The sequence below is a fragment of the Stegostoma tigrinum genome, chromosome 34 (assembly GCF_030684315.1).
Source record: "Stegostoma tigrinum isolate sSteTig4 chromosome 34, sSteTig4.hap1, whole genome shotgun sequence".
NCBI classification, from domain to species: Eukaryota; Metazoa; Chordata; class Chondrichthyes; order Orectolobiformes; family Stegostomatidae; genus Stegostoma; species Stegostoma tigrinum.
In genome coordinates, this window is record NC_081387.1 from 19274309 (window position 1) to 19340900 (window position 66592).

At 49.6% G+C, this 66592-nt stretch overlaps 1 protein-coding gene and 1 pseudogene across 1 annotated transcript in view; one reads left to right on the top strand and one right to left on the bottom strand.

Annotated features, from left to right (window-relative positions):
• Positions 1-191, bottom strand: part of LOC125446313 (neurogenic locus notch homolog protein 1-like) — a 128339-nt gene extending 128148 nt beyond the window's left edge. Inside the window, exon 1 of the mRNA XM_059639448.1 lies at positions 38-191. Coding sequence (XP_059495431.1) covers positions 38-92 — 55 coding nt within the window. The 5' untranslated portion in view covers positions 93-191. The remainder of the gene's footprint in view (positions 1-37) is intronic.
• Positions 192-26310: 26119 nt separating this feature from the next.
• On the top strand, positions 26311-43218 carry LOC132206238 (zinc-binding protein A33-like; annotated as a pseudogene).
• Positions 43219-66592: the final 23374 nt, after the last annotated feature.

Consider the following 66592-nt stretch of genomic DNA (forward strand, 5'->3'; position numbering starts at 1 on the left):
GAGTGTGAGTGCCAGTGTGAGTGCGAGTGTTTCCCACCTGGAGAACTCGGCAGCAGCAGCAGTAGCAGGAGTATTCCCAGCAGGTGCACCATCCCCGGCGCCAGAACCCTTCCAGCGGATCGGAACACTTCATGCGGTGAAACCCCAACATAAATAAATAAATACAGTCCCAGCGCAGAAATCCGAGCGGAACTCCGGGAGCTGCGCTTGCCGCACTGCACCGCACAGGGAGAGAGCTGGCTTTGTGTCGGCTCTCTGCCCCTCCCCTGCCCTCCCTCCGGGGGTGGGGAAATTGTGTGTCTGACAGGCACTGGCGGCTAGCGACCGAACACAGCCGCTTCAGGGAAATGCTCCCGGCAGCAGTGGTACAGCGAGAGGTCTCTGTGTGTATATGTGTGTGTGTACGTGTGCGTTTGTGTGTGTGTGTGTGTGTGTGTGTGTGTGTGAGTGTGTGTCTGTCAGTGTGTGTATGTGTGTGTGTACGTGTGCGTTTGTGTGTGTGTATGTGTCTGTGTCTCTGTGTGTATGTGTGTATGTGTGTGTGTATATATGTGTGTGTGTATGAGTGTGTGTATGTGTGTATGTATGTGAGCGTGTGTATATGTATGTGTGTGTATGTGAGTGTGTGTGTATGTGTGTGTATGTATGTGTGTGTGTATGAGTGTGTGTGTATATGTGTGCGTGTGTGTGTGTGTGTATGTGTGTATGTATGTGTGTGTGTATATGTGTGTGTATGTATGTGAGTGTGTGTGTATGTGTGTATGTGAGTGTGTGTATGTGTGTGTGTATATGTGTGTATGAGTGTGTGTGTATGTATGTGTGTGTATGAGTGTGTGTGTGTATGTGTGTGTGTATGTACGTATGTGAGTGTGTGTATGTGAGTGTGTGTGTGTATGTGAATGTGTGTGTGTGTGTGTGTGTGTGTGTGTGTGTGAATGAGTGTGGACTAGAATGGCCCTGAGCTCCTTTCCAGCTGCTGAGTTGGAGAGGGAGGATGCGGGGGAATGTGGGTGAGGGCTGTCTGGGATGGTCTCCGCTCTCTCGTGAGCTGCTGAGGTGGGGAGGGGGTGGGGGAGGTTTTCCCGGGGATGGGCTGCTACCTTAAACCAGTAATACCGAGTCAAACAGCTGCTGCCTGTAGGTGTGAGGCTGCAAATGCACAGCAGGTCAGACAGCATGTGAGGAGCAGGGAGGTCAACACTGAGGTCCGAAATATTGACCTCTTTGCTCCTCCGGATGCTGTCTGACCTGCTGTACATTTGCAGCCTCACGCCTGTAGACTCTGGCTTTCTTAATGTCCCAGAGAGCTGCTGTCCCGAACGAAATTGAAGCGAGCTGAACAAGGCACTCGGCCCAGTCGTCCTAGTGGCTGCAAACTAAAGACACCTAGTACCCTCTCCCTCTATAGATAACAAGGTGTGGCGCTGGATGAACACAGCAGGTCAAGCAGCATTTTAGGAGCAGGAAAGCTGACATTTCGGGCCGAGACTCTTCATCAGAAACCGAAATGTCAGCTTTCCTGCTCCTCTGATGCTGCTTGGCCTGCTGTGTTCATCCAGCTCCACACCTTGTTATCTCGGATTCTCCAGCATCTGCAGTCCCTATTATCTCAGATACAATTTGAACCCTCTCCCTCTCTCCCCCTTCCACTCCCCAGTCACTCCAGGAGAGGGACCTACCAGTCATGATGTCTTTCATGCAGGCTAAGTAGTCTCTGACACAGGCTAAATGTTGAATGTTGTCTCAGCTGTGAGCTGTATACGGGCTGAAGCCTAAGTAGTGCGTATTATATAGGCTAAACGCCATAATTAGGCTGCAGACTAAGTACTGTCCGGTATGGGCTAAGTGGTGTATATTTGCTGCAAGCTAGTGTTCTCTCATATAGGCCAACTGTTTTATTTCGACTGCGAGCTAGGTGAAGTATAGTATGTAGGCTCAGAGACAGTAGGAACTGCAGATGCTGGAGAATCTGAGATAACAGAGTATTGAGCTGGATGAACACAGCAGGCCCAGCAGCGTCAGAGGAGCAGGAAGGCTGATGTTTCGGGCCTAGACCCTTCTTCAGAAATCTCTATATCTGTAATCTCTGTATTATATAGACTAACTTTTTTAAATATATGCTGCAGGCTAAGTGCCATCTGTTTTACAGACTATGTGCTGGACATATGCTGCAAACTGTGTTGTTGGTTAAATAGGTTAGCTGCCAACTACAGGCTATAAGCTAAGCGTTGTTTATTAGATAGGTTAACTATCATATGCAGTCTGCTGGTTAGATGCTGTCCACCGCATTGTGTATGAGCCAAACGCTATATAACTATGTGCTAAGTGTACTGTTTTGGCTATGGATTGATTCTGACATAAAAGCTATGCCAGTCCCATTGACAGTGGTCTCTGGGCTAACAGTTCTCCACAGGGTTATTATTATATTCATTTATGGAACGTAGGTGTCGCTGGTTGGGTCAGCATTTATTGCCCTTGACAAGGTGGTGGTAAGCTGCCTTCTTGGACCGCTGCATTCCCCCTGCTGTAGGCAGACCTTCAACGCCACCGGGGAGGGAATTGCAGGTTTTTTTAACCCAGCGACGGTGAAAATATATTTCCAAGTCAGGACGGTGAGCGGCTTGCAGGGTGGTGATCCCATGAATCTGTTGCCCTTTTGCTTCCAGATGGTAGAGGTCATGGGTTTGGAAAGGGCGTCCGTCTGCTGGGAGTGAGGGGGTGGGGTAGTGGTGGTGGGATGGGGAGGGTTGATGCAAAACAGCGTGAAGTTTCCTCAGGCACCAATGGGAGAGTAATTTGGCAACAGCCGGAACTGCAGCACTGTGCTGTTGAAATTGAGCCGATCTGCCTTTAAAGATGGGTGTTAGTGTGCAATAATTAATATCCTGACTCCTTATTTATTATGCGTGGCCGGGAGTGTTATCTGCGGGAGGAAGACACTGTAATTTCCAACTGGAACAGGGTTACAGGTGGGGCAGTTAACTGCACGCTACAGTTTGCAGTCGCTTCTCAAAGGGCTCTGAGTTTCGAAAAACAAGCTCTCAGCAGATCTTTGCATCTTTGAAATCCAACCTCTTTGCGCCCGAGTAAAAGTAAATCAGATTTTTAGGGAGCTTTACTGGCAAAAGGCTGTTCCTTTCTCCTCGGCCATTCTCACACACAAATTGCTGAACCTATTTTCCAGTCAACTTGTCTAGAGACGTCATTACGCACCGCTGGAACAGGTGGGACTTGAACCTGGACCTCCTCGCTCGAAGGAAGAGACATTACCACTGTGCCACAGGAGCCTGAGAGTGTATTGTCCTTCCTTTCTGTTGGTACAACGGGGCCACTTTGCCTGTGCTCAAACTACCTCCTGTTCAGATCTGCTGAATAAGAACCATGAGCAGGATGAGGCCGTTCAGCCCCTCTGCCATTTAATACTATCATGGCTGTTCTCATCGCAGCAGAACCTCCACCTTCCCGCCCGCACTCTGTAACCCTTCAACCTGTTACTAACTAAAAATCTCCTTAAATTTGCTCAATGTCACAGCATCCTACACACTCAGGGGCAGTGAATCCCACAGGTTCATGGCTCTTTAAAGTAGTTCCTCCTCATCTCTGTATTAAATCTGGTACTCCCTTATCGTAAAGCGCTGACCTCTTATTCCAGATTGCCGCACATTAGGAAACGTCTTCTCTATGCTGACTTCTCAACCCCTTCAGCACTGTCTTTACTTCAAGATCTCTTTATTCTTTTAAATTCTAGAGAGTATAGACCGAAACTGCTCAATCTTTCCTCATTACATAAGCCTTCCATCTCTGGGATCAATCTCCCGAACTTCCTCTGAATTGCCTCCTGAAATGCTAACTACATCCCTCCTCAAGTAAGGGGTCCAGAACTCTACACAGAACTCCAGATGTGATCTCAATGTACAGCTGCAGCAACTCTTCCCTACTCTTATACTCCATTCCACTTGCGATAAATACCAAAAAATTCACTGTCTTCCAAACAAAATGGATAACCTCACAACGAGATACGAGGAACTACCGATGCTGGAATCTCAAATAACGCGGTGTGGAGCTGGAGGAACACAGCAGGCCAGGCAACATCACAGGAGCAGGAAAGCTGACGTTTTGTGTCGGGATCCTTCTTCAGAAATGTTTCTATTTGTTCATACAACGTGAGCACCTCTAGAAAAGCCAGTATGTGTTTGTTTGTTTATTTATTCATCCATTCAATTTGTGGGATGTGTGTGGCGCTAGCTGGGCCCAGCATTTATTGCCCCATCCCTAGTTGCCTTCTTGAACCGCTGCAGTCCACCTGCTGTTGATTGACCCATCATGCTCTTAGGGAGGGAATTGCAGGACTTTGACCCAGTGACAATGAAGGATCGGCGATACATTTCCAAGTCAGGATGGTATATCCCATATATCTGCCGCCCTTCTAGGTGAGAGTGGTCGTGGGTTTGGAAGGTGCTGCATGAGGATCTTTGTTGACTTTTTGATGCTTTCAGAAACTGAGGAATGACCTTCCAGAAGTTTATAAAATTATTTAACCAGGGCAATTTGGCCTGTGTTCAAACTACCTTCAGATCAACTGATGTTGGTCATGTTGGTGAATAAGAACATAAGAACTAGGAGCAGGATTAGGCCATTCAGCCCCTCTGCCACAGTTTCTATGTTATATATCTTGTAGACTCTTTTACTGGTCTGGGGATTACACATGACCATTTCTGCCACCCCAGCTAGATGCTACCACCAGGTGCTTATTCCCCTCCCCTCCTTTGTCAGACTTCCCAGTTCCCTCTTTCTTCACTCCCAGCACCTTCCCCACAGCCACACAGCAATCTCCTCTGTAGAAGATCTAACACTTTTCAGTTAATATCCTCCCTCCGCAGTATCCAAAGGCCCAAACATACCTTCCGGGTGAAGCAACATTTCACCTGCACTTCCCAGAATCTAGTCTACTGCATTCACTGCTCACAATGTGGTCTCCTCCACATTGGGGAAAACAAAGCATAGACTTTGCAGAACATCTACGTTCTGCCTACAAAATAGACCTTGAGCTTCCTGTTGCCTGCAACGCACCACCCTGTTCCATAACTAGTATCCCTGCCCCAGGCTTGCTACAGTGTTCCAGTGAAGCTCAGTGTAAACCAGAAGAATATTTTCCACTTGGGGACCTGCAGCTTTCTGGTGCTAACGTTGAGTTCAATAACTTTAGAGCTTGAGATTTCCCATGTCATCACCATAAGCCTCACACACCAGGCTTTGTTATCACATATTCTGCCATTACTCACAACCCATTTTTAGCCATTAACTGTCTCCAACATGAGCTATTCATCCTCCTAGCCAGATCATTATCCACCCCTTTGTCTGTCCAACTGTTCTTATCCGTCTTTGGGCTCCATCCCCATCCATCATTTACTTCGTCCCCCCTCCCCCACCCTAATCTTCAGCCTAAAAACCAACATTTTCCAATTTACCAGCAGTTCTGCGGTAGTGTCACTGGACCTGAAACATTAAAGCCGATTCCTATCCACAGATGTTGCCAGGCCTGCTGAGTTTTCCCAGCAAATCCTGCTTTTGCTTCCATCGTAGAAACCGTACAGTGTCGAAACAGGCCACTCGGCCTGTCGCATCCACGCTGACCCTTCGAAGGGCATCCCAACCGGACTCATTCCCTTACTCTCCTCTTGCATTTCCCCACGGCCAATCCACCGAACCTGCACACCTTTGGACTGTGGGAGGAACCCCACGCAGACACAAGAACGTGCAAACGCCACACACCACACACACACACACACACACACACACACAGAGAGAGAGTCGCCCAAGGGTGGGATCGAACCCGGGTGGCTGGCGCTGTGAGGCAGCACTGCTAACAGCTGAGACACCGTGCCGCCCCGAGGGAAGCGTGGTTCAGTTCATTAAAACCCAGAATGGTCCAACCTCAGCATAAGCACTGGGTGATTGCCCAGTTTCTTCACCAGGCTCATCAGCTGTGATGTGGCGTCCTTTGTTTTACCCGGTGCCTGAAATTCGACTGTAAGAGCAGCACAGAATGAGTCGAGTCGCAACGGCGCTGAGATCCTATCTTCTGTTCAACGCAGATGCTGTCGTGATATAGGAAACACAGTTTGTGCATGACCTGCATCAGGTGTGATGCCACCTGAGTTGAACAGCACCTGCACACAACTGACCCCATACGTCAGTCTGAGGTTCGAATTACAGGGCTAACTCCCGCCACACAGGCCACTCAGCTGCTCAAGCTTGGCCTGCTGTTGGGTACAATCTGAATACTTCTATGGGCGCCCTCGGGCACATTCTCCCGGGGATCTGCGTGGGTTCTTCCTCCGGGTGCCCTGGTTACCCCCCCCCCCCAACCCCCACTTGCGGGTTGGGGTGGATTAGACACGGGCAAAACAGGGCCATCAGAAATCTATCAATCTCTACCTTAAAGGCACTCAAAAGGCTGAGCTTCTGCACAAGGTCACCAAACCTCACTGTGCGTCCCATCCCAGGGACGAGTGTCGAGAGGGTTAATTCTCTGTGGAGGGACTCCCCAGGGGTTTGATGCTGGGGCTGCAATGTCCGAAGGAGTGGAGGAGGGAGGGAGCATGGGGTTCCCTCTGTAGGAGGAACTCTTCTGGCCCAGTTCCCACACACACACACACACAAGTCGCTGTGACGAAATAACTTTCGAGTTGGGTTCCCATGGATTCATTAAAAATATATTTATTTTTCTGCTGACCAACACCTCCCCCACCCCCACCCCCCACCCCCGACCTCCTCTCCCACAGAGGTCAGCCTGTGATGCTGCTGTCTGTTCGGGATCTCAGTGCCTTATGCCCAGGAGGAGGCAGCTCCGGAGACAAAGAATGCTGCCAGGGTGGGATGTTGATCCCGAGGTGTGGTGGCACCGGTTTTAGGAGGGCTGGTGGCGGGGGTGGTTTGTCAAACGCTACGGTGGAGAGCAATCGCCCCTCCCACCCACCCCCCACCAAATCAGAACCACAAGCTCCAGCTCCAATTCCCATCCAGGATGGTCAATCCTTCCTGCAGTTTCTGGGTTTTCCCATTCATCAGGGGCTGGAAGGAATATATAAGGCTTTCCACTGTCATTGCACATAGCTGTGGGTCACAATGTGCAAAGTTACAGCCCTCCCCCTCCCACCTTGGCAGCGCCCAAGGCTCTGAGTGCCCTAATCTCATGAACAGCTCTTGGGCATAGACATTATCCACTTGGACTCCCCGAGTGAGCTGTTCTGCACACAACTATCCACCTCCTCCGTCAGGAATTTCCTGTCATAGGGACCTTCATAGAGCCATGGAGGCATACAGCAGGGAAACAGGCCCTTCAGTTCAACCAGTCCAGGCCAAACATAGTCCCAAACTCAACTAGGCCCGCCTCCCTGCTCCGGGCCCATATCCCTCCAAACCTTTCCTATTCACACACTGATCCAAATGTCTCTTGAACGCTGTAATTGTGCCACATCCACAACTTCCTCAGCAAATTCATTCCACACGCGAACCATCCTCTGCGTTAAAACAAATTGCCCCTCATATCTTTGTTACATCTCTTTTCTCACCTTAAAAATGTGGCCTCTAGGTTTGAAAACCCCCTCCCTCAGGAGAAGGCACCTACCATTGACTCTGTCTGTACCTCTCATTATCTTATAAACTTCTATCCTCAACCTCCCAAGTTGCAATGAAATAAATGCCCCACCCCGTCCAGCCTTGCTTCATGATGCAAACCTTCCATTCCCGCAACATGCTGGTAAATCTCTTCCAAACCCTGTCCAGCTCAATAATATCCTTCGTATACGTGGGCGACCAGAATTGGACGCTCTACTCCAGAAGCCATGGAGATCAGAGCACTGCGCATGTGGCTTTTCACCTCCACGTTAATGCCATGAACAGCATCCTGCTGAACACTCTCCAAGATCTTCAGGCAATGTCTCTCCATCTCGCGGTGCACTTGACCTCTCCCACTCACCTTGGCAGGGCCCATCTCTGCCCACAGCTCTGAGTGCCCTGATCTCATGTGCGGTTCTTGGGCATGGATGCTTTCCAGGACATGGTGGGGGCGGTGGGGGGAGCGACACACTTATTTGTTTGCGGTCACTGAGCTATATAGAGCGAAATATTGCTCAAGAGAAAGACAAAGTTGTTCAACTTACACTGATCAGGACACAAACACAAGAATACCAGATCTCCAAAGGAATGATGATTTCTACTGGAAGGGGAAAAGGGGCTGATTTGTTGGCAAGCAGACTCTGGCTGGTCAATGCCCTATGATGGAGAATGTACCCGGGAACAGTTACTCCCCTGACCATGAAGAGGCACCCTGTCTATACACGCCCCTTCCTGTTTGTGGAGGACAGGGCCCTGTATCTGAACGGCTGTAGTAGCATTGTGCAGGTACAGGCACGCGACACTGTGAGTCCAAACAACAGTTGGCTGTTGGTCCACTTCATTGCACACTGGGGCTGTTGGCTAGGTACTGTCCGACTGCAGGATCACTGCCCATCTTGGAACCTAGCTTTCACATTTTGCATGTATTCAGCTGGTTAGATACACTCAGTACTCTGCCTGTTCGCGAATGACCCCAAAATGATGTAGCCAACCAATCATGACCCTTTACCACAAACAGGATAAATTGAGTTTCCTTGTTCCTCTTCAATTAGTTCCTAGGCTCAGTATCATCCAGCCAGGAGATAGTCTAGCATCGCATGTGAAAGACAGCTCTCTCTCAATCATGGGCCAAACCACAAAGAGAATATTGGCGGCACGGTGGCTCGGCTGTTAGCACTGCTGCCTCACAGTGCCAGGAACCGAGGTGACACACTCAGGTGACCGCCTGTGTGGGTTTCCCCTGGGTGCTCTGGTTTCCTCCCACAGTCCAAAGATGTGCAGGGTAGGTGGATTGGCCATGCTAAATTGCCGATAGTGCCGAGGGATGTGTAGATTAGGGGGATGGGTCTAGGTAGGATTCTTTAAGGGTCGGGGTGGACTTGTTGGGCCAAAGGGCATGTAGGGATTCTAAGATCTATGATATAACCCTGGCACCGCATGGCATTCCTTCCCCCCAACCCAACCACCGCGAACTGGATCCTGAGCCAGCTGTTGGTATTATTGTCAAAGTGAACGCGCACAAAATTAGCCAACCCTTCCACATTGTACGTAGCCTGGCAGACCCTGCTGCCATCGAACACCTTCGCCTTCCTCCCCCATGTCACTGAGACCACACCCTCATCTCCCTTAGGCCCCAGCCCATCCCATCTAACGCTATCCCACTTCTCCACCAAGGAGGTCCCTGAGCACGTGAAACAGAGTGAGGGTGGAGAGGCACCCGGCGAGACTCACCGGGATTGGAAATCCCACAGAACAATCCCACGGTATTCCGGGGACGGGGGCAGGGGGGACAGAATCCTTACCAGAATGGGCTGAAGTACAAATAACTGGAGGCTGCACCTCTGAATACTACTGTTAATCTGCCCCCACCCCGGCCCCGGCTCTCATTCCCCACTTCCTCAACCAGAAGTAGGGTACAAGGTGCTGGCATTATGGGTGGGTCATTTAGGACCAAGATAAGGAGGTCATAGAGCTGTACAGCACAGGAACAGACCCTTCGGTCCAACTTGTCCGATGCTGACCAGATAATCCTAAATAAATCTAACCCCATTTGCCAGCATTTGACACCGAAACCTTCCTATTCATATTCCCACCCAGATGCCTTGTAATTGTACCGGCCTCCACCACTCCTTCTGGCAGCTCATTCCACACACGCACCACCCTCTGTGTGAAAATTTTACCCCTCTGGTCCCTTTTAAATCTTTCCCCTCTTACCTTAAAGCTATGCCCCTCCAGCTTTGGGGAGAAAGACCTTGTCTACTTACCGAATCCATGTCCCTCATGATTTTATAAACTTCTATAAGGTCACCCCTCAGCGTCCGATACTCTAGGGAAAATATCCATGGCCTGTTCAGCATCCCCCTGCAGCCCAAAATCTCCAACCCTGGCGACATCCTTGTAAATGAAGTGGCTGTAGGTCGAATGGGAGATCAGCAGCAATCTGCGATGAGGGGACAGGCTTCAACGGGCTGATTGTCCTTACACCCTGCCCAAAAATCTACCCTGCCCTCCCTCCGTCCCCCACCCCGGCTCCTCTTTGCTTCACTCCTATTCCCTGCTCCTCAACAGCCAGTTATCAGAACAGGAGCTGCTGGCTATGTGCCCCGCTTCCCAAAAGCTGTGCCACCACCCTCAACTTCCGAGCCTGACCCATCCACAGGGAATGATCTCACAGCCTGACGTTGAACCCGGCCTTGAGTGGGAAGGTAGGGGGTAGGGGTTTAGGGCACAGGTCGTGAGAACTGTCCAGGTATTTGGCAGTGCCCAGCCTGGCAACACGGCAGCACAGCCGACGTATATAGGAGAGGTCCCAACGGGTCTCTCAGTGCCAAGCAATTGCTCTCTCAGGATCCCACTGGCATTCCCTGTTTCCTTTTGCTGACCACCACTGCTCCTTGGGAATGCTCAACTGGGTTAACCCTCTCCGCATTGGGATTCAAGAAGGAAATTCCCTGCCACGGAAGGCAATTCGCTCCTCCGTTTTAGATAGGCTGGGACCAATGCAAGGGAGAAGGCGATGGACTCGTGGTGTTATCACTGGATTGTTAACCCAGAGACACAGATAACGCTCTGGGGACCAGGGTTCGAGTCGAGCCACAGCAGATGGTGGAATTTGAATTCAGTAAATATCTGAAATTGAGAGTCTAATGATGACCGTGAATCAAACCCATCTGGGTCACGAATGTCCTTTAGGGAAGGAAACTGCCATCCTTACCTGTTCTGGCCTACATGTGACTCCAGACCCACAGCAATGTGGTTGGCTCTGAGCTCCCATCTGGGAAATTAGAGATGGACAACAAATGCTGCCTGGTTATCAACACCCTCAACCTATTAATGAATAAAGGAAAAAAAAAATTAGTGGTCTAATTAAGATCGCAGAGTCATTACAGCACTGTGGGAGACCATTCAGTCCATCCCCTCCATGCTGGCCCTCTGTTGCACACTCCAATTTTGTGTGCTGTTCTCCCGCTCTATCCCCTTGCAGTCTGGCAATTTTATTGCCCTCATTTTATTGGAGGTGATTGAAAATGATACCCCTCATGGGAGACAAGAGGGCATCGTCTCAAAATAAGAGGCCGCCAATTTCAGACTGAGATGCGGAGGAATTTCCTCTATCGGAGAGTTGTGAGCCTTCGGAACTCCCTGCCACAGGGAGAGCCATGGGGAGGGCGGGGAGTCAGTGAGGGGAGAGAGTCCTTGCATACATTTAAAGCTGAGATAGATATATTTTTGATCAGTCAAGGGATCAGTCTGGGGAAAGGGCAGAAAAGTGGTTGTGAGGAATATCAGATCAGCCATGATCCTGCTGAATGGTGGAGGAGGTTTAAGGGGGATGAATGGCCACTCCTGCTCACATTTCTTATGGACTTATTTCAAGGGGCTGCATAGGGATAAACTTTTATTTATTTCAAAAATATACTTCACTGATCAGAAAAAAAATCTTTACATACAGACACATACGGATGTAATATATTCAGGTCTGTACAGTCTTTACAAATGGAGGGGCAAAACTTACGGCGGCTTCAACAAACAACCCCAGGGAATTTCACACTGATGCGACCTACATACGCCTGAGGCACTGCGAGGGCCTGTTGGCTGAATGGACCCCCATTGCATTTAGGCTGAAAGATCTCAGACTTTCCCCATTGCGCCACTCCTTATGAAACATACCCATTACCTTGGAGGAGAAGAGCAGGGGATATTGGGGTGGTGGGGGCAAGAGTTATACACAGTATACAGGTCAACATGTATCCCGCAGAAGCCGTACCCCACCAAACAAATGATCGGCTGAGTCAGCATGTTGCCGTTTGCGGGAGCTGGCTACTGTTTCTCCAACATTACAACAGGGACTACATCCGGGGAAAGCTACTCTCCAGCTGCTTAGGGCTCTGGGACATCGTGAAGCTCCCAAGCCCATGTAAAAACCCAGTTTCCTCCAGGTTCCTCCCACCGCCCAAAGGTGCGCAGGCTAGGTTTGTCGGCCAAAGGAAATGGGGGACTTTTGGGATAAGGTTCATTCACAGGATATGGGAATCGCTGGCCAGGCAGCATTTATTATCAATCCCTAATTGCCCAGAGGGACGTTAAGAGTCAACCACACATTGCTGTGGGTCTGGAGTCACATGTAGGCCGGACCAGGTAAGGATGGCACATTCCTCCCCTAAAGGATGTTAGTGAACCAGATGGGTTTCTCCCCAACAGTTGACAATTGATTCATGGTAACCGCTCGAGTCCTAGTTCCAGATTTCTTTCTTTCAAGTCAAATTCCACCATCTGCCAGAGCAGGATTCGAACCTGCATCCCCAGGACCATTATCTGGGTCTCCGGATTAACAGCCCAGCGATGATGCCGCTAGGCCAATGGCAAGTGGTGGGAGGAGTGGGTCTGGGTGGGATGCTCTTCTGAGGGTTGGCATGGACCCGATGGGCCGAACGACCTCTCTCTGCCGTGCCACGATGCTATGAGTCTTGATCTTGGCGTGTGGTGCAACATCTGGGAGGCATCCCAGCAAAACCGTGGGAATCCAGCCGTTCAGGCAGAGCCAGACGAGTGAGGGTTGGAGGTGAGGTGGCGGGGGTTGGAGGAGGGGGAGGGGGAGGGGGTGTGCTTTCATTTTCACCCCGGTCCGTTTCCGTGAGTGTGCAGCTTTAAAGCAGGGCCCGGGGCCAGGAGCTGGATGGCGATGGGAGGCCACTCTCAGACAGTCGTCATTTATCAGCCAGACTGACGTGGGTTTGGCTGCAGACCCCATGGGAGAGGCCAGACTGTTCAACATCCAGTCCAGCATCTCTTTCAGGAGTGCCAGGAAATTACACAGCCGGTGGGGTGTGGGAGTGTTGGGGGAGGGTAGAGGAGGCCAGGGGAGGGGCACATGTTCCAAACTTCTTCCTTCACCCTCTTTTCCAAAGCACTGATCTACATTAGGGTGCGAAACCCCACCCCCCACACTGCTGTCCGGGTGCCCTCCTTAATCTCGCCCCGTCCGTGCTCCCGGGCTATTCCGCTGCAGTGACTTCGCAAAGCCTACCCATTCCGTCTTGCCCATGCCCGCTCTTTTGAGAAGTGACTCCGATTAGCCTCAGCTCTCGCCAAGGGGTCTGCGATTCTCGCTCCCTCGGGTGTTCCCTTCTGCCGGAAGATGCGGCCGAAACCGTCCCTCTTCCAGGCGGCACTGCCCAGACCCTGGCAGCTTTCAGCTGTCTCAGTAATTTGGTCGAATGCAGAGAGCTGGAGGACAGGCGTTGTTTCATCGAGGCGCGTGTTACGAAGTTGGGGTAGAGTAATTGTGAAGTGGAGGGCAGGAAGCTAATACAAGTGCCTCCTTTAAGAGACCTGTGCGTTGAAATCTTTAAAAATAACCGTATCCCTGTGAGCAGCAGCTAAAGTTGCCAAAGCAGACAGCCTCAAAAAAGTGAAACAAATGTTTAAAAACAGGCCAATTAATTTAAAACCAAACTTATCGATTCAAAGCCAACTGAATTTAAATCTGTTGGTGTTGACAACCTGAAACCAATCATATTATAAGAATTTGATTACTTCATTACGGATATAGAAGGCCAGGGCATTTGGAAAATTGGGGAGAGCTAACTGCCACTCGCCAGACTTAATAGTTTTCAACTCGCAGAGAAAGCCCATCTAATCAATCAAAGGCACCTCGATATTTTGGCTCAAAGTCCTCATTGAAGAAATTATAGAGATAAAACATCCCCGACAGCAGAATTAACGAAGAAAGGTATTTGTGAAGATACTAGAGAATATTCCAGAAGTCAGTCTGTGTGAACTTGGAGAGATTAAGTTGTAATTTATTGCTTCTCATTAAATGGGCTTATATGAGCGGGACTTGCCTTTATTTAATTAGCATTCCAGTAGAATTTAGACCAGTTAGGAAGTAGTTAGTAGCCTGAGGGGGAATTGTCAGTCTGTTAGCAATTTTGTTCATTTGTTCTTTGTTGGGTTAAATAAATAAATTGTTTCTTGTTACTTGTAAAGTGGTGATCAGGGATTTTCTTTCTTTTAATCGCTCCTTGAATAGATTATGAAGGCAAAGACAAGCTTCTCTTGATGTTTCAGGGGTAATTATTCGAGGGGAGCCCCTACTCCTGTCGTAACAGATTGGAGCTTGTGTTTTGGTTGAACAATCAGAGGGGTTCGGCCATTCGCCTCTGTAACCGCATGTGAATATTTGTCAAAGATAACCGTGTCATTTTAGCCGTTTAATTTCCTCACGCAAACTCTGGTTACACCTCAATCCCGTGAAATGTGTGACCCACCAGTCCCCACCCCAGTTACTGACCGTGCTCTCAGTGGAAATGATTGCATCACTTTCTCATTCCATCAAAGCCCTTCGGCAGATTTCTCCTTTCTGTATCCCGGGAGAACTCTCCCTGCTTCTCCAGTCCTTCCCCCAAAGTGAAGTCACTCAGCCTTCATTCCCGTTCGAGTAAATCCCGTCTGTGCACTCCCCAAGTTACTGACATGTTGTCTCACGTGCGGCGCTGGGGAATGAGCGCAGTGCTCCGGGTGAGATCTAACTTGTGCCACAGGGGTTTGGCCTAACCTCTGTGCTCTGCAGTTAAACCTAACAGGCTCCAGATAACAAAGTGTGGAGCTGGATGAACACAGCAGGCCAAGCAGCATCTGGCCTGCTGTGTTCATCCAGCTCCACACTTTGTTATCTCAGATTCTCCGGCATCTGCAGCTCCCATTATCCCTGATACAAGCACCAAATTCCATCCTGTCGAAGTCTAGGGGGGCACGGTGGCTCAGCTGTTAGCACTGCTGCCTCACAGCGCCAGGGACCCGGGTTCAACCCCACCCTCAGGCAACTGTCTGTGTGGAGTTTGCAAATTCTGCGTGTGTTTCCTCCCACAGTCCAAAGACGTGCAGGCTATGGTGGATTGGCCACGCTAAATTACCCCGTAGTGTGCGGGCTGAGTGGCTTAGCAGTTGCAAATATTGGGGTGGGTCTGGGTGGGATGCTCTTCAGAGAGTCAGCGTGGACTCGATGGGCTGAATGGCCTGCTCCCACAGTGTCAGGTCTCTCTGGCCCATTCAGGCCCTGCGCTTCCTGTGAAACTTTGCTGCCAATTCTATATTTTTCCCTTCTCCCGACACCCACTCCGTGACTGCCTATCTGGGGAGAGGGCTCGTCTGGGTGAAGATCGTGGGCTGACGTTTTCTATCCCCTCCATCCCATTCTCTCCCTCCGTCCATCCATCTCCTAGGGGGTGACCATGTGGTCTCTCCTACTAAAGGTCAGCTGACACACTGGGTGTCAAACGTGGCTGTGTCCCCAGCCGTTGTACCGGACCAGATGGCCATTCGAAGCTTGGCTTCGATCGCTGCTTTATCCAATGAGTCGCGTCCTTCCGTTCCGTGGACCCACCCCCTATCAAGGCAATTGGCTTGTTGACTCAGTGAGCAGAGATATTCTGGGAGACCTGAACCATTATTCCTAGCTTTCCCACTCAAACGTCAATTAGCCTTGTGAGTGGTAGAACGTAGGAACACATGGGAACTGGGAGCAGGGTGGGGAGACCTGTCTCCCATTTGATATGACGATGGCTGGTCTCATCTCAGCCTCAACACCACTTTCCCGCCCGCGCTCTGTAACCCCTCGACCCGTTATTAATTAAACATCAGTCTCCTTCATTGACCCAGCATCCACCACGGGGGTCCATGAGCCTTCGAGAGAAACAATTTCTCCTCATGTCTGTTTTCAATCTGCCGCCCCTTATCCTAAAACAGCGACCTCGTGGTGTAGACTGTTTGATTTGTCAATCCCCAGAATCCGCGATGCCTCAATTGGATCACCTCTCATTTTTCTAGCGAATACAGGCCTAAACTGCTCAATCTCACCTCACAAGACAAGCCTTTCATCTCCGGGATCAATCTCATTAACCTCCTCTGAGCTGCCTCCCGTACAACGAGATCCCTCCTCAAGCAATAGGACCAAAATTGTGCATAATACACCCCAGGGCAGATTCACTGATGCCTTTTAAATTTGCACCAGTGCTTCCCTATTTTTGTACTCTATCCCATCAGCAGGAAGTGGCAAAAATTCCATTTGCCTGCCTCATTATCTGTGGTACCTGCATACTAGATTTCTGCAATTCACACATTTTCTGTTCTCCTTCCTTCAATCTGATCACATGATTCAGAGAACGTTTGTTAGTTTTGGTGAGCAACATTCAGTAGGGCTTGTAGTCTGAAAAGCGGAGGAGGTCTTGGCCTGAGAGTGATTTGCCTAAAATTAAACCAGGGCTTAAACAGTCAAGCCATTAGCCTGTTTCAGAGTTGGTTCCTGTGCCACTAAGTTCGGTTGAGTGAATTTGGTTCAGATTTGCTCGAGATCTTTCAAGCGATACGGAAATTTGATAGTGCGGAAACAGAAACATTGAGAGAGAAGGTATCCAGAACAAAGAGCAAATTCTTTAATATAACTTCAAGAACTCAGCATCCCAGTCTGCTGGTAAGGACCATTCCAAACCCCCCAAAATATAGCGTAGACCCTAACTTTTTCTTAATTTAAAGGCAAGTGTAAGGCATTGCACTCCAGATCGAATTTGATTGGTCAAACTATTTGACATTAAGCAAAACACACTTCTCTGTTTTCTCACCACAATTAAAATACAGACAATTAAAAGGATTGGTTTAACTGTAACAAAATAATAAACATATTAACAGCTACTGATTAACTGTTTCAAAACAGCGACATCCCTTAAACACCAACCTTGGGCAAGGCCAATTTGTAAAATAGATGTCTCACATGCAATTCCAGCAGCAGGAACAACTTTTGTCTGCAACATGGAAAGGAATAAAAGCTTCCATGTCCAGCTTCAAGACTCCAGCAACCACAAAAAGTAAAATCCGAAAATCCTGCTTCTGTGGGAGCTTGACCCCACCCGTTCAGGCTGCTTCTATTGTTCCAACCTTTTAAAAAGAAACTCCAAGGCCTCACAAGCTGTTTACTTTATTGGCTCTGGGTAGACCACTTTCCACCTCTATCTCAACTTGTCTTCAAGAGGAAAAAGGACAAAATGCACCTCTTAAAGCCGTAGCATCATAACACCCTGAGTAAAGGATCTGCCTCTCTGGTATGATAAGAGGAGAAACATATTCATGCAGAATACTCTTCAGAATTCCCCATCACACAGGGCTTTTGTTTTAATCCATTCATGGAACATGGACATCGCTGGCTAGGTAGCATTTATTGCCCATCCCTAATTGCCTGGAGGGCAGCTCAGAGTCAACCATGTTGCTGTGAGTCTGGAGTCACATGTAGGCCAGACGTGACCACACCATATGGCAGTTTCCTTCCCTAAAGGACACTAGTGAACCGGGTGGGTTTTTCCCCCAACAATCCACAATGGATTCATGGTCATCATTAGACTCTTAATTCCAGATATTTATTGAATTCAAATTCATGGCAGGATTCAAACCTGGGTCCCCAGAATGCTCTCTGCGTCCCTGGATTAATAGTCCAACAATAATACCAGTAGGCCATCACCTCTCCTTAGCCCTGCAGGCCGTTCACTCATTTGGCAATTTTGAGACCAAAACCAACAGATTTTTAGGGGCTTCAGAGACTGATCATTTTAAATCAGAAATGGGTATCTTCTTTTTTCTAATCCAAGCTACAAAGGATATGGACCAACGGCAGGGATATGGAGTTAGGGCCACAGATCAGCGAGGGTCTTGTTGAATGGTGGAACAGGCTCGAGATGCTGAATGGCCTACTCATATCCCTGCGTTGCTCATGCCAATGGGCAGCAAGGAAGGAGGTGGATTCTGGGTAAAAGGGCAGCCATGATTGTGCCAAAGTGACACAGAAGGCTCCCAGCTACCAGCTTGTGACTAGCAATTATCATAATTGATCACAACCCACAGAGCTGAACTTGCTCATTCGGGAGATAAATCAGCCAGGAAGCACGCTTCCACACAAATCAGGAACTCAATCGCTCCAAATGTTTGTGGGTGCCAAATGGAAGACAAATGGAACTTGTGTGAAGAACAATGATTGACAGATTATAGTGTGAGGGAAGGGGGTCCTGGTGTGGGTGGAGGTAATGGGCTTTCCTCACTGTTGCAGCGGGATAGAATTACATGTAACACAGCTAAGAAATGATTAGACACTGAGATTACCAACAGTAAGACTCCTGAAGATGCTGGAGGGGATTTTGTGCGTTTCCGGAGATGGAGGAATGTAAGGACTGGCTGACGTGAGAAACAATCTCCAGGCAATTCATTTGTAGACGGTGCTGCCCGGGGACGAGTTGGGGTGGGGGGGGGGGGGTGCGTGGGGGTGGTGGGGTGGGTGGCACTGGAACGAAACACACACACACGACCGCAGTTGAGGGGACCTCGATCAGAATAGAACATAGAACATAGAACATAGAAAGGTACAGCACAGTACAGGCCCTTCGGCCCACGATGTTGTGCTGTGGAATAACCCCAATCCAAAAATAAAATAACCTAACCTACATTCCCCTCATTTCACTGTTGTCCATGTGCATGTCCAGCAGTCGCTAAAAAGTCACTAATGACTCTGCTTCCACGACTACCACTGGCAAACTATTCCATGCGCTCACAACTCTCTGGGTGAGGAACCTCCCTCTGACGTCTCCTCTATACCTTCCTCCTAACACCTTAAAACTATGACCCCTCGTGGCAGTCAATCCTGCCCTGGGGAAAAGTCTCTGGCTACCGACTCTATCCATGCCTCTCATTACCTTGTACACCTCGATCAGGTCACCTCTCTTCCTCCTTCTCTCCAGAGAGAAGAGTCCGAACTCATTCAACTTCTCCTCGTAAGACAAGCCCTCCAGCCCACGCAGCATCCTGGCAAACCTCCTTTGCACCCTCTCCAAAGCCTCCACATCTTTCCTATAATAGGGCGACCGGAACTGGACACAATATTCCAAGTGTGGTCTCACCAGGGTTTTGTAGAGCTGCAGCATAACCTCGCGGCTCTTAAACTCAATCCCCCTGTTAATGAAAGACAAAACACCATATGCTTTCTTTACAACCTTATCCACCTGGGTGGCAACTTTGAGGGAGCTATGCACTTGAACACCAAGATCCTGCTGTTCCTCCACACTGCCGAGAATCCTGCCTTTAACCCTGTATTCAGCATTTAAGTTTGACCTTCCAAAATGCATCACTTTGCATTTATCCAGGTTGAACTCCATCTGCCATTTCTCAGCCCAGCTCTGCATTCTGTCAATGTCTCGCTGAAGCCTGCAATAGCCCTCAATACTATCAATGGCACCTCCAACCTTTGTGTCATCAGCAAACATACTAACCCACCCCTCAACCTCCTCATCCAAGTCATTTATAAAAACTACAAAGAGCAGAGGCCCAAGAACAGAGCCCTGCGGGACAGCACTCAGCACTGACCTCCAGGCAGAATACTTACCATCTACAACCACTCTCTGCCTCCTGTCAGACAACCAATTCTGAATCCAGACAGCCAAATCACCCTGTATCCCATACCTCCTGACTTTATGAATGAGCCTGCCGTGGGGAACCTTATCAAATGCCTTACTGAAGCCCATGTACACCACATCCACTGCTCGACCCTTGTCAACCTGTCTCGTGACTTCCTCAAAGAACTCAATAAGATTTGTAAGGCATGGCCTGCCCCTCACAAAGCTATGCTGACTCCCGTTAATCTTGCTATGCTTTTCCAAATAGTCATAAATCTTATCCTTCAGAATCCTTTCCAAAACCTTGCTGACCGCAGACGTAAGACTGATTGGTCTATAATTTCCAGGGATTTCCCTATTCCCTTTCTTGAAAAGAGCAACAACATTTGCCTCCCTCCAATCTTCCAGTACAACTCCCGTGGAGAGTGAGGAAGCAAAGATCTTCGCCAGCAGAGAGTGAGGAAGCAAAGATCTTCGCCAGCAGAGAGTGAGGAAGCAAAGAATGACAGGGTTATAACAGGAGGATTGCGCGCTTCCATACAGTCCACCAGAGAGGGAAATTTTTAAAAAACTCACTCCGTATGGAGAAAGACGGCATTCAGGGAGTGTTCTAGGGCAGGAGCATATCGACTGTCTTCTAACTGATCCCGGGTACTCGATCTCTCTGGTCTACACAGTCCCGGGTACTCGATCACTCTGGTTTAACCGATCGTGGTCATTCGATCACTCTGGTGTAACTGATTCTGGTCACTCAGCCACTCTGGTCTAACCAATCTCGTTCACTCGATCACTCTGGTACAACAGATCCTGGTCACTTGATCACTCTGGTGTAACTGATCCCAGCCACTTGATCACTCTGGTCAAACCAATCTTGATCACTCTGGTGTAACTGATCCCAGTCACTTGATCAGTCTGGTCAAATTAATCTGGCCACATGCTCACTTTGGTCGAACTGCTCCCTGACCCTAGATCACTCTGGGTGTGGTCTAACTGATTCCATTATCTCAATTGATCCCAGTCCCTTGATCACACCGGTCCAGCAGATCCCAGTCTCTTGAATGCTTTGAATGTATTCTAACTGATCCCAGTCTCTCTGGTCTAACACTTGATCACCCTGCTATAACTGATCCCAGACACTTAATAACTCTGGATGAGATCTAATCGACCCAAGTCCCTTGATCACTTTGGTACAACTGATCCCAGTCCCTCAATCACTCTGGGTGTGGTCTAACTAATCCCTGACCCTCGATTACTCTGGTCTAACTGATTACAGTCAGTTGATCACTCAGTACAGTTAAAATGAGAGTATCCTTGTATTTTGTGTGGTTTGTGTGTGTCCATGAGTGTGAGTGTGTGTGTATGTGAGTGTGTGAGAGTGTGTGTGTGTGTGAGAGAGTGACTGTGTGTGTGTGTGTGTGTGTGTGTGTGTGTGTGTGTGAGTGTGTGTGTGTGTGAGTGAGTGTGTGTGTGTGAGAGAGAGTGTGTGTGGGTGTGGGTGTGTGTGTGTGAGTGTGCGAGTGTGTGTGTGGGTGTGTGTGTGTGTGTGAGTGTGCGAGTGTGTGTATGGGTGTGTGTGTGTGAGTGTGTGTAAGTGTGTGTGTGCGCAAGTGTGTGTGCGCGAGTGTGTGTGTGTGCGCGCGAGTGTGTGAGTGTGTGAGAGTGTGCGTGTGCATGTGTGTGTGTATGTGTGAGTGTGTGAGTGTGTGTGTGAGTGCGTGTGAGTGTGTGTAAGTGTGTGTGTGAGTGAGTGTGTGTGTAAGTGTGTGTGTGTGCGCGAGTGTGTGTGTGTGTGTATGTGTGAGTGTGTGAGTGAGTGTATGAGTGCGTGTGAGTGTGTGTAGATGTGTGTGTATGAGTGTGTGTGTATGTGAGTGTGTGAGAGTGTGTGTGTGTGTGAGAGAGTGACTCTGTGTGTGTGTGTGTGTGTGTGTATGTGTGAGTGTGTGTGTGTGAGTGAGTGTGTGTGTGTGAGAGAGAGTGTGTGTGGGTGTGGGTGTGTGTGTGTGAGTGTGTGTGTGTGTATGTGTGAGTGTGTGAGTGAGTGTATGAGTGCGTGTGAGTGTGTGTAGATGTGTGTGTATGAGTGTGTGTGTGTGTGTGTGTGTGTGTGTGTGTGTGTGTGCGCGCGCGCACGCGCGCGTGTGTGAGTGTGTGCTGCATGGTGTGCCTCACTAGCGATGTGCTGTGTCTATCAGTGCCTGGCCGCTCCAGTCCAATCTGTGTGTACTTCAGAGCCAGTGCCTTGCATCATGCTGCTTACACCCTTCCTGCAGACCATGCCCATTGTTTACACTTCCTTTCTCATGATGACTTAAACAAATATTTTCTGTCCTCTGCAGACTGGCTTTCCTGCTGCTTCTGAACAATACTCGCTGTTGAATCTTTTCCTGCTCCATCTCAGAGCAGGGAGCCTACTGGCCCCATCTCAGAGAGTGGGCCTCTGCCTGTGTCAGCTCGAACCTGCCAGCAGCGGGTTCCGCAGCCGATTGGCTGCTGAAGCCCTGACTCAGCCCCATGCTCCGACAACCTGACGTCTTCCAGACCGTTCGGTCTCCTGTGTCTTAACTCGCTGCAAATCCCCGTTTACACCCCGCAATGCATGGCTCACTGAGTGAAGCGACATCTGGATTTTAAAATTCCTCCATCTTCTTCTTTGAAATCCCAGTTGGACACCCTCCTCTCTCTCCCTCTGGCATCTCTTGCAGTTCCCACAAGCTCCGATCCTTGATTGCCCCTGGGTTTAATAACTCCCACCAAAATCTTGTTTTTATTTTTAAATGTTCATTGAATGAGGGCATTACTGCCCATGTTAGTATTTATTGCCCATCCCTAATTGCCCATGCGTGGTTCAGAGGCAAATACATTGCTCTGGGTCTGGAGTCACAAGTTGGCCAGACCAGGTGAGGATGGCAGATTTCTTTCCCTAGAGTTCGTTTGTGAACCAGATGGACATGCCCCCCACCAACCAAAACAATTTCTGAAGAAGGGTCCAGACCCAAAACAATCAACTGAATCTCCAAGTCGCGAACCATTTCAACTCCCCCTCCCATTCCTTGGACGACATGTCCATCCTGGGCCTCCTGCAGTGCCATAATGATGCCACCCGTAGGTTGCAGGAACAGCAAATCGTATTCCGCGTGGAAACCCTGCAGCCCAGTGGTATCAATGTGGATTTCACAAGCTTCAAAATCTCCCCTCCCCCCAACAGCGTCCCAAAACCAGCCCAGCTTGTCCCCGCCTGCCCAACCTGTTCTTCCTCTCGCCTATCCCTTCCTCCCACCTCAAGCCACACCCCCATTTCCTACCTACTAACCTCATCCCGTCTACTTAACCTTTCTGTCCTCCCCGGACTGACCTATCCCCTCCCTACCTCCCCACCTACACTCACCATTACTGGCTCCATCCCCACCCCTTTAACTCGTCTGTCTCCTCTCCACCTATCTTCTCCTCTATCCACCTTCGATCCGCTTCTCCCTCTCTCCCTATTTATTCCAGAACCCTCTCCCCATCCCCCTCTCTGATGAAGAGCCTAGGCCCGAAACGTCGGCTTCTGTGCTCCTAAGATGCTGCTTGGCCTGTTGTGTTCATCCAGCCTCACACCTTTTTATCTCAGATTCTCCAGCATTGGTAATTCCTCCTGTCTCTAGACTCCTAATTGTTTTCTTCTATTCATTTTTTGGCCAGCGTTCCTTGCCCATCCCAAGAAATTTTCTTGAACTCAAGTTCTGGGGAGCCGGCTCTGAATCTCAAGCTCTTGAATCCAAGGAAATTGTTCGAACCCTGGCTCTGCAGTTTGCTATTACTGCTGGGTCATGACCTCCCTTTCTTTATAGCCTAAGTCATTCCCTAAACTCGGCAATGTCCTCCCTCTGCCCCGTCTCCTCCATGTCAGGCCCTCTGTCTACCCAGGGGGCCTTTGGCAAGCTGCCCCAACATTGCCCGATACACAGTGGCTCGGTCGAAGGGTGTCTGTTTGTTTGCCTTTCACGCTCCTGTGAGGAGACTTGCGGGCCTTCCATTGTCTTCAGAGTTTTGATATAAACACTAATCTTTGTTGCTGCTGTGTTCAGGCTGACTGGGCGACCCAGGGAGAGATTGTACATTCAGCTAAATGGCCTGTGAGGCATCTGGAGCAATGTCACACCCACACTGGTGGGCCATGAGGGTGCTGCCTGTCTGTCTGACTGTCGTCCCCATTAGCGTGGGCCCCTGGGTGTCAGGGAGGGGGTGGCCGGGGTGGGACGGGTAGGTGAGGGGATGGAGTTGGGTTTTGGGCTGGGAAAGCGGCATGGGTTGGGAAGGGAGGGTTGGGGAATCAGACAGGAATAAACCAAGGGAGCGCAGTGAGGTGTGGGTGGGGAAACTGGGTGCCCGACATTACACACCCTCGGTTCACGTTTCGCTCCAGTGGCCAGGCATCTCCACCAAACCTGAAAAACTGCTTCCATTGCCAGAGAATCAACCACCATCTTCTCCAGCAGCATCAACCGAGGCCGTGAGCCAGGCTGTGGGAAGGCAGGGGGTGAAGGGTCGAAGCTTCTGTGCACAGGCCTGACAGAGAGAGAGAGATTGGCCAACCTCACAGGACCAGGCACCCCCTCCACACCCCCACCCTCATCATCCCCTCCTCCCCCACTCCCCTGACTGTTACTCACTCTGTGTGTGTGAGGTGTGTTGTCCCAGTCCTGAGAGTGATTGATGGGGGACTGTGTAGAGGGAGCTTTACTCTGTATCTAACCCCGCGCCAACCCTGCCCTGGGAGTGTTTGATGGGGGACAGAGCAGTGGGAGTTTTACTCTGTATCTAACCCCATGCTGTCCCTGCTCTGGGAATGTTTGATGGGACACACTGCAGAGGGATCTCTACTCTGTATCTAACCCCGCTCTCTCTCTCTCTCCCCCTCTTTCTTTCGAAAGATATTTATCCACACATCATCTCAATCATTGGGGGATGGCATTTGGGGTCTGAATGGCTGGTACCTTATCAGAGCCACAACGGGAGAATGGTTGGCTGGGGTTTACAATGAGGTGTCATGGTCCGAATCCCCCACCCTAGCCCCCACTCACACTCAAGGAGGGGGAGGGTCCCAGCCGGAAACGGTGCAGAGTCTAGCTGGAGGGTGCTGGGTCTGTGTCTCAGAGTTCTCTCTGTGAGGGTTTGGACTCTGTGTTACCCACACCCCCACTTTCCCCAGCAACCCACCCCCTCCCCCCGCAAAGAAATGTCACACTGGGCTCTGCTGCTCTCCTACCCCTCCCCAGCTGAGTTTCTCCAGCCACTTGTTGTTTCACTGAGGGGCGAAATGTTAGACACTGAGACAATGTCTGAAAACCCTGTCAATGTCCATCAGATGGTTCGAGTAGAGAGACCAGATCATTAAGTCACAAACAGGATCAAGACTTGAAACAAATGGAGGTGCGTGCCTGTGTGAATGTGTGTATAATTGTATGTCAGTGTCTCTGTAAGTGTGTGTGTGTGTGTATGTGTGTGTGTGTGTGTGTGTGTGTGTGTGTGTACGTGAGCATGTGAGTGTGTATGCTTATGTCTGTATGTGTGTGTACGTGATGTGGATCTGCCGGTATTGGACTGGGTTGGACAAGGCCAGAAGTCACATGACACCAAGTTATAGTCCAACAGGTTTATTTGAAAACACAAGCTTTCACAGCTCTGCTCCTTCGTCAGGTGAAGTGAAGGGAAGCACATAGGCACAGAATTTATTGACCTGAAAACTGTTTTGTGTGTGTGTGTTTGTGTGTGAGTGTGTGTATGAGTGTTTGTGAGATTGTGGTGTGTGTGCATGTGCGTGTGTGTGAGAGTGAGCATGAGAGACAGAGAGAGAGAGACACAAGGATGGTTCAGGCCAAAACTGCTATTAGCACCTAATCAACATCAAAATCATGTTCTACAGCCATTAGCACTCCCTTTCTGGTATGTTCTGGGCACAATTACTATCTGTTCCACTCACTCACTCACTCTCCCACCTTCCCCATCTGTCTGCCATATAAAACCTACCTCTTCTCAGAGCTGAAGAAGAGTCACACTGGACTCAAAACATTCACGATGTTTCTGTCTCCACAGACGCTGCCAGTCTTGCTGAGTTTCTCCAGCAATTGGGCATGTTTGTTTGAGGGCTCCAGCACCCATTGTACTTCGCTTGTCAGTGCTCGGTGTTGAGTCCATCAGCTCGAAGCAGGGGCTGGCCAGGAGATTTGATGGGAGACAATACCAAACCCTGCACTGAGGGAACTATCCTAGTTCCTTGCTTGGCACTGAGCCATTTATCCTGCCATAATTCTGGGGAAGGGGCAGAGAGTGGGAGGTCACCAGGGCTCCCAGATGCAGTGCAACCCCCTCCAAAATCTGAGGAGGATGTCCCACCTCCTAAAGGGGCTGGACACAGCAGTGTGCCTCTCCCCTAAACCTGGCCAGCCCCACCCTCCATTCCCTGAGGAAATGTTACTCAACTCTGAGGGCCTCAGGTCCAGGGAGCACGCCCTCCTCACGGATAAGACGCTGTCAGGGAGAGAAGGAGAGAGTGGGGTGTGGTGGAGTGAAGCAGCCAACGGAGCTGTCCCTGGCTATCCCTCCTTGCCAAACCCTACCCCACCTCCACTCACACCCCCCACCCCCCTCCGGGCTTGGGATCGGTTATTTGAGGAGGTTCGTGGATTCTCTCTGTTCCCTTCACTTCCCCACTGCCCCCTTGCACATCCCTGCCGAGGACTTCCAGCATTCCCAGTGCAGAATTCCCGCACCCTCCCCGATGCCAGTAGGAGAGAAGCCAGGCATGGCGCGGCAGTGCCATGACCGCTCCGGGCCAACAGGTGGCGCGGAGGGCAGGATCTTCCAAACCCCTCAGGTAGCTAGCCCAGGTTTCAGGCCCCACAACAACGCAGTAGGGTCGGTGGTGGGGTGGGGGGGTTGGGGGGGGGGGCTTGAAGCCTCCAAATACCTGCAGGAGAAAGGGGAGACTTTCCCATCTTTAATAAGGGAGAACAGGCCCATTGGCTGAGGGGATACTGCCAAGAATAGAGATTGTCCCTCGCACAGTGTGGATGACGGGCCCAGTGTTTGTGAGCTAGCTGCACTCTGTAGAGGTGGGGGCAGGCCGGGGGGGGGGGAGGGGGGTGCTCATAAAAGGGCATAAGCCAGCCTCTTTGGGGGGAGTGGGAGCCCAGCATGGCTAAGCACAATGTTTAACTTTCTCTCATTCATTTTCTACTCTGTCCCTCAGATTTTGAACCTCGGTACCTTTGTGCCTAAGATGGCAGAGGGAATGACAAACATTGTGGGCTTTTTGCTGTACTCCTCTACTTCAGTACCCAGGGCAGCAGAACCTAATTCTGACCCGCGAGGATTGGGGTGGTGGGGGTTAGAATTTGGGGAGAAACTGGGGAAAGAGACGTCGAGCAGTTTAGGTGGGGAGGGGGGTTGGTGGGAGGGGTTTTGCCGGGGAGTGGGGGCAGGCAGGGGGTGGCGAGGAGTGGGGGTGTGTGGGTTACTGAGAGCCTGGTATGCCGGACCAAAACGAGGCCATCCAGGGACGGCGCGGCTGGTTGGACCACAGACGGAGGGCCATACCCAGGCCTCAGCTCACGACACGACGCAGGTGAAGGGCCTGGGTTCGGCGAGCCAGGATCGAGGTGGGGGAGGGAGGGAGGGAGAGGTGGTGGCGGGAGGTGGGGGGGGAGAGGGTAATTGGGGTGAGCGAGGAGGGGAGGCAGGTCAGCACCGAGCGCCGCAATTGGGCCAGGGGTCCGGGAAGACCCCGCTAGATGACAGTGATAGCACAGGTACCGACTGAGCAGTCTCCGATTCTGCCAACCCACCGCCCCCTCCCCACCCCCCAGTCTTGGGGCTGGGGATATTCGGGGCAGTTCACCGACGCGCTCTGTTCCCTTCCCCCCTTCCAACAGAGCCAGCATTCCCCGAGCTGAATTCCAGAGCCCCGTGCTGTTTTTCAATTTGACAGCCTCTAGCCCCGATGCCAGCACACGAGAAGCCAGGCCTGAAGCGGCAGCGCCACCTGCTGGCTGCGCTGAGACTGACTGCTCCAATCTTGCCTGATTTACCAGGATGTAGCCGGGACTGGAGGGTTTGAGTTATAGGGAGAGGCTGGATAGTCTGGGAGCATTTTTCACTCCTGGATTGTAGGAGATCGTGGGGTGACCTTGTAGAGGTTTATGAAATCATGGGGGGCGTGGATAGGGTGAATGGTCAAGGTCTTTTCCCCTGGGTGGGGGAGTTCAACACTCAAAGACATATTGCTAAGGTGAGAGAAGGATTTATAATGGACCAGAGCCACAATGTTTTCACGCACAAGGTAGTTTGAGTGTGGAATGAACTCCCAGAGGAGATAGTAGATGTAGGTAGAGTTACAGCATTTAAAAGACATTTGGACAGGTACATGAATAGGCAAGGTTTAGAGGGATATGGGCCAAATCGGGCAAATGGGACTAATTTAGTTTGGGAAACTTGGTCAGACATGGTCAGGAAAATGGGGCTAGATTTATTTCGGGTATCTGGTTGGTATGAGCGAGCTGGTCCGAAGGGTCTGTTTCCATGCTGTGCAAACTCCACGACCGAGGTGATAATCTTGAACCTTCTTTTCCGGCTTTTCCCCCATTATCCTCGATTCCCTCACAGAATAGAAATTTGTCAATGGCAGCCTCGAATAAAGCCCAGCCTCAACGGCCCCCTCAGCAAATAATTCCACACGCTCACCACCTTCTGAAGAGAAGAGATACCTTCACTTCCCCGTGTGACCCCTTACTCTGAGATGATGCCCCCTGGCACCAGACTCTCCCACTATGGGAAGCGACCCTCTCACACCCACCCCTCCCCACCTAAGAATCGTGTGTGTTTCAATAAGTATGGACCCAACCTACGGACCCCCTCCTCATAAGATGGTCCCTCCATACCTGGGATCATTGTCTTCCCTGGTCTGCCTCCAATGCCAGGGTACCTTTCCTTCGACAAGAGCACCAAAATTGTTGTGGTATTTAACGCCTTGCGAGGCAGGTCTCATATGAGTGTGGCAGGGAGGGGTTGAGGTGGGGTAGGAAGCTGGAGTGGGAAGAGGGATAAGGGAAGATCATTGTCATGAAACTGATGATGAAACTGACCCGAATCGACTGCAGGCGTGCAATGAACAGTGCTGGTTTGGATTAATGACATTGAGTGTATTTCTGATCAGGTATAGTAGGAACCGAAAGCGAAAGTGCCAAAAGGAAAGAGAGACAGAGAGAGAGAGGGGTTCCAAGAACTGAGGTGGATCTCACTCATGAGCTGACTTGCCCCACCTGCCTGGATATGTTCACGACCCGGTGTCTCTGGGCCGCGATCACCTCTTCTGCAGGCCCTGTATCTCCCAGAGATGGGAGGGAGAGAGAGAGAGAGACGGCAGGTGTCTCCTGCCCTCAGGCCCTCCAGGTCTTCAGCCAGAGGCAGGTCAGGCCAGCTCGCACCCTCGGCAGCATCATGGAGAAGTTCAGGGAGCTGAAGGCAGAGACCGAGTGGAGGGCCCGGGGCAGTTACTATCAGGAACACGAGGAGAAGCTGAAGGTATTCTGTGAAGAGGAACACACAGCCACCTGCCCAGTGTGCGGCATGTCTCGGGCTCATAACGCGCACAGTGTGATCCCAATAAAGGAGGCAGCTCAGATATACAAGGTACGGGACACAGCAACGTTGAAAGCAGGATCAGGGCTGGGCCATTCGGCCCTGCTCAATGGCTGGTCATCTAACTCAGACGGTCACGGAAGTCCAAAGGGATAGGAAAATGACCCTTCAGCCCATCAGTCCTGTGACAGTCAAAAAACAGCCGCTTAACTATTCTGATGCCATTTACCAGCACTAGGCCCACAGCAAGGGCCCATTTCAACACTTCTTCAATGCGTTGAGGGTTTCTGCTTTTAAAACCCTTAATGGCTGTGAGTTCCAGATTTCTAACACCCGCTGGGTGTTCATGGTCTTCCTTACATCCCCTCGAAACCATCCGTCCCCAACCTTAAACACTCAATAACCTGTTCCTGTTCCCCCTTCCCCACCTCGGCCCATACCCTTCATGTCTTTACCCCCTCCCTGCTCAAATACTCTTTCTTGAAAACAGTCAAATGTTTTGGCCTCAACCGCTTTCAGTGGGAGAGAATGCCGCAGGCTTCCCGCTCGCTGGGCGTAGACATTTCTCCTCAATCACCGTCCTGCATGGCTTAGGAGAGAGCAGCGTTGCATGAGGGGAGGGAAGGACGAATAGGAGGGGGAGAAGGCACAGGTGATAGAACGAGGAGGGAAAGAGTTGGATACAGAAGGGAGTGAGAGGTGCACGCAGAGACGTAGAGGAGGAGTGAGCCAGAACAAAAGGTCACTTCGCTTCTCCTGGCTAAAGAAGGTAATTCATAGAATCCCCACAGTGTAGATGCAGGCCATTCAGCCCATCGATTCCACAATTAAACCCCCACCTCTTTATTTCCCATGGCCTATCCACCTAGCCTGCACATCTTTGGACTGTGATAGGAAACCGGAACACCCAAAGGATACACACGTAGACATGGGGAGAATGTGCAAACTCCACACAGACAGTTACCTGAGGGTGGAATCGAACCCGGGTCCCTGGCACCATGAGAGCTTGACCCTTTCGTCCCCAAACATTGACTACAATCAATGTCAGAGATATATCTCCCTGTATCCAGTAGGGCTATCAGTGTATTTAAGGAAAACAAAAGCAGATATCTCCAGAAGGTGACACTGTTGCCTTCCTCTAACGAAACATTGCTCTTCCTCTTTTTCAGAAAAAGTTGGAAACTTCACTGCAGGTTCTGCAGGAACAACTGGAGCTCAGCCTTCAATGCAAAAAGGAAGGGGAGGATGGGATTTTACTGCTGACGGTAAGCCAGTGATTGTATAAAGTTCCCTGTGTTTGTCACTGGGGGTGAATGAGCCTCCTTAGCAGTGACAGAGCTTCCCTGAACAAAATAAAATAGCCCGCTGTCTGGAGACTGGAGACTGGAGAAGGAACTGCCTGCAGATCACTCATTCAGTTATAAAAGTCTATATTTCTTACTTTACCCAATCACAAACTTTCACCATCACACATTCAAACAATATCCTCCTCAACATTGTCCTGCCCAGGTCCCACTGTCCTGTCACGTTAATTCCCAGCTATTCGCTGTTCTGTATATAAACCTTATGAGTGCCTCAATTAAATTCCAAACCACACCCCAGATTATTCAGAGTATCTGCTGTTTGATTTATTGTTCTCTTTGTTCATGAGACATAGGTGTCTCTGGCTGGGCCCACCATTTATTGCCCCGTCCCCAGTTGCCCCCTTGAGAAGGTGGTGGTGAGTTGCCTTTTTGAACTGCTTCTGTCCATGTGGAGTAGACAGACCCACAGTGTCCTTAGGGTGAGAATTCCAAGATTCTGACGCAGCAACATGAAGGAACAGTGATATATTTCCAAGTCGGGATGGTGAGTGACGTGAGTGGGAACTTGGGGGTGGTGGTGTTCCCCAGTGTCTGCTCCCCTTGTCCTTCTGTCTGGAAGGTGCTGGCCAAGGATCTTTGGTGAAAGGCTGCAGTGCATCTTGTGCACAGTTAGTGTTTGGTTTTTGTTTGTTTGGGACTATCTCCCCAGTGTGCCGTACAGTATGATGCACAATGCACCACTTGATTTGCATCTGAAACAAATCCGCTCTGGACCCGACACTTTGATCCCGCACTGGGCAGATGAAGAGGGAGCAACACTGGGTTTGCAGGCTTTGTTTGTCCTATTGTCTGTTTGTCCTAATCTGGTCCAGGTGCACACTGCTGCTACTGGGTACTGGGGTGAGTGGATGTGGTGCCATTCAAGTGGGATGCTTTGTCCTGGATGGTGTCGAGCTTCTTGAGTGTTGTTGGGGCTGGACACATCCAGGCAAGTGGGGAGTATTCCATCACACTCCTGACTTGTGCCGTGTAGATGGTAGACAGGCTTTGAGGAGCCAGGAGGTGAGTTACTTACAGTAGTGTTCCTAGCTTCTGACCTGCTGTTGTTGACAAACTGCTTATGACGCAAGCCCAGCTGAGTTTCCGGTCACTGCTAATACACAGGATGCTGTTGCTAAGGGATTCAGTGATGGTAATTCCGTTGCATTTCAAGGGGCAATAATCACATTCGCTCTTGCGGGAGATGGTATTTGTGCAGGGGAAATTTTTTTTTCTCCTTATCAGCCCCAAGGCTTGATGTTGCTCAGGTCTCGTGGCTTTAGGAGAGGTACACCATCCGAACCCCTCCATTAGATTCCAGTCTGTAACTCACTCCCAGGTATCCATTATTCTATATATAAACCATCCGAATCCCTCCATTAAATTCCAGTCTGTAACTCACTCCCAGGTATCCATTATTCTATATATAAACCATCCGAATCCCTCCATTAAATTCCAGTCTGTAACTCACTCCCAGGTATCCATTATTCTATATATAAACCATCCGAACCCCTCGATTAGATTCCAGTCTGTAACTCACTCCCAGGTATCCATTATTCTATATATAAACCATCCGAACCCCTCCATTAAATTCCAGTCTGTAACTCACTCCCAGGTATCCATTATTCTATATATAAACCATCCGAACCCCTCCATTAAATTCCAGTCTGCAACTCACTCCCAGGTATCCATTATTCTATATATAAACCATCCGAACCCCTCCATTAAATTCCAGTCTGTAACTCACCCCCAGGTATCCATTATTCTATATATAAACCATCCGAATCCCTCCATTAAATTCCAGTCTGTAACTCACTCCCAGGTATCCATTATTCTATATATAAACCATCCGAACCCCTCCATTAAATTCCAGTCTGTAACTCACTCCCAGGTATCCATTATTCTATATATAAACCATCCGAACCCCTCCATTAGATTCCAGTCTGTAACTCACTCCCAGGTATCCATTATTCTATATATAAACCATCCGAACCCCTCTATTAGATTCCAGTCTGTAACTCACACCCAGGTATCCATTATTCTATATATAAACCATCCGAACCCCTCCTTTAAATTCCAGTCTGTAACTCACTCCCAGGTATCCATTATTCTACATATAAACCATCTGAACCCCTCGATTAGATTCCAGTGTGTAACTCACTCCCAGGTATCCATTATTCTATATATAAACCATCCGAACCCCTCCATTAAATTCCAGTCTGTAACTCACTCCCAGGTATCCATTATTCTACATATAAACCATCTGAACCCCTCGAATAGATTCCAGTCTGTAACTCAGTCCCAGGTATCCATTATTCTATATATAAACCATCTGAACCCCTCGAATAGATTCCAGTCTGTAACTCACCCCCAGGTATCCATTATTCTATATATAAACCATCTGAACCCCTCCATTAAATTCCAGTCTGTAACTCGCTCCCAGGTATCCATTATTCTACACATAAACCATCTGAACCCCTCGATTAGATTCCAGTCTGTAACTCACTCCCAGGTATCCATTATTCTATATATAAACCATCCGAACCCCTCGATTAAATTCCAGTCTGTAACTCACTCCCAGGTATCCATTATTGGAGATATAAACCATCCGAACCTCTCGATTAGATTCCAGTCTGTAACTCACTCCCAGGTATCCATTATTCTATATATAAACCATCCGAACCTCTCGATTAGATTCCAGTCTGTAACTCACTCCCAGGTATCCATTATTCTATATATAAACCATCCGAACCCCTCGATTAGATTCCAGTCTGTAACTCACCCCCAGGTATCCATTATTCTATATATAAAACATCTGAACCCTCGAATAGATTCCAGTCTGTTACTCACTCCCAGGTATCCATTATTCTATATATAAACCATCCGAACCCCTCCATTAGATTCCAGTCTGTAACTCACTCCCAGGTATCCATTATTCTATATATAAAACATCCAAACCCCTCGATTAGATTCCAGTCTGTAACTCACTCCCAGGTATCCTTTATTCTATATATAAACCATCTGAACCCCTCGATTAGATTCCAGACTGTAACTCACTCCCAGGTATCCATTATTCTATATGTAAACCATCCGAACACCTCGAATAGATTCCAGTCTGTAACTCACCCCCAGGTATCCATTATTCTATATATAAACCTCCGAACCCCTCGATTAGATTCTAGTCTGTAACTCACCCCGAGGTATCCATAATTCTATATATAAACCATCCGAACCCCTCGATTAGATTCCAGTCTGTAACTCACTCCCAGGTATCCATTATTCTATATATAAACCATCCGAACTCCTCGATTACATTCCAGTCTGTAACTCACACCCAGATACCCATTAATTTATATATAAACCATCCGAACCCCTCGATCAGATTCCAGTCTGTAACTCACACCCACGTATCCATTATTCTATATATAAACCATCTGAACCCCTCGATTAGATTCCAGTGTGTAATTCACCCCCCGATATCCATTATTCTATATATAAACCATCCGAACCCCTCGATCAGATTCCAGTCTGTAACTCACTCCCACGTATCCATTATTCTATATATAAACCATCTGAACCCCTCGATTAGATTCCAGTCTTGAACTCATTCCCAGGTATCCATTATTCTATATATAAACCATCCAAACACCTCTATTAGGCTCCTGTCCATAACTCACTCCCATGTATGCATTATTCTATATTTAAACCATCCGAACCCCTCGATCAGATTCCAGTCTGTAACTCACTCCCACGTATCCATTATTCTATATATAAACCATCTGAACCCCTCGATTAGATTCCAGTCTTGAACTCATTCCCAGGTATCCATTATTCTATATATAAACCATCCAAACACCTCTATTAGGCTCCTGTCCATAACTCACTCCCATGTATGCATTATTCTATATTTAAACCATCCGAACCCCTCGATCAGATTCCAGTCTGTAACTCACTCCCAGGTATCCATTGTTCTATATATAAACCATCTGAGCCCCTCAATTAGATTCCAGTCTGTAACTCACTCCCAGGTATCCATTATTCGATATATAAACCATCCGAACCCCTCGATTCGATTCCAGTTTGTAACTCACACCCAGGTATTCATTATTCTATATATAAACCATCTGAACTCCTCGATTAGATTCCAGTATGTAATTCACCCCCAGGTATCCATTATTCTATATATAAACCATCCGAACCCCTCGATTAGATTCCAGCCTGTAACTCACTCCCAGGTATCCATTATTCTATGTATAAACCATCCAAACCCCTCGGTTAGATTCCAGTCTGTAACTCACTCCCACGTATCCATTATTCTATGTGTAAAACATCTGAACCCCTCGATTCGATTCCAGTCTGTAACTCACTCCCAGGTATCCATTATTCTATATATAAACCATCCGAACCCCTCGATTAGATTCCACTGTGTAACTCACTCCCAGGTAGTGGCATAATGTTTGGTTGTCACTCCCTCCTATCTGTTCAATACTCGGTTGAATCATTGAGTGCACATTAGTGTTTGGTTTTGTTTGTTTGGGACTATCTCCCAGTGTGCCGTACAGTATGATGCACAATGCTCCACTTGATTTGCATCTGAAACAAATCCGCTCTGGACCCGACACTTTGATCCCGCACTGGGCAGATGAAGAGGGAGCAACACTGGGATTGCAGGCTTTGTTTGTCCCATTGTCTGTTTGTCCTAATCTGTTCCAGTCCCAGTGTGAGAGGCTGAGAAATGAAGTGCACAGTGAATTTGGAAAGCTGCACAAATTCCTGTCTGAGAAGCAAGAGCTGATGAACAGGGAACTGGAGCAAATAAATTAGCGAGATGCTTGGAGAAATGGGGACCAACTTGAGGAAAACCCTGGACGAAGAGTCTGCTCGCGAAGGAATAATAAGGGATCTGAAATCCAGGCTGGAGATACAAGAGGCTACTACATTCCTCCAGGTGCAAAATTCCTGTCTGCCCTCTGCGCCAGTCAGACTGACAGAAACACAAAGGCGACACAATAAGCCACCACCCTGACAGAGTAGGAGTACAAGAACATAGGCTTAGCGCACTGGCCTTTAATCTCTGGCCTTGGGTTTGTCCCTGTTCTCTTTGGTCTTGATTCTTTCTGAAGCCATTCATTGGGAATTGCGATGATAATCTGCCAAACATTCCCATCCAGCGTGACCCTAGCGTTGACTCTGAGAGGACACTATGGGCGAATGGAGAGGTTGTCTTGTCGGTTACAGCTGGGCCAATTCTTGGGTTTGAGGTCTTCAATGATGCAGACTTTGACCCTGTTGCGTGACCTGCAGCACCCCGACCCTAGGTGAGCACTAGGGGCAAAATACGACAAAACCACTGACCACGGGAGGGAGTCGGGAGTTTGGGGGTGTGGGGGAGGTGTGGGAATGATATTTGCGAATACACAAGTGATTAAGGAGCGCAAGTATTGTGGAGTGTTGTGTCACCTGGAGATAGTAACAGAGATAGGGAGAAGCAAGAACTCACAGGATTTTGTAATCCAGGATGAGAGTTTCAAAGTCAAGATTGAATTTACCAGGGAAATCTGGGCCATCACCCATGCAGGGAATGCCGTGAAGTTAAGACATGGATCATAGAGTTTGGACCCAGTTTTACGTTAAGGAGGTTCGAATGTGGGGTAACAGCCCAAGGAATTCTTTCAGTCCAGACAAAGTACCAGGCGAGGTTTTCATCGGCAGACGAGGGAGAGAGTCGGATTTTTGTTAAAGAGGTGGGAATCAGTGGTCTTTGGGATCATTCGAACTCTCAGGTCCTCAGGTGAAAGGGACAACTCTGAGTTTGCAAAGAGACGCTCATAACCGCAGACTGTTTGTAGCAGGAAGAGGGATAGAGTCAGTTCTCGAGTGAACGGAGTTTCGGAAGAGGAGCAAAACCATCGGCTTCGGTCTTCCCAGGGTTTAGTTGGCTATTACTTTTTGTCTGTCCCAAGCTGGGTGTTGGATAAGCAGCTGGAGGCTCGGAAACAGTGGAGGAGTTGGGAGAGAGAGAAAGAGGTGCTTGGGATTTTCAGTGTGAAAGCAAAAATAACACTTCAGATGATGTTGAAGTCTGTTAGGAAGGACCAAGGGTGGATCCTTGGAGGAACAAATGCAGGAGCATGTTTCAATCAATAAGAATGGAATTCCAGGAGGATGGAGTGAGCACAGACAGCTTGAGGTGGATGGGGATGTGGAATGCATTGCCGGAGAGGGTAGTGGAGTTAGCCTCATTAGGGGCATTTAAGCAAGTATTAGATTGGCATATGGGATGATAGTATAAGGTAGGGGCAGAGGTTAGATAGACCTTAGGATTAGGGTAATCCTTCAGCACAACATTGTGGGCTGAAGGGCCTGTCCTGTTCTATGTTCTAAGGCCAACACCACAGAGGATGTTCTTAGGCTCCCTACAATGTGGGAGCAGGCCAGTTGGCCCAGCCCAACCCTCCAAAGACCATCCCACCTGGACTCACACTCCTACCCTTATGACCCTGCATTTCCCAAAGCCAATCTACCTACTTGCACAGCGCTAGACACTGCAGGCAATTTAGTACAGCCAACCCACCTAACCACCGAGCCACACAGACACAAGGAGAATGTGAAAACTCCACACAGATTGCTTCCCAAGGCTGGGATCGAACCCAGGTCCCCGGCACTGTGAAGCAGCAGTGCTAACCATTGAGCCACCGTGCCACCCAAGGATTATAGGCTATCATTAGCCACTTTGATTCGTGCTATTTTGAAGAGTTGACAACATTGAAAATGCAATCTGGAAGGATTCATAAAAGGATTGACACGCGCAGTTGTGGGGAAAATGGGAATGGATTTGGGAAGCCACAATACAGCCAAAACTTTGGAGAGAAAGTGAAGGTACAGATGGATGACAGCTTGTAATGTTGTCGATTTCAAGGAAGTGGGCACCGTGACAGGTCTAAAGGGGAGACAGACATCACCTGAAGAGAGAAAAAGATTAATACCATGGGGTAACTTGGGGTCCAGGGTGGAGAGGTGTGTAGTTAAAACTTTTGTTGAAAGAGAGAAAGTTTATAATCTCCCAGAGCTCAAAGATGGGGTGAAAGACGAAAAATATAAAAGAACATTTCTGATTGATTCTGGCATTTTCGTGAAGTGTCAGAATTTTAATGGTTAGCTGTCGTCCTCACGGACTGGGCCAATAATTATGACCCATCCATAATTGCCGTCAAGCAGGTAGGGTGGAGCTACTCTCTTGAACCAGAGCAGTCCTTACAGTGTAAGAAGGTCAACAGTGCCATTTGGAAGGAAGTTGGCAGGATTTTGACACAACAACACTGAAGGAACAGCAATATATATCTGAGTTAGGATCTGGAGTGGCTTGCAGTGGGGTTTATGAGGGATGGTTTTCTCATGTATCTGTTGCCCCATGATCTCCCAGAGGGTAGAAGATGCAGGTTTGGAAGTTGCTGTCTAAGATGCTTTTATGAGTTATTCCAGTGTATCTTGTAGAGGGTGCCAAGCTTATTCTGTGTTGTTGGGGCTGCACCTATCCAGGCAAGTGGGGAGTATTCCATCACACTCCTGATTTGTGCCTTGTAGAGCTGCAGGTTTTCAGTCTGATTTCAATGATTTTATTCTGTGTCTTCTTTCTTCTCAGGACATTCGAGATCTTTTGAAGAGATAAACAGCTTCAAAGAATCTGTTTAGCGATGTCAACATTGCTGTCTCTCTAACACAGAGTGATATCCCATGTGTATATTTTGCAGGAGCGAGATGAAGTTTCACGAGCATCAAGCAGTTTCCCCTCAGTTACATATGGATATAGTTGATGACCCCTTCAGTTACATCAGTTTATGGAAGGAAATGAGAACAGTGGTTTCACCAGGTACCATTCTCTGTCAATTACCTGTACATTACCTTCTCCCTGTTGTTACCCATGTGCCTAATGGGGCAATGCGCTGGTTGTAACATCTCAGAAATAAGAGCAGGAGGAGGCCATTCAGCCCCTTGAGCCTATGCTACCTTTCCATAGGCTTAGTGGCTATTCTGATTGTGTCTATAATTTCACTTTAACGTGTATCCCTTTCCAATGAAAAACCAAACTCATCCTTGCAGCATTCAATAGCCCGAACACACTGTGTGATACAGGGTTGCCACAACCTGCTATCCCTATTTGAGAAGAAATTCCTCCTCATCTCAGGCTTAGGGTCCCAGTTCCACCTTCTCAGCACCTAACCACATATTCTTTAGTACGTTTGCATCTCATTGTTCCAACTTCCAGAAAGTGTAGGTCCAAAACAATCAACATTTCCTCATGAAACAAACCCCAAAATTGACCCAGCAATCGAGCAGTGTGTACTGCTTCCAATGTGAAGATATCGTTCCTGAAGTAAGGAAATCTAATATGTACATAGTAGAGTAGACGTGGTCACACCAATGCCCTGTATTGGTTCCAGGATAACTCGCCTATATTTGTCCCACCCTCTGCCTGAAGAAATTCGTCCTCATCTCAGCTCTAAAGGATCGAGCCTTCACTTCAAGGCTGTGCCCTCAGATCCTGGTCACCCCTACCAGTGGAAACACCTTCCCCACTCCTATTCTATCCAGGCCCCTCAGTATTCAGTCAGATACCCCTCATCCTTTTAAACTCTATTGAGTACATACCCAGAGTCCTCAACACGAGTGAGAGGTTCAGAGTGGTGTAGATGGCTGGGTCAGGATCCACAGGCCTTCCTGTGGATGACTTGGTCTGCAGATCTCTTGGGAAGCCCTATTTTGCAAGTGATTTCCCTCACCAAAAGATAATAGATAATATCCACAAAGTAGTTCAAAGATTTATGATCCCTCTCTCTCTCCTTCTTTAAGTTTAAAGAACATGTTTGCTGTTTATAAACGACTTCCCTCAGGCTCACAGTGACCTTGATGTCTTGAACACTTCCATGAGAAAGAGACTTTATTCTCCCATCAGTATCACTCAACTGGCGTGACACAGTGTCAGGTTCGTTTTCGGAGACCCTCAAGGACTTGACGCAATAACAAGATGCTGACCTGTTTAGAAAAACACAAATCCTTTATGACCAAGCAAGTACAAGCTGTGGAGAATCACTGTACTCAACCCGGCACAGAGTGCAGAGTCTCGCAAGTAATTCTCCCCGAGCAGCGGATAGTCCCTGCTTTTTATACTTTACTAAGTACATAATACATAAAACAATTTCACAATTTACAATGACATGATACATAAAACAATTACTACAACAGACAAAGACAGGATACCAAACAATTATTACATCAAGAATATAAAAGACCAGGATATAGTATCGATTGCTAGTGAAGTGGCTGCTAATGGCAGGAGGCGATTTCAAGTTGTTATCGGGACAGATTCTGATTTCAAGTTGCCGATGTGTCTGGCTGGAACAAAGTCAGTGCCCTGGCCCCTTTGTCAGAGACAGAAGTTACATACTTCATAAGTCTCACACCTTTACAAATGTTCCTCACTTAACCTTATTTGAGACAGTTTAACTCTAATTTTATTCAGTCAGGAAGCTTAAGACAGTGTCTGCATACCGATGTGTAGGAAGATAAGGAGTTACAAAATCTTACACCGAATTCCTAGCTGGGCAGGAAGGTTTGGGGCAGTGCCTGCATACCTATGTGTAGGCAGATAAAGGACATTAATTTATATAAGTATAGAAATCAATGGGATGTTATTCCAATAACATCTCAACAGAATGGCTGACTCGGAACAGGGTTTTTGTAAATCTCTTACCATTGGCGCTGTGCAACTGCAAAACGCTGGGCTCTTTGCTCAGATGTTTGAAGTTGTTGGTCTGTGCCCATTCTGGGTGAGCTCATTTCAATGTTGCACTTTAAGATTTGCAAAGATATGGTGTGTCTCTAGAAACTCTACATTTGGCCCTGTAGGCTGTTGGCTCAGAGGGAAAAGAAAACTACACTTGACCATCTCCCCATGGTCCTGGTCACCGTTGCAACATGTGTTAAAGTGAGATCTGTAACCACAACAGTCTTTATTGAAAATAACTACGCACAGAGAATCTTAAGCAAGGACATCTTACCTGGAATCCAACAGGCCCAGGCTCCAGTTGCATGAGACCGCAACCAATCCCTACAGTGTGGAAGCAGGCCATTCAGCCCAATGCGTCCATACCAACCTGGTTTCATGATGACACAAAAAGTTGGTTTGCAGCTACAGCAGGTGATTAAGAAGGCAAATAGAATATTGTCCTGCATTACTACATGGATGGAGTTCGAAAGTGGGGAGGTTCAGCTATACAGGATGCTGGAGAGGAGACAACTGGAGTTACTATGTACAGTTTTGGTCTCCTTGCTCAAGAAAGGATGGACTGGCACTGGAAGGGGGTGCAACAGAGGTTCACTGGTTGATTCCAGAGTTCAGAAGCTTGGCTTACAAGGAGAGATGGAGTAGACTGGGACTATACTCATTGGAATTTGGAGGTGATCTTATCGAATCATATAAAATTATGAAGGAAAGAGATAAGATAGAAGCAGGGAGGCTGCTTCTGTTGGCAGGTGAAACTAGAACTATTGGGCAGAGCCTCCAAATAAGGGGGAGCAGATTTAGGACTCATTTGAGGAGGAACTTCTTCACCTAAAGGATTGTGAATCTGTAGAATTCCCTGCCCAGTGAAGCAGTTGTGGCTTCTTCATTGCATGTTATTAAGGCAAAGAAAGATTTTTGAACAGTAAAGGAATTAATGGTTATGGTGAGCAGGTGGGTGAGTGGAGCTGAGTCCACGAGAAGATCAGCCATGCTCTTACTGGGTGGCACAGCAGGCTCGAGGGACCAAATGGCCCACTCCTGCTCCTATTTCATATGTTCTTACGATCTAGCTACTTTCGCTCATCTCCCATCACCACCCCTAAAGATACACAACCGTCCAGGTGTGGGGCTGGAGGAGGTGACAGACGTTCAGAACAAGGAAGCTGGGAAGCAGGCCAGTGAGGATCAGAAGTTTGCAGCACTGACGGACCAGACCAGTCAGTGTGGGCTCAAGGGCGCAGTGAGGGTGGGAGCTTACCGGGCTCACAGTGTGAGTTTGGGATATGGGCTGCAGAGTTTGGGAATGAGCTCAAGCTTCCATCTTTCACTTAACGTGGAGCATAAGGAATCACATTCCCAAACTCCCGTAGGTGGAATTGGCACTATCCCCTTCAGTCCCGGCAGACAACAGAAAGACCACCACCTCAGGATTATGGTGTCTCAGTGCAGGCAACTCACCAGGTAATGGCCAGGAATGGAGGGTTGGAGTTACAAGGAGGGGCTGGGCAGGCTGGGATTTTCTCCACTGTGCCAATGGGAGGTTGAGGTGTGGCCTTATAGAGCTCTATAAACTCATGTGGGGCATGATAGTAAGTGTCTTTTCCCTAAGGTTGGTGAGCTTCAAGACTGGAGGGTACATTTTTAAAAGGAGAGGTGAGATTTTAAAAAGACGGGGGGCAATTTTTTTTAAAAACAGGGGGTTGTCCGTATGTGGAATGAATTTCCTGAGGAAGTGGTTGATATGGGTATAACTACCAATGTTTGGAAGACATTTGGATCAGTACATGGATAGGGAAAGGTTTGGAGGGATATGGGCCAGGAGCAGGCAGGTGGGACTAGTTTAGTTTGGGATGATGGTCAGCATGGTCTGGTTGGACCTAAGGGACTGTTTTTGTGCTCTATGACTCTATGAATGCAGTTCCTACAACCTGTCATAACTGAGGCCTTGGAATGGACAGAAATCTTTAGTTTAAAACAAACCAGTGGACTGGGGGAATGTCTTCAGATGTCATGCCTCAGAAGCTCCCCACAGTGGCAGGCCATTCAGCCCATCAAACCCACACTGACCCTCTGAAGAACATCCCACCCAGACCTACCTCATCCCTTTCACCCTGCATTCCTTGAGGCTAACTACCCCCTCCCCCAACCAGCTGGCACATTCCTCGACACTATGGGGCAGTTTAGCATGGCCAATCCATCCAACCAGCACATTTTTGGACTGTGGGAGGAAACCAGAGCACCCGGAGGAAACCCACACAGACACGGAGAGAATGTGCAAATTCCATACAGATAGTGACCTGAGGGTGGGATTGAACCCAGATACCTGGCGCCGTGAGGCAGCAGTGTTAACCGCTGTGCCACCATGCCAACCAGTTTGTGCTCCAATTCTTAATTTTTTTTATATACGAACAGCTCTTCATTTAAATTCCCTTCCAGCTCGAGATCATCTCACCCTGGGCGCACTGACTGTGCACAATGAACTCATCTTTTCCCAGCATCCAAAGGGCGTGAGGTATGCCAATGTGCAACAGGACCTTCCTTATCTGCATGAAAAATTTGATTGTTACTGTTATGTTTTGAGCTCACGGAATTTCACATCAGGGAGACATTACTGGGAGGTGGGTCTTGGAAACAAGACCACCTGGATTGTGGGTGTCTACAGAGAGTCCATCGAAAGGAAAGGAAAAATCGTTGCTTCGGCCAAGAATGGAAGTTGAGACATCAACCAGACTATTAAGGAGTCATTGAAAATCCCAGATGTCACCCTTTAGAAGTTAGGCCTGGATTACGAGGGAGGCCAGGTGATATTTTGCAATGTCTCACCTTCACTGGCACTTTCAGTGAGAAACTTTATCCCATCTTTAATCCTTGTGCTAATACTTATGGTGATAATTCCGAGCCAATCTACCTGAACCCTGGTTAAAGCAGCGGGACTTGTTTCGCAAGCACAGTGCTGTGGGGGAGTAACCTTTCCCATCGCCCCAAGTGCAGTCGGAACATGTGAGTTTGTTCGCTGTCGAAATCCGCTCCCTCTGCCCCTATTTCAATCCAATGCCAACACAGCCAACCGATCTGGTCCAACAGAATAATCTCCTGAATTGTAGTGACTGTGGAGGCAGTCCAGAGAGGGTTCACTGGGTTAATCCTGGGTACAGGGGAGAGGTTGGGCTCTTTCTCATTGGAACTTAGAAGAATGACAGGTGATTTTATTGAAATATTGAAGAATCCTAGGGGACTTGACAGGGTGGATGTGGAGAGACTAGCATCAGAGGGGCATCATCTCAGAATAAGAGGTCACTCACTTAAGGCAGAGATAAGAAGCAATTTCTTCTGTCCGAGGTGTGTGAATCCATGGAATTCTTTATCACAGAGGCTGGGACATTAAGTATGCTCAAGGATGAGATACTTTTAATCAGTCAAGGAATCTACAGTTAAGACGATAGGGCAGGAGGGTGGGGTTGAGAATGATCAGATCAGCCATGATCTCGTTGAATGGCAGAGCAGAATCAATGGGCTGAATGGCCTATTGCTGCTCCTACATCTTAAGATTTTTACTGTGCAGGACTCAAGCAATTCTGAATTCATTCGTAAAATATTTAATTTCAGACTCGACCTGAGACTGGGTGCAATGATGGCTTGAGTCTGAGTTTATCAACATAGCACAGTAAAATATAGGTGCAGGAGTAGGAATTAGTGTGATTCCTCAAGATCACGGCTGGATATCTACATCCCCTTGGATGCCCACATTCCCTTGGTGCCCAGGAATATTTCGGTCTTTCTGCTGAATACCCTCACAGGCAGCTGACTGCTTTGGAGAATGACAAAGATTGACAATTCTCTGAGCAAAGACATTTCTCTTCGTCTCAGTCTTAAATGGCTGATCACCTTAACCATCAAACTGCCAGGCCTCGTTCTAGACTCCTCTTGGCATCCACCCTGTCAGACACTCTGAGAGTTATGCACATTTCAACAAGATGAACTCCCATTCTTCCAGACTTCAAAGAATATAGATCCATTGGCCTCAATATCTCCCTGTAGGATAACACTCTCTTCCCAAAAGTCTATTCAGTAAACCGTCAAAGTAAGTGTGTTTCCTGAGATAAGGAAATTTATGCTGTACAGTTTTCCAGCCGTGCCTGACCAATTATAATCTCAGCAAGATATCCACAATCTGTATTCAAGCTCATTGTAATACAGGCTCTTATCTATTTGCCTTCAAGATTGGTTGTCGATTTTTCCCCCTCTTTATTCATGGGATGAGGGCATCATTGGCCAGGCCAGCATTTATTGTCCATCCCTAGTTGCCCAGAGGGCAGTTAGAGACAACCACATTGCTGGGGGTCTGGAGTCAAGTGTAGGCCAGACCAGGTACAGATGGCAGTTTCTTTCCCCCTAAAGGACAATAGTGAACCAGACGGGTTTTGCCCAACAATGGATTCACAGTCATCATTGGATTCTTAATTCCAGATATTTTATTAAATTCAAATTCCACCATCCACCGTGCTGGGATTCGAACCCGGATCCCCGGGACATTACTTGAGTCTCTGGATTAACAACCCAGCCATAATACCAGGAGGCCATCGCCTCCCCTATGATTCTTCACCATAAACTTCCTGTTGCTAATTTGTATCTGATTCTGTCCAATTCCAACATTTACTAGCCCCTCGCCTGTCACCAAAGAAATCCTGTGATTCCACTCCTGACAGCGAGGTGGGTGGCTTCACAAAAGGATGTGGGGACATTGAGTCTCTTCCAGGCAATTCTGCTGTTTAATGGGATCGACGCTGCCCACGTGTGCTAACTGTGTATACTCAGCTTCCTTTCACAACTTATGAGCCTCTGTGTGAAATCCCCGTTCCGGAATCCGCCGTCAAACTGCCTTGTCCCCATCTGCAATTTGCCCCACGTTGACTGATGGAGCTTTCCAGGATCAGACACCTTTGGCAGTTATCTGGGCTAATTCCTGGGGCACAGGGAATAACGGATGGACATTTGTTTGGCCTCAATCACTCTGGCTACAGAGATGGGGTGACACCAGATGACGCTCACCTTGAACCATTTGGAAAGAGAGGCTTAATTTAAACTATTTCCTAATTCGGAATGGCCAACCTTTGGAATCAGGAATAAGAATCGAGAATTCAGAACATCTGCTGGCACAGTGTAACCCTAGCTCTCATAGGGAAGCTCTCCTGGGATGCAGTTCAACATAAATTCACTTCTGCAACATTGTCTGTGCTGCTAATATTCAAGGAATCCTGGACCTTGAACAATAAGAAACATCCATGTTGACTTCATTGCCTGTTTGTGCTAAAACCTTGGTTAATAAATTCTACTCAACTCATAAATATTGTTTTCTTATCATTTATGAGACACAACTGAGGATCCCATTGTTCTAAATTAAGAATTGTTACAAGTTGTTATTAGCAGACAAGTCAGAAACCTGGCTTGATAGATCATACTTTGCTTTTTTTTAAGTTTTAACAGGACAGTCTCTCAATAAAACACGAGTGTGCAATATTACATTTTTGTCTTTAACAATAAAACAGAAGTTTATTACACAAAAGAAATAATATTAAAATAGAATGAACCAAATTATTTACGTATAACACAAATTTAAATAAATGAGACATGCAATAATCCCTAAAGCACTTATTTAGAGATCCCTAAAATACCCTTTTACAGTATTCACCCCTCTAACCTCTAATAGGTTGAATTTTACTCTGGCTTCAACTCTTAGACTGAAGAAGCTGATAACCTCATCCTGGATCTCACTGAGCTTAAACTTTCTCAGCTTTAAATAACTCCTTCAGGATTTTATCAATTTTTGTTTGCAAATCAAATACTTCTGGCCTGGAACTACCATTGAACTCTTAACTTTGAGGTAATTTGTTTTAACAAATCTAAACAATATTCTCCCTTTCTCAGAAGCATTACACAACCATCTTCAGCTAAGAATCCTGCAGTATTTGCGAGACCAAAACTTTGCCTTTTCCCAGCTGTGGCTCATATCCCAAGCTTAAAGAAAAGCAATTCCAGAATCTTCCGTCAACGTACCACACTGTAGACTTTTTTCCTCTCTCATAAGCTGTCCCATAAAAGTCCATCAGCTCTCGGAGGCTATCTCTCTGTGAGAGAGAACTGGAGTTCCATTGAAGGGTCTCCAGACCATTAATGTAAACTCTGTTTTCTCTCCACAGATGCTGCCAGGCCTGCTGAGTTTTTCAGCATGTTCTGTTTTTGTTTCTGATGTCCAGCATGTGCAGTTCTTTCAGTTTTTAGACTTGAAGCCACTTCAGTCGCATTTATCCCACTTTTCACTGTTAAACTTGAAAAGCTAAAACTTATACACTCTGGATGTGAGTTTGCTCGCTGAGCTGGAAGGTTAGTTTTCAGACATTTCGTCACCATTCTAGGTAACATCATCAGTGAGCCTCCGACGAAGCGCTGGTGTTATGTCCCGCTTTCTATTTATCTGTTTAAGTTTTCTTGGGTTGGTGATGTCATTTCCTGCATTGGTGATGTCATTTCCTGTTCTTTTTCTCAGGGGATGGCAGATTGGCTCCAAGTCAATGTGTTTGTTGATGGAGTTCCGGCTGGAATGCCACGCTTCTAGGAATTCTCGTGTGTGTCTCTGTTTGGCTTGTCCTAGGATGGATGTGTTGTCCCAATCAAAGTGGTGTTCTTCCTCATCTGTGTGTAAGGATTCGAGTGATAGTGGGTCATGTCGTTTTGTGGCTAGTTGATGTTCATGTATCCTGGTGGCTAGCTTTCTGCCAGTTTGTCCAATGTAGTGTTTGTCACAGTTCTTGCAAGGTGTTTTGTAGATGACGTTTGTTTTGTTTGTTGTCTGTATAGGGTCTTTTTAGTTCATTAGCTGTAAACAAAACGACATGACCCACTATCACTAGTATCCTTACGTACAGATGAGGAAGGACACCACTTTGATTGGGACAACACATCCATCCTAGGATAAGCAAAACAGAGACATGCACGAGAATTCCTAGAAGCATGGCATTCCAACCGGAACTCCATCAACAAACACATTGATTTGGAGCCAATCTGCCATCCCCTGAGAAAAAGAACAGGAAATGACATCACCAATGCAGGAAATGACATCACCAATCCAAGGAAACCTAACCAGATAAATAGAAAGCGGGACATAACACCAGCGCTTCGTCGGAGGCTCACAGTTGATGTTACCTAGAATGGTGATGAAACATCTGGGAACAAACCTTCAAGCTCAGTGAACCAGCTTACATCTGGAACAAAATAAAGACGCAATCTCTTGTGGACCGAGAGGAGGAGAGCGTGACTGTGTTGGAGGTGAAAGGAAGACGTCGGGTTGGCTGTGCACCCTTGCAACCGGTGGATCTTAATGCTGGCTTCGGCCTAACGCTGGTTCAGGGGAGCAGCCAACCTGCAACGATGGCTGCAGCAAGTGCTCGTGCCCCAGGTCAGGGGGTCCGGAAGGTGGATGACGGTGCACCTGTGGACCGCACCTTCTTCGTGAAGAGGGTCCTGTTGGATTGTTGCGGGTTCGCTGCTGTGGACATTTACTGCCTGCAGGATTTCCCCGGAGGAGGTTTTTACGATGTGACCTTCAGGAGTGCCAAGCTTTGCGAGCGCTTCCTGGAGGTTTTCAAGGAGAAAGGAGGTGAGGGCCCCCTCTCTGTATTGACCGCTGTCCCGCTGTTTGTGATGCCAGCACAGAGGAGCCGTATGGTGACTGTACACATGTACAACCCGCATGTGCCAGCAGTTGATGTCATGACCTTCCTCGGAAGGTACGTGAAGGTGGAAGGGGACCTAACTGACATCATGGACCCCTTTGGCATCTGGACCAGTAAGAGGCAGGTCAAGGTGACGCTGAGGATGGGCGCGGACAGGAACATTGTACACCCACCGTCCAGCTTCGCGATCAGCGGGAGCAGGGGCTACCTGACCCATGCAGGGGAACCCAAAGTCTGCCATGCCTGTGGTAGGTCAGGTCATGTGGCGGCCGACTGCAAAGCCACCATCTGCAGGGAGGAGGGACACCTTGCAAAGGATTGCCCACAAGAGAAAAGCTGCAACCTTTGCGGGGAAGCGGGCCACCTCTATAGGGCATGCCCGCAGCGGGGGACCACCTATGCCCAGGTCGCCGGCAGGGGCAATGCGGGGCCAGCCCCCCCGGAGAAGAGGAAGGCACCAGGGCCCTGCAAAGACCCCACTAATGTGCAGGAGGGCCAGGTCGTGCAGGAGGGCCCAGTCCCACAGGATAGGCCCGAGGCCAGCAAAGCGCCCCTGCGGGCTCCGCTCCCCCCTGACAACCCGGAGTCGATGGAGGCGGCGACAGGCAACCCAGGGGAGTGGACGACGGTCCGGAAAGCGAGGAGGAAGGTGCATCGACGGGCCCAGGAACCACAACCATCAGGCGGGAGGAGGCAGCTACAGGGGGGCTATAAGAGCTCCTCTGACGAGGGAGATTCGGAGAGGGCCCACCCGAAGCAGAAGTTAAAGATCTCGAGGGAGAAGAAAAGCAGCACCACGCTTCCAGGTGACAGGAGGCGTCCTGAGGCTCCCTCCGACACCCAGTCAAGTGCCGCTGGGGCACTGGAGGGCCCCCCGGAACTTCCAGGCAGGAAGGAGGAAACAGCGCGTCCCCAGCCTGACCCAGTGGTGGACCCTCCTGCCTCCGCACCCCCGACGGGGGGATGCCACCCGGAAGGCAGCACTGACAGTTTCCTGAGCCAGAGAGCGTCCAACAGTTAGCCCGGGCAAATGGCATAAAGGGACAGATGGAGGGGCTGGACCTTGGACTTGGGGAGGGTACTGCAGTCACTGCCCACAATGGGGGTATGAGTTGCGAGCATTAATGTGCGCAGTGTCAAGTCCACCGCAAAATGTGTGTCCACGTTGGCCTACCTGACCACCATCAAAGCGGACCTCCTGTTTCTGCAGGAGTGCGGGAAACCGCACCTCGGCAGGTACGGGAAATGGTCGGGTGCCTGGACCTGTGGGCCTTCGATCTGGTCGGGGGGTAACGACTGTCGCTCCTTGGGCCTGGCTATTCTGCTGCGGGGGCGCGACTTCACCATCTCTCAAGTTCAGGAGGTGGTGGGGGGGCGCCTCCTAGTGGCTGACGTCACCTACAGGAACGCTCCCCTGAGGCTGATCAACGTGTACGCCCCAGTGGTACGAAATGAGCGGTTGGCCATCCTGCAGCGGCTTCCACCCCTGCTGGCTACGTCCAGGCCGGTCATCCTAGGCAGAGACTTCAACTGCATCATCGATGCAGAGGGAAGATCCGGAATGGGGACAGCGGGTGGGGGGAGTCAACTGGGCGTCACGTCCAGATTCCTGATGGGCACGGTGAAGGACGCCAAGCTGCTCGACGTCTTCAGCACCCCTGCAGACGGAGTGCAGCAGAGGTACACCTGGTCATGGCCAGACGGGTCTATTCGCTCAAGGATAGACTTCCTGTTTGTGTCACGGGTGTTCTCGGTCAGGTCCACCGGCGTCGAGCCGGTGTTTTTCTCTGACCACTGCCTCCTGCTGGCCGACTGTCACTTAAGGACGACCAGCCGGCCGACAAGGGGACGTGGAAGCTCAACACAACTCTGTTGAACCCAGAGAACGTCGAGGAGCTTAAGAGGGAGTACGCAGGTTGGAGAACCGTGAAACCCCTCTTTGAGTCTCCAGGCGACTGGTGGGAGACGGTGAAGGAGAACATCAAGAGGTTCTTTGTCCTCAAGGGTGTTCAGAAGGCGAGAGAGAGGCGGGGAAAGCTGTCGCGACTCCAGAAAAGGGTGCAGAACCTGCTCCTTCTGCAGTTGATGGGGGTCGATGTCACGGAGGACCTCCGCGAGGTGAGGGGCCAGCAAGCCTCGCTCTTCGCCGCGGAGGCGTCCATTATAATCTTCTGGTCCAGGGTCCGCTCCGTGGAGCAGGACGAGACGTGCTCGCGTTTCTTCTTTCAGAAGGTGCACAAAGAGAGCTCTGTGCTTAGCCGGCTGAAGGAGGATGACGGCTCGGTGACGTCATCTCGGCCCGACATTTTGAGGATCAGCAGATCCTTCTATGCTGGACTGTACGACACGACGCCCACGGACAGCACGGCCTCGAGTCGTTCCTGTCGTCTATCATGGGTGTCTTAGACGACGGCACGAGGGAGTGGCTGGATCGGCTGATATCCCTGGACGAGCTGACCAGAGCCCTCAAGTCCCGGGAGCGACGGCTTACCAGTCGAGCTGTATTTCGCTCTGTGGGACCTGGTCGGCCAGGACCTGCTGGAGGTGTACGATAGTGCGCTTCGGGCAGGGGAAATGTGCAAGTCCATGAGGAACGGCATCATCACCCTCATTTACAAGAGGAAGGGGGAGAGGGAAGAAATTAAGAATTTGCGTCCCATTTCACTATTGAACGTGGACTACAAAATCCTGGCCAAGATCATAGCCAACCGGGTCAGGTCTGTCCTGGAGTCGGTGATTCACCCTGACCAAACCTGTGCTGTGCCGGGCAGGAAGATCGCTGAGAGCCTCGCGCTCATCAGGGATACGATCGCCCACGTACAGGACAGGCGGGTGGACACCTGCCTTGTCAGCCTGGACCAGGAGAAGGCCTTCGACAGGGTCTCTCATGCTTACATGAGGGGCATCCTCTCCAAATTGGGGTTCGGGGAAGGCATCCGCAATTGGATCCGGCTGCTCTACGCCAACATCTTTAGTGCAGTCTCGATCAACGGGTGGGAATCAGACAGTTTTCCTGTTAGATCTGGAGTCAGGCAGGGCTGCCCGCTCTCTCCTGCCTTGTTCGTGTGCTGTGTGGAGCCCTTCGCCGCATCCATCAGGAAGGACGTGAGCCTGAAGGGCGTGACTATCCCAGGCAGCGGAGGCCTTCCGGTCAAGACCTCCCTGTACATGGACGACGTTGCCGTCTTCTGCACCGATTGTCGGTCGGTGAGTAGACTATTGGACATCTGCGGCCAGTTTGAACTGGCCTCGGGTGCCAAAGTCAATCGGGGTAAGAGCGAGGTCATGTTCTTCGGGAACTGGGACGACCGCTCCTTCATCCCCTTCACTGTCAGGACAGACTACCTGAAGGTGCTGGGTGTTTGGTTTGGTGGAGCTGGGGCATGCACTAAGACTTGGGAGGAGCGTATCACCAAACTGAAGCAGAAGCTGGGCAGGTGGACGCTCCGGTCCCTCTCCATCGTGGGTAAGAACCTGGTTGTCAGGTACTGTTGTATGTGGCGCAGGCCTGGCCTATTCCCTGGACCTGCGCCGCTGCGGTCACCCGGGCCATCTTCCACTTCATTTGGGGGTCGAGGATGGACTGGGTCCGCAGGGACACCATGTACAAAGACCTGGAAAATGGGGGAAAGGGCGTACCGAACGCCACCCTCGCCCTGACGGCTACCTTTGTGTGCGGCTGCATCAAGCTGTGCGTAGATCCTCAGTACGCAAACACCAAGTGTCACTACTTACTGAGGTTCTACCTGTCCCCAGTGTAGCGAAGGATGGGCCTGGCCTCGTTGCCGCGGAACGCTCCGAGTAGTTGGACCATCCCATACCACCTGTCCTTCGTGGAGAAATTTTTGAAAGGAAACACCTTTGACCACAAGGCCATCAGGCAGTGGTCAGCACGTAGTATCCTCGAGACCCTTCGGGAAAAGGAGAGGGTGGATCCTGTCGTGTGGTTCCCCACGCAGACTGCCAAAGTCGTTTGGCAGAATGCCTCATCGCCAGAACTTTCAAACAAGCACAAGGACATTGCTTGGCTGGCAGTGAGAGGGGGTCTGCCAGTGAGATCCTTTATGCGTGCCCGGAATCTCTGCACCACCGCACGCTGCCCTCGAGGTGGCTGCGGGGGGGACGAGACTGTTGATCACCTCCTTCTGGAGTGTGCCTATGTGCAGGAGGTCTGGAGGGGGATGCAGTGGTATTTGTCGAGGTTCGTCCCGAGCAGGTCCGTGACGCGGGACTCCGTGCTCTATGGGCTGTTTCCCAGGATGCACACCGAGACCAACATCAACTGCGCCTGGAAGACCATCAATGCGGTGAAAGACGCTCTTTGGTCTGCCCGCAACTTGCTGGTCTGCCAGCTGAAAGAACTGACCCCGACTGAGTGTTGCAGACTGGCGCACTCCAAGGTCCAGGACTATGTGCTAAAGCTTGGGGCAGCCGCCGCCAAGGCGCGGTGGGGAAAGACCACGGTATGAAACCCCTCGTCCAGAATGGAAAAAAGGGCCCTATCTGGTAACTGGACCCAGCTGGCGCCTTCCCCAACTGGTCAGGGGGCCAAATGGGACTGTGCGGGGAGACGACTGCCGGGGTATTTTCTTTGCTTTGTTTCTTTTTCTTCTTTGTTTGTTTTTACCTTTAGTTGGTGTATGTAGCCCCTGGGTAACCCGGAGCGGCTTGCATGACTGGGTAGGTGTATAAATATGTTTTATTTTTTGTACATCTTATGAATAAAGTATATTTTTTCAAATAAAAAAAAGGTGACGAAACGTCTGAAAACGAACCTTCCAGCTCAGCGAGGAAACTCCCATCCAGAACCTGAACCTGAGCTACAAATCTTCTCTCAAAACTCGCTAGCACTGAACCCTCAGCCGTGTTGAGGTTGCACAGGATATTGGCGACGCCTCTCCTGGGATACTGTGTCCAGTTCTGGTTGCCCAACTTTGGAACGAGTTTTATCAAAATGCAGAAGGGGTATACCAGGATGTGGCTGGGAATAAAGGCTTGAGTTATCAAGAAATGCTGGATAGGCTGGGACTGTTTTCACTGGAGCGTAGAAGGTTGAGCTTATAAGAAGTTTATAAAATAATGAGGGGCAGAGATAGATTGAATCGTAGCTGTCTTTTCCCGAGGGTGGATAATCCCTAGAGTAGGGGACACATATTTAACGTGAGAGGAGAGAGAGATTTAAAACAGACATGAGGGGCAAATTCTTGACATGGCAGGGGTGGGAGTGGGGCACGGTTTCGGATGTGGAATGAACTTCCAGAGGAAGTGTTGGATGGGGGCAAGATGGAGGTTGGGAAAATGTTGTGGTTGTAAGAACTGCTCCTCTTTTGAGGTGTTTTCAGCGTCGGAGCTGATTGTTCCTAGAATATTAGGAGCAGCTTTACAAGCTGTTGCATTATTCTGGAATTTTGGAGGAAGAAAAGATCAAAAAAATGACACTTTAAAAAGGAGGAGGAGAGACAAAGGTGGAGATCAGGAACTGAACCAAACAGAGAAATAAACCTACACAGTTATGGTTTCCAGTCATTCTAGAGCCGTGCACACAGTGCCTCACGGGCGCTCTGGCTTTCGTAAAACCCTTCAAAACACAACAAACCGGCACAGCTAACTGCTTCTGCTGATAGCAGGAACTGCCGATGCTGGAGAATCTGAGATAATAAGGCGCAGGGCACGATGAACACAGCAGGCCAACAGCGTCAGAGGAGCAGGAAAGCTGACGTTTCGGGCCTTGACTCTTCTTCAGAAAAGTTTCTGATCTCTGGTTGGTTTAACATTTTCACACAGAGGGTGGTGCGTGTATGGAATGAGCTGCCAGAGGAAGTGGTGGAGGCCGGAACAGTTACAACATTTAAAAGGTGTCTGGGTGGGAATATGAATAGAAAAAGTTTAAGAGGCATTTGGGCCAAATGCTGGCAAATGGAACTAGATTAATTTCGGATATCTGGTTGGCACGGACGAGTTGGCCCAAAGGTGATTCTGTGCTATACAACTCGATGACTCCAACAAATTACGATGTTTAAAAGGCGTTTGGAAAGTACACAAATAGGAAAGGTTTGGAGGGATATGGGCCAGGACCAGGCAGTTGGGACTAGTTCAGTTTGGGATTAAGATCGGCATGGACTGGTTGGGCCGAAGGGTCTGTTTCCATGCAGTATGACTGTACAACTAAAATGTACAAACCAAGGTCTGGTTTTGATAACACAGTGTGGAGCTGGAGGAACACAGTTTCGGGTCAGGACACTTCTTCAGAACCCGAAATGTCAACTTTCCTGCTCCTCTGATGCTGCCTGGCCTGCTGTCTTTTCCTAGCTCCATGCTATGTTATCTCAGACTCCAGCATCTGCAGTTCTTACTATCCCTGGTTTTGATAACACCAGTTTCTGAGAAAGTTACTTCTACCTGCTAAATCTGGTCAGAAATTGGAAATTTGTTAAAAGTCTTATATCGATGTAACCTTTCTTTTCCAGAATTGTGGATTCTTATCGGCCCACTTTGGATCACATGTATTGGCCATGTTTAAACCATCAGGAATTCCAACATCCACACCTGGCATAGGTTTAGAGCAGATAAAACTGTCCAGGGGTTGTAATCCACAAGGAGACAGTAAGATCTGTGGATGCTGGAGTCGGAGATAACACAGCGCACAGCTGGAGATAACACAGCGGGCCAGGGAGCATCAGAGGAGCGGGAAAGCTGACTTATCGGGTCGGGATCCTTCTTCAGAAATGGGGGGAGGGGAAGCCAGCTCAGAAATAGAGAGAGGAGGGGGGGGCTGGGGAAGGTGGGTGGGATGGCGATAGGTGAGTGCTGGTAGGTAGTGGTGGAGATAGGTGGGAGGGGCCGATAGGTGGGAGAGAAGACGGGCAGGTCAAGAAGGCGGGGTAGGTCACCAGATGAGGTCGGGGGTGGGGGGGTAGATTTTGAAGCTTTAAAGGTCCACATTGAGACCATTGGGTTGTAGAGTTCCAAGGCGGAATATGAGGTGCTGTTCCTCCAGTTTTTGAGTGGCGTCGTTACGACACTGGAGGAGGCCCAGGATGGAGATGTCGTCCAGGGAGTGGGAACGTGAGGGGGAGTTGAAGTGGTTTGCGACTTAAGGTGTTGTTGTTTGTCGCGAACAGAGTGCAGGTGCTCGACAAAGTGGTCTCCGAGCCTCAGCTCAGTCACCCCAATATAGAAGGGGTCACGTCGGGAGCAGCGGATGCAGTAGACCACACTGAACATCTGTTTGATGTGGAAGGTCTTCATGGGGCCTGGGATGGAGGCGAGGGGGGAGATTTAGCACGTCCTGCAGTTGCAGGGAAACGTGCCGGGGGTGGTGAGGCTAGTGGGAAGTGTGGAGCAGACAAGGGAATCGCGGAGAGAGTGTTCCCAACGGAAGGCAGATAGGGGTGAGCAGGGAAATATACCCTTGTTTGGGGGGGGTCGGACTGTAAGTGGCGGAAGTGGTGGAGAGTGATATAATTTTACGGAGGTTAGTGGGGTGATATGTGAGGACAAGGGGCATTCTGTCTTGGTTTTTGTTGGCGGCGAGGAGATGTGAGGGCTGAGGTGCGGAAAATGCAAGAGATGCAGTCAAGGGAATTTTCAAGGAAGTTGCAGTCCTTGAAATACAAGGACATCTGGGATGTTTGGGAGTGGAAGGCTTCATCTTGGGAGCAAATGCGGCGGAAGCAGAGGAATTGGGGATAGGGGATCGCATTCTCGCAGGAAGGTGGGTGAGAAGAGGTGTAGTCTAGGTAGCTGTGGGAGTCGTTGGGCTTGAACTAGAGATAACAAAGTGTGGAGCTGTGTGAACACAGCAGGCCAAGTAGCATCAGAGGAGCAGGAAAGATGTTGGTTTTGAGGTTGTCAACAGATGAAAACGGAGCGGTTCAGGAAGAATAGGAAGGTATTAGAGGTGAACTTGAGGTTGGGGTGAAAGGTGTTAGTAAAGTTGACGAACTGTTCAAGCTCCTTGTGAGAGCACGATACAGTCATCGGTGTAAGGGAGGAAGAGGTGGGGTTTAGGGCCAGTGTAGCTGTGGAAGAGGGACTGTTCCAAGTATCCTACTAAGAAGCAGGTATAGCTTGGGCTCATGCAGGTACCCATGGCCAAGCCCTTAGTCTGTAGGCAACGGTGGCTCTGCAGCTGTTTCTGTCAAATCCAATTGTCACTTTTCTTCATCTTTTTCAAACTAATTCATTTCCCTATCAAATAAATCTAAATAAAACTTTGTTCTGGTGTGCTGAGAATTTTTTTTTGCGTGTCTTTAGATTTAGATAAAGAAATAGCAGTGTTGTTCCTTCCTGTCACCAACCTCCCATAATTCCCTGCTCCTTGCCCCCTTACCCCAGTGTACAGATATCCTGTCTATTTGTACAAATTAGTTACAAGACTCTCTCTTGGCAACTCCTGCTTCTACTCCCTTATTGTCCTTGCCTGTACTCCCCTATCCAGACACTCTGTCTCGACTCTCTCACTGCCACCTCTCCTCTGCACTCCTCACTTACTACACCTAAGGCCCCATTTTATAAAGCACTATGTCTTTGAGCTACAAGTTTAAATATACTTTAGAAAATCTAACCCAATTGACGACCGTACAGGCTTGGTGTTTTTCGTCTAGGGGCCCACCCTTACCAGCAACACGACCTCATTTGTGACAAACTCCTAGTTTAACATTTCACATAACCACAGTGACTTAGCTGGATTTTCAAACTCTCCTGGTGGTATTTCCTGGAATGTAACACATTCCCAATCACAGATGTCAGGTTAACTTACATTCACCTTGTCGCTTTCTGTTTGCCTCCCTTTCTGAAGAGGGGCATCGCAGTCGTAGTTTACTAATCTGCTAGAACCCACTTGAAATCCAGTCAGTTCTGTAATAGTTCAAGCAATGTCTTTACTATCCCTGCAGCCATTTCCTTTAAAAGGCCCGAACACGGGCCACCAGGGCCTGGTGAGTTTAGCCCCTTGAGTTTGTCAAATACTTTGTCCCTCATGATAGGGACCATTCCAAGACCTTTCCACCATCAGTACCTTTCACAAATGTGACCTTTGGGATGTTCATTATGTCCACTGTTAAGACGGATGCAAACCATCGGTGATTTCCATTACCCAGTTGCACATTCCAAGCATCCCACATTATTGTTAGCCAATCTCTTTCTTTGCATTTACCCAGAGAAGTTCTTTCTGTTTAGCTTTTAGCTTTAAATTCTCTTGCAGATCTCAAGCTAATTCCATATCACAATCTATTCCAGTGATGTGGCTGCTCATTGCTGTGCAACTTATAAAAGTAAGTCCTCCTCAGAGGGAATGTTGAATAGACTTGAGTTCACAGTCTTAGTCAACATTCAATCATATTTCTACAAAAGGTAGCCAGCCGTATTCATCTGTGAGTGCAAGTAGTGAAGGGAGGCATTGAGAAGAGATAATAAGACCCTGAAGACAACAGTGAGTGAGGTAGTCAGTGAGTTAATTAGAAGTGGGGAGTGCGATGGAGTGAGTTACTGAGGAGTGGGGAGAGCAAAGGAGTCAGTGAATTACTGAGGAGTGGGGAGATTGCGGGAGTCAGTGAGTTACTGAGGACTGGGGAGAGAAAGGGAGTCAGTGAGTTACCGAGGAGAGGGGAGAGCAAGGGAGTGAGTTACTGAAGAGTGGGGAGAGTGAAGAGTGTGTGGTAGTGAAAATGAGGGAGGTAGGGAGGAGTGGGGAGTGTGAAGGAGTGAGTTACTGAGGAGTGGGTAGAGCGAGGGAGTGATTTACAGAGGACTGGGGAGAACGAGGGGGTGAGTTAGTGATGAGTGGGGAGAGTGAGGGGATGAGTTAGTGAGGAGTGGGGAGTGCGAGGGTGTGAGTTAGTGAAGAGTGGGGAGAGTAAGGAGTGTGTGGTAGTGAAAATGAGGGAGTTAGGGAGGAGTGGGGAGAGTGAGGTAGTGAGTTGGGAAGGAGCGAGGAGAGTGAGGATTATGTGGTAGTGAAAATGAGGGAGTTAGGGAGGAGTGGGGAGAGTGAACAGAGGGTGGTGTGAAAATGAGGGAGTTAGGGAGGAGTGGGGAGAGTGAACAGTGGATGGTAGTGAAAATGAGGGAGTTAGGGAGGAGTGGGGAGAAGGAACAGTGGGTGGTAGTGAAAATGAGGGCGTTAGGGAGGAGTGGGGAGAGTGAGCAGTGGGTGGTAGTGAAAATGAGGGAGTTAGGGAGGAGCGGGGTGAGTGAGGAGTGTGCGGTAGTGAAAATGAGGGAGTTAGGGAGGAGCGGGGAGAGTGAGCAGTGGGTGGTAGTGAAAATGAGGGAGTTAGGGAGGAGCAGGGAGAGTGAGCAGTGTGTGGTAGTGAAAATGAGGGAGTTAGGGAGGAGCGGGGAGAGTGAGCAGTGGGTGGTAGTGAAAATGAGGGAGTTAGGGAGGAGCGGGGAGAGTGAGCAGTGGGTGGTAGTGAAAATGAGGGAGTTAGGGAGGAGCAGGGAGAGTGAGCAGTGGGTGGTAGTGAAAATAAGGGAGTTAGGGAGGAGTGGGGAGAGTGAGGGTGTGAGTTAGTGTGGAGTGGGGAGAGTGAGGAGTGTGTGGTAGTGAAAATGAGGGAGTTAGGGAGGAGTGGGGAGAGTGAACAGTGGGTGGTAGTGAAAATGAGGGAGTTAGGGAGGAGTGGGAAGAGTGATAGAGTAAATTACTGAGCAGTGGGGAGAGTGAGGGAGTGAGTTACGGAGGACCGGGGAGAGCAAGGGAGTGAGTTACTGAGGAGTGGGGAGAGTGAGGTAGTGAGTTGGGGAGGAGCAGGGAGAGTGAAGAGTATGGGGTAGTGAAAATGAGGGAGTTGGCGAGGAGTGGGGAGAGTGAGCAGTGGGTGGTAGTGAAAATGAGAGAGTAAGAGAGGAGTGGGGAGAGTGAGCAGTGGGTGGTAGTGAAAATGAGAGAGTTAGGGAGGAGTGGGGAGAGTGAACAGTGGGTGGTAGTGAAAATGAGGGAGTTAGGGAGGAGTGGGGAGAGTGAACAGTGGGTGGTAGCGAAAATGAGGGAGTTAGGGAGGAGTGGGGAGAGTGAGCAGTGGGTGGTAGTGAAAATGAGAGAGTTAGGGAGGAGTGGGGAGAGTGAACAGTGGGTGGTAGTGAAAATGAGGGAGTTAGGGAGGAGTGGGGAGAGTGAACAGTGGGTGGTAGTGAAAATGAGGGAGTTAGGGAGGAGTGGGGAGAGTGAACAGTGGGTGGTAGTGAACATGAGGGAGTTAGGGAGGAGTGGGGAGAGTGAACAGTGGGTGGTAGTGAAAATGAGAGAGTTAGGGAGGAGTGGGGAGAGTGAACAGTGGGTGGTAGTGAAAATGAGGGAGTTAGAGAGGAGCGGGGAGAGTGATCAGTGGGTGGTAGTGAAAATGAGAGAGTTAGGGAGGAGCGGGGAGAGTGAACAGTGGGTGGTAGTGAAAATGAGGGAGTTAGGGAGGAGTGGGGAGAGTGAGCAGTGGGTGGTAGTGAAAATGAGGGAGTTAGGGAGGAGTGGGGAGAGTGAACAGTGGGTGGTAGTGAACATGAGGGAGTTAGGGAGGAGTGGGGAGAGTGAACAGTGGGTGGTAGTGAAAATGAGGGAGTTAGGGAGGAGTGGGGAGAGTGAGGAGTGTGTGGTAGTGAAAATGAGAGAGTTAGGGAGGAGTGGGGAGAGTGAGCAGTGGGTGGTAGTGAAAATGAGGGAGTTAGGGAGGAGTGGGGAGAGTGAACAGTGGGTGGTAGTGAAAATGAGAGAGTTAGGGAGGAGTGGGGAGAGTGAACAGTGGGTGGTAGTGAAAATGAGGGAGTTAGAGAGGAGCGGGGAGAGTGATCAGTGGGTGGTAGTGAAAATGAGGGAGTTAGAGAGGAGCGGGGAGAGTGATCAGTGGGTGGTAGTGAAAATGAGAGAGTTAGGGAGGAGCGGGGAGAGTGAACTGTGGGTGGTAGTGAAAATGAGGGAGTTAGGGAGGAGTGGGGAGAGTGAACAGTGGGTGGTAGTGAAAATGAGGGAGTTAGGGAGGAGTGGGGAGAGTGAGCAGTGGGTGGTAGTGAAAATGAGGGAGTTAGGGAGGAGAGGGGAGAGTGAACAGTGGGTGGTAGTGAAAATGAGGGAGTTAGGGAGGAGTGGGGAGAGTGAGCAGTGGGTGGTAGCGAAAATGAGGGAGTTAGGGAGGAGTGGGGAGAGTGAACAGTGGGTGGTAGCGAAAATGAGGGAGTTAGGGAGGAGTGGGGAGAGTGAACAGTGGGTGGTAGTGAAAATGAGGGAGTTAGGGAGGAGTGGGGAGAGTGAACAGTGGGTGGTAGTGAAAATGAGAGAGTTAGGGAGGAGTGGGGAGAGTGAGCAGTGGGTGGTAGTGAAAATGAGGGAGTTAGGGAGGAGTGGGGAGAGTGAACAGTGGGTGGTAGTGAAAATGAGAGAGTTAGAGAGGAGTGGGGAGAGTGAACAGTGGGTGGTAGTGAAAATGAGGGAGTTAGGGAGGAGTGGGGAGAGTGAGCAGTGGGTGCTAGTGAAAATGAGAGAGTTAGAGAGGAGCGGGGAGAATGAACAGTGGGTGGTAGTGAAAATGAGGGAGTTAGGGAGGAGTGGGGAGAGTGAGGAGTGTGTGGTAGTGAAAATGAGGGAGTTAGGGAGGAGTGGGGAGAGTGAGCAGTGGGTGGTAGTGAAAATGAGAGAGTTAGAGAGGGGCGGGGAGAGTGAACAGTGGGTGGTAGTGAAAATGAGGGAGTTAAGGAGGAGTGGGGAGAGTGAGGAGTGTGTGGTAGTGAAAATGAGAGAGTTAGGGAGGAGCGGGGAGAGTGATCAGTGGGTGGTAGTGAAAATGAGAGAGTTAGGGAGGAGCGGGGAGAGTGAACAGTGGGTGGTAGTGAAAATGAGGGAGTTAGGGAGGAGTGGGGAGAGTGAACAGTGGGTGGTAGTGAACATGAGGGAGTTAGGGAGGAGTGGGGAGAGTGAACAGTGGGTGGTAGTGAAAATGAGACAGTTAGGGAGGAGTGGGGAGAGTGAGCAGTGGGTGGTAGTGAAAATGTGGGAGTTAGGGAGGAGTGGGGAGAGTGAACAGTGGGTGGTAGTGAAAATGAGGGAGTTAGGGAGGAGTGGGGAGTGTGAACAGTGGGTGGTAGTGAAAATGAGGGAGTTAGAGAGGAGCGGGGAGAGTGAACAGTGGGTGGTAGTGAAAATGAGGGAGTTAGGGAGGAGTGGGGAGAGTGAACAGTGGGTGGTAGTGAACATGAGGGAGTTAGGGAGGAGTGGGGAGAGTGAACAGTGGGTGGTAGTGAAAATGAGAGAGTTAGGGAGGAGTGGGGAGAGTGAGCAGTGGGTGGTAGTGAAAATGTGGGAGTTAGGGAGGAGTGGGGAGAGTGAACAGTGGGTGGTAGTGAAAATGAGAGAGTTAGGGAGGAGTGGGGAGAGTGAACAGAGGGTGGTGTGAAAATGAGGGAGTTAGGGAGGAGTGGGGAGAGTGAACAGTGGATGGTAGTGAAAATGAGGGAGTTAGGGAGGAGTGGGGAGAATGAACAGTGGGTGGTAGTGAAAATGAGGGCGTTAGGGAGGAGTGGGGAGAGTGAACAGTGGGTGGTAGTGAAAATGAGGGAGTTAGGGAGGAGCGGGGAGAGTGAGGAGTGTGCGGTAGTGAAAATGAGGGAGTTAGGGAGGAGTGGGGAGAGTGAGCAGTGGGTGGTAGTGAAAATGAGGGAGTTAGGGAGGAGCAGGGAGAGTGAGCATTGTGTGGTAGTGAAAATGAGGGAGTTAGGGAGGAGCGGGGAGAGTGAGCAGTGCGTGGTAGTGAAAATGAGGGAGTTAGGGAGGAGCGGGGAGAGTGAGCAGTGGGTGGTAGTGAAAATGAGGGAGTTAGGGAGGAGCAGGGAGAGTGAGCAGTGGGTGGTAGTGAAAATGAGGGAGTTAGGGAGGAGTGGGGAGAGTGAGCAGTGGGTGCTAGTGAAAATGAGGGAGTTAGGGAGGAGTGGGGAGAGTGAACAGTGGGTGGTAGTGAAAATGAGGGAGTTAGGGAGGAGTGGGGAGAGTGAACAGTGGGTGGTAGTGAAAATGAGGGAGTTAGGGAGGAGTGGGGAGAGTGAACAGTGGGTGGTAGTGAAAATGAGGGAGTTAGGGAGGAGTGGGGAGAGTGAGCAGTGGGTGGTAGTGAAAATGAGGGCGTTAGGGAGGAGTGGGGAGAGTGAACAGTGGGTGGTAGTGAAAATGAGGGAGTTAGGGAGGAGTGGAGAGAGTGAGGAGTGTGTGGTAGTGAAAATGAGAGAGTTAGGGAGGAGTGGGGAGAGTGAGGAGTGTGTGGTAGTGAAAATGAGGGAGTTAGGGAGGAGTGGGGAGAGTGATAGAGTAAATTACTGAGCAGTGGGGAGAGTGAGGGAGTGAGTTACGGAGGACCGGGGAGAGCAAGGGAGTGAGTTACTGAGGAGTGGGGAGAGTGAGGTAGTGAGTTGGGGAGGAGCAGGGAGAGTGAAGAGTATGGGGTAGTGAAAATGAGGGAGTTGGCGAGGAGTGGGGAGAGTGAGCAGTGGGTGGTAGTGAAAATGAGAGAGTTAGAGAGGAGTGGGGAGAGTGAGCAGTGGGTGGTAGTGAAAATGAGAGAGTTAGGGAGGAGTGGGGAGAGTGAACAGTGGGTGGTAGTGAAAATGAGGGAGTTAGGGAGGAGTGGGGAGAGTGAACAGTGGGTGGTAGTGAAAATGAGGGAGTTAGGGAGGTGTGGGGAGAGTGAGCAGTGGGTGGTAGTGAAAATGAGAGAGTTAGGGAGGAGTGGGGAGAGTGAACAGTGGGTGGTAGTGAAAATGAGGGAGTTAGGGAGGAGTGGGGAGAGTGAACAGTGGGTCGTAGTGAAAATGAGGGAGTTAGGGAGGAGTGGGGAGAGTGAACAGTGGGTGGTAGTGAACATGAGGGAGTTAGGGAGGAGTGGGGAGAGTGAACAGTGGGTGGTAGTGAAAATGAGAGAGTTAGGGAGGAGTGGGGAGAGTGAGCAGTGGGTGGTAGTGAAAATGAGGGAGTTAGGGAGGAGTGGGGAGAGTGAACAGTGGGTGGTAGTGAAAATGAGAGAGTTAGGGAGGAGTGGGGAGAGTGAACAGTGGGTGGTAGTGAAAATGAGGGAGTTAGAGAGGAGCGGGGAGAGTGATCAGTGGGTGGTAGTGAAAATGAGAGAGTTAGGGAGGAGCGGGGAGAGTGAACAGTGGGTGGTAGTGAAAATGAGGGAGTTAGGGAGGAGTGGGGAGAGTGAACAGTGGGTGGTAGTGAAAATGAGGGAGTTAGGGAGGAGTGGAGAGAGTGAGCAGTGGGTGGTAGTGAAAATGAGGGAGTTAGGGAGGAGTGGGGAGAGTGAACAGTGGGTGGTAGTGAAAATGAGAGAGTTAGGGAGGAGTGGGGAGAGTGAGCAGTGGGTGGTAGTGAAAATGAGGGAGTTAGGGAGGAGTGGGGAGAGTGAACAGTGGGTGGTAGTGAAAATGAGAGAGTTAGGGAGGAGTGGGGAGAGTGAACAGTGGGTGGTAGTGAAAATGAGGGAGTTAGAGAGGAGCGGGGAGAGTGATCAGTGGGTGGTAGTGAAAATGAGAGAGTTAGGGAGGAGCGGGGAGAGTGAACTGTGGGTGGTAGTGAAAATGAGGGAGTTAGGGAGGAGTGGGGAGAGTGAGCAGTGGGTGGTAGTGAAAATGAGGGAGTTAGGGAGGAGTGGGGAGAGTGAGCAGTGGGTGGTAGTGAAAATGAGGGAGTTAGGGAGGAGTGGGGAGAGTGAACAGTGGGTGGTAGTGAAAATGAGGGAGTTAGCGAAGAGTGGGGAGAGTGAACAGTGGGTGGTAGTGAAAATGAGGGAGTTAGGGAGGAGTGGGGAGAGTGAACAGTGGGTGGTAGTGAAAATGAGGGAGTTAGGGAGGAGTGGGGAGAGTGAACAGTGGGTGGTAGTGAAAATGAGAGAGTTAGAGAGGAGTGGGGAGAGTGAACAGTGGGTGGTAGTGAAAATGAGGGAGTTAGGGAGGAGTGGGGAGAGTGAGCAGTGGGTGCTAGTGAAAATGAGAGAGTTAGAGAGGAGCGGGGAGAGTGAACAGTGGGTGGTAGTGAAAATGAGGGAGTTAGGGAGGAGTGGGGAGAGTGAGGAGTGTGTGGTAGTGAAAATGAGGGAGTTAGGGAGGAGTGGGGAGTCTGAACAGTGGGTGGTAGTGAAAATGAGTGAGTTAGAGAGGAGTGGGGAGAGTGAACAGTGGGTGGTAGTGAAAATGAGGGAGTTAGGGAGGAGTGGGGAGAGTGAGCAGTGGGTGGTAGTGAAAATGAGAGAGTTAGAGAGGGGCGGGGAGAGTGAACAGTGGGTCTTAGTGAAAATGAGGGAGTTAGGGAGGAGTGGGGAGAGTGAGCAGTGGGTGGTAGTGAAAATGAGAGAGTTAGGGAGGAGCGGGGAGAGTGATCAGTGGGTGGTAGTGAAAATGAGAGAGTTAGAGAGGGGCGGGGAGAGTGAACAGTGGGTGGTAGTGAAAATGAGGGAGTTAAGGAGGAGTGGGGAGAGTGAGGAGTGTGTGGTAGTGAAAATGAGAGAGTTAGGGAGGAGCGGGGAGAGTGAACAGTGGGTGGTAGTGAAAATGAGGGAGTTAGGGAGGAGTGGGGAGAGTGAACAGTGGGTGGTAGTGAACATGAGGGAGTTAGGGAGGAGTGGGGAGAGTGAGCAGTGGGTGGTAGTGAAAATGAGAGAGTTAGGGAGGAGTGGGGAGAGTGAACAGTGGGTGGTAGTGAAAATGAGGGAGTTAGGGAGGAGTGGGGAGAGTGAACAGTGGGTCGTAGTGAAAATGAGGGAGTTAGGGAGGAGTGGGGAGAGTGAACAGTGGGTGGTAGTGAACATGAGGGAGTTAGGGAGGAGTGGGGAGAGTGAACAGTGGGTGGTAGTGAAAATGAGAGAGTTAGGGAGGAGTGGGGAGAGTGAGCAGTGGGTGGTAGTGAAAATGAGGGAGTTAGGGAGGAGTGGGGAGAGTGAACAGTGGGTGGTAGTGAAAATGAGAGAGTTAGAGAGGAGTGGGGAGAGTGAACAGTGGGTGGTAGTGAAAATGAGGGAGTTAGAGAGGAGCGGGGAGAGTGAACAGTGGGTGGTAGTGAAAATGAGAGAGTTAGGGAGGAGTGGGGAGAGTGAACAGTGGGTGGTAGTGAAAATGAGGGAGTTAGAGAGGAGCGGGGAGAGTGATCAGTGGGTGGTAGTGAAAATGAGAGAGTTAGGGAGGAGCGGGGAGAGTGAACAGTGGGTGGTAGTGAAAATGAGGGAGTTAGGGAGGAGTGGGGAGAGTGAACAGTGGGTGGTAGTGAAAATGAGGGAGTTAGGGAGGAGTGGGGAGAGTGAACAGTGGGTGGTAGTGAACATGAGGGAGTTAGGGAGGAGTGGGGAGAGTGAACAGTGGGTGGTAGTGAAAATGAGAGAGTTAGGGAGGAGTGGGGAGAGTGAGCAGTGGGTGGTAGTGAAAATGAGGGAGTTAGGGAGGAGTGGGGAGAGTGAACAGTGGGTGGTAGTGAAAATGAGAGAGTTAGGGAGGAGCGGGGAGAGTGAACAGTGGGTGGTAGTGAAAATGAGGGAGTTAGAGAGGAGGGGGGAGAGTGATCAGTGGGTGGTAGTGAAAATGAGAGAGTTAGGGAGGAGCGGGGAGAGTGAACTGTGGGTGGTAGTGAAAATGAGGGAGTTAGGGAGGAGTGGGGAGAGTGAGCAGTGGGTGGTAGTGAAAATGAGGGAGTTAGGGAGGAGTGGGGAGAGTGAGCAGTGGGTGGTAGTGAAAATGAGGGAGTTAGGGAGGAGTGGGGAGAGTGAACAGTGGGTGGTAGTGAAAATGAGGGAGTTAGGGAGGAGTGGGGAGAGTGAACAGTGGGTGGTAGTGAAAATGAGAGAGTTAGAGAGGAGTGGGGAGAGTGAACAGTGGGTGGTAGTGAAAATGAGGGAGTTAGGGAGGAGTGGGGAGAGTGAGCAGTGGGTGCTAGTGAAAATGAGAGAGTTAGAGAGGAGCGGGGAGAGTGAACAGTGGGTGGTAGTGAAAATGAGGGAGTTAGGGAGGAGTGGGGAGAGTGAACAGTGGGTGGTAGTGAAAATGAGGGAGTTAGGGAGGAGTGGAGAGAGTGAGGAGTGTGTGGTAGTGAAAATGAGAGAGTTAGGGAGGAGTGGGGAGAGTGAGGAGTGTGTGGTAGTGAAAATGAGGGAGTTAGGGAGGAGTGGGGAGAGTGATAGAGTAAATTACTGAGCAGTGGGGAGAGTGAGGGAGTGAGTTACGGAGGACCGGGGAGAGCAAGGGAGTGAGTTACTGAGGAGTGGGGAGAGTGAGGTAGTGAGTTGGGGAGGAGCAGGGAGAGTGAAGAGTATGGGGTAGTGAAAATGAGGGAGTTGGCGAGGAGTGGGGAGAGTGAGCAGTGGGTGGTAGTGAAAATGAGAGAGTTAGAGAGGAGTGGGGAGAGTGAGCAGTGGGTGGTAGTGAAAATGAGAGAGTTAGGGAGGAGTGGGGAGAGTGAACAGTGGGTGGTAGTGAAAATGAGGGAGTTAGGGAGGAGTGGGGAGAGTGAACAGTGGGTGGTAGTGAAAATGAGGGAGTTAGGGAGGTGTGGGGAGAGTGAGCAGTGGGTGGTAGTGAAAATGAGAGAGTTAGGGAGGAGTGGGGAGAGTG